Genomic DNA, 72089 nt, shown 5'->3' with positions numbered 1-72089 from the left:
CAGACATTCAAAAGGGCTTGGGGGCTTTTGCTCATTCTGGACTCTGCAGCTGGCTGCCATTTGTCGGACCTCTAGCTCCTGGGACTTGAGCTAGCAGCTTACCTGTGGTCTTCCTGCCAATCTTGAGATTTGCCCATTTTCACAGACAGTGAGCAAGAGCCCTGCTCTCCGGCCTGCCAATCTTGGGTTTACAGCTCCTGTGCCTATGTGAATCAGAGGGCTCTTTCCTGACCCGTGGACTTGGGACATTCCCATCTCTACAACTGCCAGAAATTCAGGCTGGTTTCAGAAGAGGACGTGGAACCAGGGATATCATTGCTGATGTCAGATGGATCCTGGCTGAAAGCAGAGAATACTGGAAGGATGTTTACCTGTGTTTTATTGACTATGCAAGGGCATTTGACCGTGTGGATCATAACAAACTATGGATAACACTGCGAAGAATGGGAATTCCGGAACACTTAACTGTGCTCATGAGGAACCTTTACATAGATCAAGAGGCAGTTGTTCGGACAGAACAAGGGGATACTGATTGGTTTAAAGTCTGGAAAGGTGTGCGTCAGGGTTGTATTCTTTCACCATACCTATTTAATCTGTATGCTGAACAAATAATACAAGAAGCTGGACTATATGAAGAAGAACGTGGCAACAGGATTGGAGGAAGACTGATTAACAACCTGCATTATGCAGATGACACAACCTTGCTTGTTGAAAGTGAAGAGGACTTGGAGCACTTACTGAGGAAGATCAAAGACCACAGCCTTCAGTATGGATTACACCTCAACATAAAGAAAACAAAAATCCTCACAACTGGACCAATGAGCAACATCATGATAAATGGAGAAAAGATGGAAGTTGTCAAGGATTTCATTTTACTTGGATCCACAATCAACAGCCATGGAAGAAAAGTCAAGAAATCAAAAGACGCATTCCATTGGGCAAATCTGCTGCAAAGGACCTCTTCAAAGTGTTGAAGACCAAAGATGTCACCCTGAAGACTAAGGTGTGCCTGACTCAAGCCATGGTATTGTCAATTGCATCAAATGCATGTGAAAGCTGGACAATGAATAAGGAAGACTGAAGAAGAGTTGATGCTTTTGAATTGTGGTGTTGACGAAGAATATTGAATATACCATGGACTGCCAAAAGAACCAGAATGCTTCTTAGAGGCAAGGATGGCGAGACTGCATCTTACATAATTTGGACATGTTGTCAGGAGGGACCCATCCCTGGAGAAGGACATCATGCTTGGCAGAGTACAGGGTCAGCTGAAAAGAAGAAGACCCTCAATGAGGTGGATTGACACAGTGGCTGCAACAATGAGCTCAAGCATAACAACGATTGTAAGGATAGTGCAGGACTGGCCAGTGTTTCGTTCTGTTGTGCATAGGGTCGCTATGAGTTGGAACTGATTCGATGGCACCTAACAACAACACAAAACAACAACTGCATGACCAATACACCTTCAGTTCTCTACCTCATGGCTACAACTCTCCAGCCATACATCCTAATTTACACTGCAGGGAACTTTATCACCTTTCCCTTCCACAAGCTATCACATGGGCCCATTACACTGACTGGACCTAGTAAGAAAGATGTGTCAGTGACTCTGGACTTATTGGTAAAATGGTTGCATGCTATAAAAACAAAATGGTTGCTATGGAGAGGGATACAAGGCGATATAGGACAATACAATTTAGGTTTTTACTTAGAAAAATAGGGGTAAATATTAAGGTAACCACAAAGAGGTATAACAACTCCATAACTCAAAATAAAAACCAAGAAAAACGTAACGACTCAGCAAACATAAAGTCAAATACTATGAAAACGAGGAACACACAATTTACAAAGAAAAACGTCTCACCACAAAAAAGTAAGTGGAAAAATTAAATTGTCAACAACACACATAAAAAGGCATCAAAATGACAACACTAAAACACATACTTATCTATAATTACGCCGAATGTAAATGGACTAAATGCACCAATAAAGAGACAGAGAGTCTCAGACTGGATAAAGAAACACAATCCGTCTATATGCTGCCTACAAGAGACACACCTTAGACTTAGAGACACAAACTAAAACTCAAAGGATGGAAAAAAATATATCAAGCAAACAATAAGCAAAAAAGAGCAGGAGTAGCAATATTAATTTCTGACAAAATAGACTTTAAACTTAAATCCACCACAAAGGATAAAGAAGGACACTACATAATGATAAAAGGGACAGTTGACCAGGAAGATATAACCATATTAAATATTTATGCACCCAATGACAGGGCTGCAAGACACATAAATCAAATTTTAACAGAATTGAAAAGTGAGAGAGGCACCTCCACAATTATAGTAGGAGACTTCAACACACCACTTTCGGAGAAGGACAGGACATCCAGTAAGAAGCTCAATAGAGACACGGAAGACCTAATTACAACAATCAACCAACCTGACCTCATTGACTTATATAGAACTCTCTAACCAACTGCTGCAAAGTATACCTTTTTTTCTAGTGCACATGGAATATTCTCTAGAATAGACCACATATTAGGTCATAAAACAAACCTTTGCAGAATCCAAAACATCGAAATATTACAAAGCATCTTCTCAGACCACAGGGCCATAAAAGTAGAAATCAATAACAGAAAAATTAGGGAAAAGAAATCAAATACTTGGAAACTGAACAATACCCTCCTGAAAAAAGACTGGGTTATAGAAGACATTAAGGAGGGAATAAGGAAATTCATAGAATGCAACGAGAATGAAAATACTTCCTATCAAAACCTCTGGGACACAGCAAAAGCAGTGCTCAGAGGCCAATTTATATCGATAAATGCACACATACAAAAAGAAGAAAGAGCCCAAATCAGAGAACTGTCCCTACAACTTGAACAAATAGAAAGTGAGCAACAAAAGAATCCATCAGGCACCAAAAGCAAACAGATAATAAAAATTAGTGCTGAACTAAATGAATTAGAGAACAGAAAAACAATTCAAAGAATTAACAAAGTGAAAAGCTGGTTCTTCGAAAAAATTAACAAAATTGATAAACCATTGGCCAGACTGACTTAAGAAATACAGGAAAGGAAAAAAATAACCCGAATAAGAAACGAGATGGGCCACATCACAACAGACCCAACTGAAATTAAAAGAATGATATCACATTGTTACAAAAAATTGTACTCTAACAAATTTGTAAACCTAGAAGAAATGGATGAAAGCCTAGAAAAACACTACCTACCTAAACTAACACAATCAGAAGTAGAACAACTAAATAGACCCATAGCAAAAAAAGAGATTGAAACTGTAATTAAAAAACTCCCAACAAAAAAAAGCCCTGGCCCAGATGGCTATACTGCAGAGTTCTACCAAACTTTCAGAGAAGAGATAACACCACTACTACTAAAGGTATTTCAAAGCACAGAAAATGACGGAATACTACCCAACTCATTCTATGAAGCCACCATTTCCCTGACACCAAACCAGGTAAAAAAAAAAAAAGACATCACAAAAAAAGAAAATTACAGACCTATATCCATCATGAACAGAGATGCAAAAATCCTCAAGAAAATTCTAGCCAATAGAATTCAACTACATATCAAAAAATTACTCCACCATGACCAAGTGGGATTTATACCAGGTATGCAAGGCTGGTTTAATATGAGAAAAACCATTAATGTAATCTACCATATAAATAAAACAAAAGACAAAAACCACATGATCTTATCAATTGATGAGGAAAAGGCATTTGACAAAGTCCAACACCCATTTATGATAAAAACTCTCACCAAAATAGGAATTGAAGGAAAATTCCTCAACAAAATAAAGGGCACTTTTTTTTATACAAAGCCAACAAACAACATCACTCTAAATGGAGAGAGCCTGAAAGCATTTCCCTTGAGAACGGGAACCAGACAAGGATGCCCTTTATCACAGCTCCTAATCAACATTGTGCTAGAGGTCCTAGCCAGAGCAATTAGGCTAGACAAAGAAATAAAGGGCATCCGGATTGGCAAGGAGGAAGTAAAATTATCTCTATTTGCAGATGACATGATCTTATACACAGAAAACCCTAAGGAATCCTCCAGAAAAATACTGAAACTAATAGAAGAGTTTGGCAGTCTCAGGTTATAAGATAAACATACAAAAATCACTTGGATTCCTCTACATCAACAAAAAGAACATCGAAGAGGAAATCACCAAATCAATACCATTCACAGTCGCCCCCAAGAAGATAAAATACTTAGGAATAAATCTTACCTAAGATGTAAAAGACCTGTACAAAGAAAACTACAAAGTACTACTACAAGAAACTAAAAAGAAGGACCTACTTAAGTGGAAAAACATACCTTGCTCATGGATAGGAAAACTTAACATAGTAAAAATGTCTATTCTACCAAAAGCCATCTATACATACAATGCACTTCCCATCCAAATTCCAATGTCATTTTTTAATGTGATGGAGAAACAAATCACCAACTTCATATGGAAGGGAAAGAGGCCTCGGATAAGCAAAGCATTACTGAAAAAGAAGAAGAAAGTGGGAGGCCTCACTCTACCTGATTTCAGAACCTATTATACAGCCACAGTAGTCAAAACAGCCTGGTACTGGTACAACAAAAGACACATAGACCAATCGAACAGAATTGAGAACCCAGATATAAATCCATCCACGTATGAGCAGCTGATATTTGGCAAAGGCCCAGTGTCAGTTAATTGGGGAAAAGATGGTCTTTTTAACAAATGGTGCTGGCATAACTGGATATCCATTTGCAAAAAAATGAAACAGGACCCATACGTCACACCAAGCACAAAAACTAACTCCAAGTGGATCAAAGACCTAAACATAAAGACTAAAACGATAAAGATCATGGAAGAAAAAATAGGGACAACGTTAGGAGCCCTAATACAAGGCATAAACAGAATACAAAACATTACCAAAAATGACGAAGAGAAACCAGATAACTGGGAGCTCCTAAAAATCAAACACCTATGCTCATCTAGAAACTTCACCAAAAGAGTAAAAAGACCACCTACAGACTGGGAAAGAATTTTCAGCTATGACATCTCCGACCAGCGCCTGATCTCTAAAATCTATATGATTCTGTTAAAACTCAACCACAAAAAGACAAACAACCCAATCAAGAAGTGGGCAAAAGATATGAACACACACTTCACTAAAGAAGATATTCAGGCAGCTAACAGATACATGAGAAAATGCTCTCAATTATTAGCCATTAGAGAAATGCAAATCAAAACTACGATGAGATTCCATCTCACTCCAACAAGGCTGGCATTAATCCAAAAAACACAAAATAATAAATGGAGAGGCTGCAGAGAGATTGGAACTCTTATACACTGCTGTTGGGAATGTAAAATGGTACAACCACTTTGGAAATATATCTGGCGTTACCTTAACAGTTAGAAATAGAACTACCATAGAACCCAGAAATCCCACTCCTTGGAATATACCCTAGAGAAATAAGAGCCTTCACACAAGCAGATATATGCACACCCATGTTTATTGCAGCTCTGTTTACAATAGCAAAAAGCTGGAAGCAACCAAGGTGTCCATCAACGGATGAATAGTTAAATAGATTGTGGTATATTCACACAATGGAATACTACGCATTGATAAAGAACAGTGAGGCATCTGTGAAACATTTCATAACATAGAGGAACCTGGAAGGCATTATGCTGAGCGAAATTAGTCAGAGGCAAAAGGACAAATATTGTATAAGACCACTATTATAGGATCTTGAGAAATAGTATAAACTGAGAAGAACACATACTTTTGTGGTTACGGGGTGGGGGAGGGAGGGAAGGTGGGAGAAGGTTTTTTACTGATTAGTTAGTAGATAAGAACTGCTTTAGGTGAAGGGAAGGACAATACTCAATACATGGAAGGTCAACTCAACTGGACTCGACCAAAAGCAAAGAAGTTTCCGGGATAAACTGAATGCTTCAAAGGTCAGCGGAGCAAGGGCAGGGGGTTGGGGACCATGGTTTAAGGGGACTTCTAAGTCAATTGGCAAAATAATTCTATTATGAAAACATTCTGCATCCCACTTTGAAACGTGGTGTCTGGGGTCTTAAATGCTAACAAGCGGCCATCTAAGATGCATCAATTGGTCTCAACCCACCTGGATCAAAGGAGAATGAAGAACACCAAGGTCACACGATAACTAAGAGCCCAAGAGACAGAAAGGGCCACATGAACCAGAGACCTACATCATCCCGAGACCAGAAGAACTAGTTGGTGCCCGGCTACAACCAATGACTGCCCTGACAGGAAGCACAACAGAGAATCCCTGAGGCAGCAGGAGATCAGTGGGATGCAGACCCCAAATTCTCATAAAAAGACCAGACTTAATGGTCTGACTGAGACTAGAGGAATCCCGGTGGTCATGGTTCCCAAACCTTCTGTTGGCCCAGGACAGGAACCATTCCCAAAGACAACTCATCAGACATGAAAGGGACTGGACAGCGGGTAGGAGAGAGATGCTGATGAAGAGTGAGCTATTTGTATCAGGTGGACACTTGAGACTGTGTTGGCATCTCCTGTCTGGAGGGGGGATGGGAGGATAGAGAGAGTTGGAAGCTGGCAAAATTGTCAGGAGAGACTGGAAGGGCTGACTCATTAGGGGGAGAGCAAGTGGGAGTACGGAGTAAGGTGTATATAAACTTATGACTGACTTGATTTGTAAACATTCACTTGAAGCTCAATAAAAGTTAATAAAAAAAAAATGGTTGCATGCCATAGGGTGGGAAATTAATCCCACAAAAATTCAGGGATTATTCTAGGTGTGAAATTTCTAGGGGTCCAGTTATGTGGGGCATGTTGAGATATTCCTTCTGTCTTCCTTATTCATCGTACAGCTTTGGCATGCATATGAGGCCACTAAAAATATCATGGCATGGTTTAGGCACACCTTAGTCCTCAAAGTGATATCTTTGCTTTTTAATGCTTTAAAGAGGTGTTTTGCAGAAGGGCTGAGTACAAACGACAATAAAAAAGAAAAATAGACTAAAAAACAATAGGCTATCTCCAGCTTGTCAGGGAACACCAGGTGTTAGATGCTAGTCATCAGGTCCAACCTCGAGATGAAAGAGGACAGAAAGTGGCCAACACAGGAGCCTCATGGCCTCTGTCTCAACCCCGGGCTGGGTTGCTCTACCTCACTGATCACCATCGAGTGATTCCCCTGAGATCCCCTTATACAGTGGTCTTTGGGTACTGAAAGCTCAGCTCTGTTTCATTGTTTCAGTTAAGCCAAGAAAGAAAATTTCTTAGTCTTTCTCCCTTCATATGCCTCAAATACTGCTTTCGTTTTCTTTTCCACATTGTCTTTCTCCCCTCCTTCCTCTCTCTTTTAGCTCAGCACACATACAGGCACCCCCACTTTTTCAGTCCATCTTCACGTAGAATAACCCCACCCAGAGGCCTTATGACTACAGCCGAGCCCATGTTCACAGGCAACTAGTGATGATGAAAAACAAAGTCCCTCAGTGTTGGAACTGTTTTATTGCTCAGCAGTCTGTTTAGAAGGGATGGGGGTCTCATGTCGGAGCAGTCCTTACTTTCCTGAACCTTCCTGACCATTGGGCTACACTTCAGTGAAGGAGTGTGGGCAGTGGTCCCTGAACGAAATTGACCACTTTATTTCCTGAGATGGGCCACAGCATAAGGGAAGCTGGAACTGCAGCTCCTCTGCAGACTTGGAGAGCTTGTCTAATTCCCTGTGACTTGTCAGTCTTTCCCCCTCCCACAGGAGTTTTCTCTCACAAACTGAACTCCCTCACTGAGTTAAATACATTTTCCTTCTACATCTGACTATACTGGAAAATATACACAGAATGGAAAAGACCACGCAGTTCCTTCCCATATAAGCCTGTGTGTGAATGGGTCTGGCAAGAAAGAAGGCAAAGTTTAGCTTTCCTTTCATGTGGGCTCTAGGTACAGGGTTTTATAGGTACTGGATCTGGATCTCAAACACAAATTATTGCAGGCCAAATACCTGTGGCATACGCATTTCATAGTAAGCACCATAGACCATCACTTCTCCACGGTCCTGGTTTCCCCTTGTTAGATTCCACTCACAGATGGACATGACTTATGGAAGCAGTTTGGCTCAAGCCTGACAAGCAGGTACTGATGTTGGGATGGCAGAAAAACAGCCTCATCTTGGAGCAGGATGGATGGGACCTGGCATGATGTGGAAGGCCAGACCCATGACTCTTCTTCCATTCTACCCCATGCCCACTAGAGTGCTTACCTGGTGTAGCAGAAGGCCCATATGCAGAGGGGGAACCAAAATATTTCATAACCAGAGATCACTGGCATTACTGACTCTCTGCCACAGCAGCTAGGGGAGAATCCCAAAGGCTCCTTATTGCTCCAAGCATTAACCCTTCAGTTGCTGAATCAAGGGAGTGGTCTAGGATGTCTTGGGAGAGGGCTGGGATTTCCTGCATGTTGGTGGGGGACTTGGGGGACTAGGGGTAGTGATAACTTACAAGTGGCATGGAAATATTTTAACAGCTGGTTTGGCTGTATTCTTGTGTTTCAGCTGAATTAATAGCTGTGCACTAGGTCAAGGTTGGTCGTCACAGATGTTACTGCCCACTATGAGGCAATTCCCAGGTTATCCTGAAAGCGGAAACACACAACTTAGGCTCACTTAATAAGATGTACCCACTCAGAAATTTTAAGCTAAAACAAGAGATGCAAAGAGCAAAGATGGCAGAGAATGGATTTGGGCGCTGTCTGTAGGAGAAGGCTCTCTTTGCTGTTCTGGGGGAAGATCCTTGTCTCAGCCTCTGTAGCCCCAGTGTTCCTTGGTTCCTTGGCAATCTTCATGTGGCATCTATCCTCCCTCCATCTGTGCTTGCTTCTAAGTCTAAACAGCTTTGTAAGAGTCTAATCTACTCTTTTCATAACTCAGAAGTGATTAGGCTTATGCCACGCCCTACACTGACATGGCTTCATTAACAAGAAAACCCTATTTCCAAAAGAATTACACCCACAGGTATAAGGTTAGGATTTCAACACATATTTTGGGGGACACAATTCAATCTCTAACCCATGACCAAGCCCAAAGTCAGTGGAATAAGGAGATATATTCCACCCAGAGAGGTCATGACAGGAGAAGGGAGGGAAGAGTTAGAGACAGATAAAGCAATCTATGACAATGTAATTCCACTAATCATTTTTAAAACTGAAGTAGAACATAGTGAAGAGCTCATCGAAAGTCCTTTTCCCATTAATAATAAGTCTACAATATTAATAACATCAACAACAATGCAACAACTAAAATACTTAAGCAAATAGTAAATGCCAGGCCCTGTTCTAAGCATCTTAGAGATATAAATTTATTTAATCCTCAATGCAAAATAGTATCTGTGAGGATGAATTATTATTCCCACCTTAAAGGTGAAGGAACCAAGGCCCAGAGAGGTTAAGTCACTATGCTAAACTCACACAGCATAGTGGTACAGCTGGGATGTAGTCCCAGAGAGTTGTTTCCAGAGTCTAAACCCCTAGCCACTGGGTTATACTACCTCTCCCACAATTACTACTGTATTTTATTTCCCTTTGAGGCTTTCCAAGAATTTGAATCATCTGTCTACATCAGGCAAGCAAATTTTATTCCATATCACAGCCTACGATCTCACATGATCTAGCCCCTGCATACCTCTTTGGCTTCATCTGAAATTCCTTTCTCTTTCACACCAGCCACACTGTCCTTTCTGTTCCTGAACATCTAAGCTTGTCCCCACCTTAAGGGCTTTGTACTTGCTGTTTTTTCTGTCCAGGATGCTCTTTTCCCCAAATCATGTTATTATTCAAGTCTCACCTTAAATGTAATGTTCCCCAGAGCGGTCTTCTCCTACCACCCTACCAAAGCAGCTTGCTCCCATCTTAGTCTTAGCAATTCTTTCTCTCATCACATTTTTTCACTTTTACTCATAGCTCTATGGCTATCTGAAATTATCCTTTTATCTGTTTATATGTTCATTGTCTATCTCCTTTCTTCTAGAATATAAACCCCGTGAGGGAAGAGATTTTTATCTATCCTGCTTATGGCTGTATTCTCAGTCATTACGTAAGATGATTCATGGACATAACAGGTACTCAGTAAACATCTCTTGGGTAAATGAATGAAATTCTCACTTTGCACTGACACTAAGCAGGCTTTCCAAAAGCGCCCAGTCGCCAGATCTCCCTCTTCTGTCTTCTGGTACAAAAAAGTCTGGAGATATCTAAACCATACAGAGGCAGAAAGGTGCTACCGAAGCCAAATTTTATTTCCAAGCAGACATCATCTTTGAGTCCTAGTCATTGTGGTTAGAAGCAAGTGAGGTCAACCATTCAATCCAAGAAAGGTCAGAGGGAAAATAGTCACAGAAGACACTGAACAGATGTAAAGAGTTGACATCCAGAACCTTGGCTTTGCAATGATCCTTTATTGTATTGAATGAAGTTGGAAAAATCTGAGCCTGTCTAGATAAAGATGCTACTTCCATTGTCTAGGTTTGAATTAGAGCTGGGTAGATGAGCCATGTGGCGAAGATTAGGGTTCAGTGCCAAGGGCCCAATCTTTACTAAGCTGCGAGCACCTCATTGCTCCATAACCTCCACTTCATGGGCTAGGTGTTTGTCCTTTTGAAGTTGTGTGGGAGGAACTGGACTGAGTTGGCTTCTGTTTTCTCAGGAAACCATCTAGGGGACTGAGCTGGGGGATAAATCACCAAACTTCTGAGCATAGTTTTAACCACAATCCGTAGTGTCTCTGTTGACTACAAGACATCCCAGACTGTGTCCCAAGACTGTTGGCTGGTGATCTGGCTGCCAGCATTCTCCATCTTTTGTCCCAGGAAGATAGGAAATGCTGCTTCCTTTCTGGGAAGCAGATTTGGTGGGTTAGTTTAGACTAAACATCTGCAAATTGTTTATTTGATGACTATGTACTTAATTTCCTGCAGAGAACAGATTCATCTACTTTCGAAGATGGCCAGGATGGGGGAGGGGAAAGGGATATTTGTGGGCCAAAAATCTATGTCACTAGGAGAGCTTCCGTCCAGTGGAAGAGGCTTGGGAATCAATGGCTGGATACCCAGACTGAAGAAACCCAGACAAGATACCTTACATCCAGAAAAGGAATTTTAAACAACATTTCGGGTTTCTCATGGAATCTAAGGAATGCTGCTGACATTAGCAGGCATTCATTTCTGTTTCTAGACTCATTTTTAAAATTTTAGATGAAAATTTTTCCTAAATCTTTTTACTGAAATATGAATATGGAAAGTGCACGTCATAAGCGCACAGCTCAATAAATTTTCACAAACTAAACACAGCAATGTAACCAGCACCAGATCAAGAAACAGAGCATTGCCAGCACCTCAGAAGCTCCCACTCCTCCACTCATCATTCCCCAAGGCTAGCCACAGTCCTGACATCTAACAGCACACATTAATTTTGATTGTTTTTTACACTTTCTTTATTCAGCATTCTACTTATGAGATTCATTAATGTCATCCATATGTCACAGTAATTCATTCATTCTTACCGCTGTGGAGTATTCCGTTCTGTGAATATACCACAATTTAGTTATTCAGGCTGCTAATGTTGGGCATTTGAGTTGTTTCCCATTTGGGACTATTTAAAATGGTGCTTCAGGAAACATTCCAGCACATATATCTTGGATGAAATCTGTATGTTGTGAATATACATGGAGTAGGGTTTCTGCGTTACATGGCAAGTGTGCGTTTGTAAGAAACTGCTGCTGTTTTCCAAAGTAGTTGTACCATTTTACATTTCAACCAGCAGTGAGTTCCAGTTGCTCCATATTTTTACCAACACTTGGTATTGTCTGTCCTCATTTGAGCAATTCTAGCGGGTACACAGTGGAATCTAAGCTCATTTTTACTGTACTTCTCCTTTACTCCCTTCTGTTGTCTCTTTCTGCAAATGGCCTTTCTCGGCTCTCCATCTCCACCTAGAAGAGACCATGACTTCACTCCCACTTCCTGAGAGGTCTTTCCAAAGACCAGTACAGTCACAAATAGAAATCTCTTAGTGCAATTCCAAAATAAGAGAAAGTATATCTGAGCCAATCATCTATAGCAAGGCTACATCATATTATATAAACAAGGTTCCTGGGACTGCACAGCTGGTATCAAATGGATGCCTGATTCCCTGAAAAGTGGATGAGGAAGAAACCCCAAAAGGCATCCTTTTTATGACCCTTAGACCACCCAAACAAATGCCCTATGAGACAACTTCTCAACAAAAGAAGGAAAATTTCACTCAGTCATTTAACAAATATTTATTGAGCTTCTACTATGTGCCAGGCATTGTTTTTGGTGTTGAAATACAGCAATGAATAACAGTTACAAAGTCTCTCTCCCTTTTTCCTTTGTCTATTTCTGCATCAAGGGACTACACACAGTGCAAATACTTTAACGACAAGCACATTTTTAAAAGTGTGTGTAGGAGGCACCCTGAGATTCCTTAGGAACATGTCTTTATATTCTCCAACAAAATGCTGCCAGGTGATGTGCCAAGCTCATGTCAAGAGTATGCCTAGTGTAGTGGGTATATATTCAGGTGCATATAATCCTGGAATGGGAGCTTTACATATAAGGACTTACTCTAAAATTAATTTTTCAAGTACACTCAGTCCCTAGAGTGAGTAGGGCAAAGAGTTCTAAGTTATCAATAAAAAAAAAAAAGTTATCAATGTTATGGTTAAATTGTAAGAATGGGAGCTGGTAGTAAGATTCAGGAATATAGTACAGCTGTTAGCTTTAGAAATACACAACACTAAGGTACTATACCTAGTACCTTAGCGTTGTGTATTTCTATGAGAAATTGTCCAAAGACAGCAGTGGGTCTATAAGGAACTTGAGTTCAGTGTCATGATCTGGTACTACTTTTCAAGAAGGCAGTTCGGCAACACGTATCAAGGTCCTTCACAATGTTCATATCTTTTAACATAATTTCACTTTTTGCAATCTAGAACAAGGAAATAATCCTTATGAGGAGAAATGACATCGTACCCACCCACACTCTCTTTGGTTTCACTCCTCTTGACAGAGGTGTACCTAAGGTATCGCAAGTAGGACGTGTACCCTGAGTACTGCTTGAGGAAGGGCTCTAATGAGCAGTTTCTATTGGCCATTGAAGTTTCCATTGTCAGCTGTGAGATCATTCAGCAATTTAAAACTAATTACCATAGGCACTAATTTTTCTAGACAGGCCCCTACTCCTGGATGCTCAGATAGAGTCATTCTTGGCTAATTTGATGGCACTTATTACAAGTAGGCTAAAGACAAAAGCTTAGAGCGCCTTAGGAAGTCAATTGAAAGAATATGCCTTTCTCATTTGAGTCTACCTTCTGTGTTTCTTTGGGAAAAAATTGTCACCTGCTGTGATGAAGTGCGCTTTCCACTAGGCGAACTGGGAGGAAGCTGACTAAAGCTCTTTAGGTGGATAGGTTCAACTGGACTGTAAACATCCTTTCTTCCTCAGGGTTATAAGAGCCTTCCAACCTCCCTTTGGAACCTTTCACTCAGGCATGACAAGTGTCTATTATCATCTGACTAAATCTGAGGCACTAGATTTAAAAGACACAGAGACAGGGCTGGAAGGTGGAGTGTGGGTAAGTGTGAGAAACTGTTCACACAGAACACCCTTGTTCTCCAGACGGTATTGCCAATCATGCTACTTGATGGCTCCAGGGGCCTCAAATCATCCCCTGTGCTGCTTCTTCACAGCTTGACTAAAATATTTTTATGTCCAAATACATTTCTACTTCAATCTCTTAGCTCTCCTCCAACTTCCCAGCGAAGTGTGGCAATTCTTACTTGCGGGCACATAAACACTAAAGTTTATCACAAGCTTCAAGGAGGTTTAAAGTTTTAGGGTCTCTTCCTAAAACTTTGTCACTTCAGTGTCCACACTGGTAGACCAGCATAACATTAGAGCTTAGGATTGACTGAGGTGAGTGTTCAATTAAAGAGAAACAAGCAGAAATATTGAGGAGATTCAGAACTGTTGCCAGAGTCTCTATGCCTTTAATTAAATAAGGTTCTTGCCTCTCACTGGTCAAGAATGAGCAGGTAAGGCACACCAGCAAAGCTTTACTGAAGAGGCTTGCAAGCAGAGGTAAGGAAGGCCTAGGCAATGCTTACCGCCCGTCTCACAGAACGAAGGACTTGCACGGGCTTTTAAATACTTGAGTGTGAAAAAGATTCATGTTTATTCAGAGGCACAGGCGGGGTTTTCCGGTAACTAGCCAGTTTTGGGTGGGGATAGGCTACCGAAGGTGCACGCGCAGCTGCTTTCTAAGATGGCTCCTGTCCCACAGGCCTCTGGAATTCATAGTAGGACTTATGGGGTGTCATGCCTGCGCAGTCTCTCACTCTGAGTTCGATTCCCCAGCTGCGGCTGCAGCCCTTCACTGCCCCTGGTGAAAGGTCACACAGCGGTCACAGGTGGATGTTCGACGCATATCTCTGGGGCTCATTTCATCTGGTTGCTTCTGAGAGACAACTTTAAAGAAGTTTGTGGGCTAGATTCTGATACCCTGCCCCATCGTTCTGGGGAATGTCTTCGTTTCTGTGCCCTGGCCCATTTCCTGTCACTCTGTCACTTTGTTTATGTGAATTGCAGATTTGGGGGCCCCTCTGTTCTCTTAGATCTTTGGATCCAGAAGTACAAGGAATGACAAAACAGTCTTGTTGACTCCAGTAAACAACCAGGAACTCATATCAAGAAAGGCATCTTGTCTCCCACTAGTACCCACAGGAGCTATATGGAAGACACCGGACATTCGTACATTGGACAGAGCTTTCAAAGCAGCCATCTCATACTTCTTGGCAGTGTGGTAATACGGCAGACAGGAGGGCCGCCACAAAGCTATGCAGGTCAGGAGTATATAACCCCTTCTGGAAGATCTCAGGTTACTGCTGAGAATCAGAAAATAACTAAGTGATATGCTTCCTTCTTTCCGCACCCTGGCCAACTTCTCCATCTACCACAGAACTCACAACTTGAACATACACAACACCCTCCAGGGTTTACTCCTAGGATGCTCTACCCCACAAATTTAACTCATATATGCTCTTTGCAGGCTTGTCAGTAAGTCACGAAAAATAAGGTTTGGAGAAAAGTACGTGGAGCTGCAACAGACTCTCAGAGTTGGAAGCAACAAATCTGTGAAAGTGCCTCAATAGTGTTGAGCACATAATAGGTACTCAATAAAAAAAATTTTTTTTTTTTTTTTGGTCTCTTCTTCTAGTTCACAATGTACCTGAGGTGTAAATCATTCTGGACAACTCTGCTAGAATCTTCTTTTCTTATAATGAACATAAATACATTTCTCTGAGCCATGAGTTAAGAACTGACTTGATGGCAACTGGTTACTGGTTAAAAAAAAAACAAACTCCTCTTATTATATTTACTCCTGGAGCCTTTACAGAATAACATTTATCTCTTTTTGCACGTAAAACATTCAAAAGCAGCCATTTCGTTTCCTAAATATTCAATACAATGATCCCCAAGTTTTCAACCAATCTGTTTATGGCCTGATTTTAAGGCCTTCATCATCCTGTTTACTCCCTGTAAATACACTCTTGTCTTTCTCCCTCCTGAAAGGTAACCAGGAATTGAACACTATGCTGTGTGGGGAGGGGGTGGGGGGAAGGAGGCAGCAGCTAAGTCTTCACTGAAATACACTTTCCCCTTCTTCCATAGTAGTTGGGTGCATGGCTACTCAGCTAGAGATGACATTTCCCAGCCTCCCTTGCAGCTAGATATTGTCATGGAGCATAAGAGAATCAGCAGAAACATATATCCACTAGTGAATACCTGTTCCCATCAAGTTGATTCCAACTCATAGCGACCCTATAGGACAAAGTAGAACTGCCCACAGGGCTTCCAAGAAGCAGCTGGTAGATTCAAACTGCCAACCTTTTGGTTAGCAGCCAATCTCTTAATAACTATGGTTTAAAACCACTGTTGCTGAGTCGATTCCGACTCATAGCGACCCTAGAGGACAGAGTAGAACTACCCCATAGAGTTTCCAAGGAGCACCTGGCGGATTCGAACAGCCAACCTTTTGGTTGGCAGCCATAGCGCTTAACCACTTAAACTATGGTTTAGCAGTCTCATTTTCTAGTCATCTCAGGAGTTTAGATACATTTCTGAACTCGTTTTAGACTATCTATGAGATTTTCTATAATCTCTTCACCAGTTTATATCTTAGTCTCTCAGTATTCCCATTCCAGAGTCTTAAGAGAAAGTCCAATTGCGTCCGCTCAGCCAACAGAGTCATAGGTCGGGTGTCCACTCTGGTTCAACCATCTGTGGCCTAGACGACAGAATCTTGAGATAAAACTATGACAGCCTAAATTCACGTCTTCGAGTGATGATGAGAAGCAATTTCAGATAAACACATGGGGCTAAGCACGAACTCCTAATCACATAGAGTTTCTGCAACTGCAAAGTCAAGGACCAGATCTTAGGTTATGCATCCATACCTAAGCACTGACAACTGAGGATCCAGTGTGCAAAACTGCCCTGCTCACTTGTGGTAAATCATTATAGTGGTGGCCTCCAGTGAACAAAACCTCCTGGTGTTTGCACCCTTGTGTAGTCCCCTCCCACTCTGACTCCAGACTTGATCATGTGACTTGCTTTGGCCAATGAGACATTAGCAAAATGATGCCAGCAGAGGCTTGATTAGTGCTTGCATATTGGGGCTTGTCCTCTTGAAATATTCCTTCTTGGAAGCTAAATGCCATGGTATGAAGAAACTTGGGCTACATTAACAAATGGTGAGAGGTATTAGAGGATGAGAGGCCATCTTAGATGTCCTAGTCCAGCCGGGCTTCCAGCTAAATGTAGCCCATGAGTGACCTCAGCTACACCATGTGGAACAAAACCACTCAGTTGATACCAGTCAGTCCACAAAATCATGAAAAGTAAAAATTGCTGTTGTTTTAGGTCACAAAGATTTGTGGTATTTTATAAAATAAATTCTTTAGATAACTGAACTTTTCTACATAACTGAAATACCTCCCCTCTCTAAAATCTCCTTGACTACAAAACCCATCTGGAAATCCAGGTGTCTGGCCCAGGACTCTTGGAGAAAATGTTCTGACAGTGGAAATGTAGCCAAAGGACCCTTGAAATGGGATCCTGAGATGTCTTCCTTTCCTCCTGCCTTCCTGAAAACAAATCCTGAAAAATAAAAAAGAAATCCTTAAACAAGGCATAAGAATGTTCCATAACTAGCCAGGTAAGACCAAGTTCTCAAACAGTGCCCCGCACTTCCCTGTTACATAATTTCTTTCCTCCTCAATAAATACATCAACATTAAGGAAAGGCTGTGACTCTTTCTAGTTCTCCTGAAACACCAAGAAAGAAAACTCTCTTTGAATGTTTCCTGTTCTCTTGATCAGTTTCCTGTGAGGTGGCCCAATGTCTGGTGGGTTGTGCGGCCTTAAAGCTAAAGAAAAAAAAAAAAAAACTCTGGTTAATGCCAGAGAGATTACCCAGAGAGATAAAATTCACCATCTCCTGAGGTCATTAAAAACAGTGGGTACGATGTCTCAGGAGTCCCTGGGTGGTGCAAACGATTAAGTGCTTGACTGCTAACTGAAAGACTGGCAGTTCAAACCCACTCAGAGGTACCTTGAAAGATAGGCCTGGTGATCTGCTTCAGAAAGGCCACAGTCTTGAAAACCCTGTGGAGAACAGTTTTACTCTGCATATACTGGGTCATCATGAGTCGCAGTTTCACACGACATCCCCGTTACTTGGCCTAATAACATGTTTAGTGCTTCTTTTCTACCTCCTGGTTCCTTGCATTGTGCCTGGGTTCTTAAAAGCTTGCAAGTGGTCATCCAAGGCACAACAATTGGTCTCTATTCGCCTGGAGCAACAGAGGAAGAAGGAGAATAAGGAACAGGAGGAGATATGGAATGTGTTGCTAACTGCCTCCATGAATAACTGGTGGGGCAGTGGTAAAGAGCTCAGCTGCTAACCAAAAAGGTTGGCAGTTGAAATCTACCAGCCACTCCTTGGAAACCCTATGAGGCAGTTCTACTCTGTCCTACAGGGTTGCTATCAGTCAGAATAGACTTGAGGGCATCAGGGTTTTTTTTTTTTTTGGTTGCCATGAGACCATAAGAACTGGATGGTACCCAGCTACTATGACCAAACATTTTGAGCAAAAAATCTATAGAAGAATCCTGATCAAAACAGGGTAAATGCAGGAAAAAAAAAGTTACCGTTGAGTTGATTCCGACTCATAGTGACCCTATAGGACAGAGTAGAACTGCCCCATATGGTTTCCAAGGACCACCTGGTAGATTTGAACCACAGACCTTTTGGTTAGCAGCAAAGAATTCAAAATTTAAAATGCAGAAAAGAGTTTAAAATTCTCATGGAATCCAGACTTTCTGGAGCCATGGAGGCTGAATGAAATCCCTGAAACTAATGCTCCGAGATAATCTTTAAACCTTAAACCAAAAAAAATCTCCTGAAGTCTTCCTAAAACTAAACAATAGTCTAGCTTAACTAGTAAAAAATGTCTGCTTTGAGCATTGTGCTCTTTGAAGGACTATATGGGATCAAAGTAACAACAGCAACTCAAAAGATTAGATAGGAACTTTAGGGGGCATTGAGTTTATGTTAATGTGGGAGGAACAACTCAGAAATGAAAAGGAGAGTGAGAAGAGTTACATAACTTGAAGAATGTCATCAATGTTACTGAATTGTGGTGAATGGGTGTATGTTTTGCTGTATATATTCTCAACAACATAAAATTTAAAAAATGTTATTGTGGTCCCAAGAAGTATGGATGGGGCACACTGACCATATCAGGCATGGTAGATCGGTGCTGTTATAGTCATTCTACTTTTGTAAAAACAACTATACTCTATGCAATAATAGGGGGGGAAAAAAAAGAATGTAACCAATGTCATTAAGTAATATGTGTGAAACCTGTTGAATTGGAATCACCAAAAATATATTATTTAAAAAATAAATCTCTTTTGTTTTTAAGCACCAAAATTTGAGGTTATTACTACAGCAGAATCTAGCCCATCCTAGCTAACACTCTCTCCCTCCCATGATCTGTGCCACCTGTGCTTTTGATGAGTAAACCTTATATCTCATCCAATGGACGGAAAACAACAGGCTCCATGTGCAAAAAGAAGGCTCCGCTGTTTTGTTTATTTCTTAATGAATTCAGGCTGTATCCTAATGACTAGTGCTTCACCTCTCCTGGAAACAATTTCTCCTTTAAGTAATTTATTCTAGATTCTCACCTGAGGGCCATAGCAAGCTCTATAGTCTTCCTTCTTCCCCTTTCTGAAAAATATACTTCTCTGTCTCTAGTTTTCAGGCATCTCTCTCTTTAATTCCACAAGTCCTAAAAACATAAAAGGGTTTTAGAGGCTTCATTTTCAGGTTCTTACAACCCTAGGACACAATTCATTCAAGTCAAAAACTGAGAGTTTCTCTCTTTTAATCACTCCTTCTGGATTTCATTTCCCTCATTTGGTTACCTCTCACCATTTTGCTTTAACCCAAAGGCTGACCGTTTATGAGCATGGCCAGCCAGAGGAATCCTTTTCTTCAGATGTCTCTTTCATGTCTTTCTACACTGGGCTAGTCTCACTGTCCCCTGTTATTCACCACTGCTTAACACTCATTCAACAAACATTTACCAAGTGCCTACTATGTTTCCTTGTAAACTCGATGGGGCAGTTCTACTCTGTCCTACAGGGTCACTATGAGTCGGAATCGACTCGACGGCAGTGGGTAGTGGAACTATGTTTTAAGAAAATGCTTGGTGTGGGATATGATCTCTGCTCTCAAGGAAGTTACCTTAAAAAGTGTCAAGTAGACACTAGACAAGTGGGTAAGAGCCACAACACAAGGGGTCTGGAATGTCCTACATAAGTAGCATAAGAAAGTGCCTAAGAGCATAAACTAAAAGCAGACAGTCCTGGGTTTAAATCTAGGTCTCAATTTCCTCATCTGTGCAACCAGGAAAGTAGCAAAGGACTGTTCAAAGAATAAAATCAGACAAGACAAGTGTAAAAATGGCATGCGGGGCATCTGACCTCGTCTAACTTCACATATGAAAAGGAGAATCAAAATCAACAGCCCACGCTGGTTCTTACAAGGCAGGAATCAGACATGCCTCCACCTTTCAACCTTTTTACCAATTATGACACCAACTGTCCCTCCCACGGCACTCTCTACTCCTCTGCTGGGTTTAATAATTTGTTGCAATGACCACAAAGAACTCACAGACAATATTCATAATTATGGAGTTTATTAGGGAAGTAACAGGTTACAATTCAGGTTCAGGAATGCTCAGGATACAGTTCTTTGATCAGGACAGCCTCTTCTCAGTGTCTTTGCAGGCACATCTTTCTCTGGCCCCTTGGCCTCTGCCCTATTCAGGTAAGTGTTACAAAGCTCTTTTAGCTCTGCCGATAAGTAACCGGAGGCACCCCACTCTGCCAGTAAGCCTCCAGTCCAAAGGTGCTCAACTCTCTTGCTCTGTGGCTTGGGAAGCCCACTTCGCCGTCTCCTGCCAGTCTCCTGATTCTGCTGCCTCTGCTGCCACCATTTCTCTGAGGCTGTTTCTCACCATCTCTGGTGTCACAGCTGTCTCCTGAATCTAGGAGGATCTCAGCACAAGGATCCCGGGTCCAAAGGATGCACTCCACTCTTGACTCTTCTTTCCTGGTGGTGTTGAAATCCTCTCTTCCCACCTCCGGGATGGCTCATTTTAAGCCTAGTCAGATGGAAAAACTGACCAATCCCCTCATTAGGGCTGCATACACCTATCTGCATGGTTGTACCCCCACAAGGTGCCATGCGCCTGATTTATATTATTAGCAAACTTGCCAATCCCTTTGGTGGGCCACAAGCACCTCATTCGCATAGTCTCACCCAGTCATTTGGTAGGAGTTACAAAGACCATGCTACAAGGGCCATATTTATTCACTGCACCACAATAAGTTATGCACTTAGCTATATTTAATGCCACTATTATCATGAAGGTGATGGCCAATAATCAAAAATTTTAACCATGGGTTTGACTCTTCAAATTTGTATCTCAGAAATATTAAGAATTGAATACACTAACAAGAAAGAACAAAGAGTCAGCCTAAAGTCCAGAAAGGCAATTAAGAGGCTGATGCAGTAGTCAATGGTTCAAATAAGAACCTGAACCATAGCAGAAGGGATGAAAGCAGAGGAACGATTTCTAGGATATTAAGACAGAATTAACAGAACTTAGTAATCAAGTGACTATGGGAGGGCAATGGAAGGAGGAGTTAAGAACGCCTTTTAAATTTATGACTTCTGGAACTGAGCAGATGATAGCACCGTTCACCAACGAGGCAAACACAGAGAGTAACAGAATTTTCAGGGAAAGGAAGACGATAAATTTGATTTCAAGCACACAAAATCTGAAGATGCCATGAAACATTATAAGGGGGCAGTGGCGGTTCAGGGGTAGAATTCTTGCCCTCCATGCAGGAGATGCAGGTTTGATTCCAGGCCAATGCACCTCATGTGCAGCTACCGCCTGTCTGTCAGCGGAGGCTTGTGTGTTGCTGTGATGCTGAATACGTTTCAGTGGAGCTTCCCGACTAAGACGGACTAGGAAGAAAAGCCTGCCGATCTGCAACTCATCATGGGGGCGGGACGGCACAAGACCAGGCAGCATTTCATTCTGCTGCGGATGAGGTCTCCGTAAGTCAGGGTGGAATGCTAGCAACTTGACTCAATGGCCACTAACAACCATGACTAATGGCCTTTGAGCATCTTTTCATATGCTTATTGCCCATTTGGATAGTTCTTTGATGAAATGTCTAGTCAAGTCCTTTGCCCATTTTTTAACTGAGTTGTTCGTCTTTTTGTTGTTGAGTTGTTGCTGTTGTTCTTGCTGTCAGCTGTTGTTGAGTCCGCCTCTGATTCATGGAGACCCCATGCACAACGGAATAAAATACTGCCTAGTCCTACACCACTCACATGATCGGCTGCAGAATGGACCGATGTGATCCATGGGGTTTTCATTAGCTGATTTTTCAGAAGAAGATTGCCACCGGCCTTTCTTCTTAGTTCATCTTAGTCTGGAAGCTCCACGGAAACCTATTCGGCATCATATTCAGCAAATCTCCACTGAGAGACAGGGGTCTCCCACATCGAGGTTGAGAATTTTACCACTGAGTCACCACAGATAAAACCCAAACCCGCTGCCATCAAGTTGATTATGACTGATAGCGATTCTATAGGACAAAGTAGAACTGCCCCACAGGGTTTCCAAACAGTAAGTGGTGGATTCGAACGGCCGGCCTTTTGGTTAGCAGCCTTAGCTCTTAACCACTGTGCCTTAATATATATTCTGGATATTACATGCTTCCCAAGTATTTTCTCCCATTCTGTAGGTTGTTTCTTCACTTCCTTGATAAATTTCTCTGATGCACAGAAGCTTTTAATTTTGATGAAGTCCAATTTATTTATTTTATCTTTGAGTGTTCATGCTTTTGGTGTCATATGTAAGAATCCACTGTCAAAAACTAGGTCCTGAAGCATTATCCCTATTCTAAGAGTTTCATGGTTTTAGTTTTTACACTTAGTCATTGATCCATTTTGGTTTAATCTTTATATATGGTATGAGATATGAGTCAAACTTCAATCTTGTGCATAGAGAGATCCAACGGTCCTAGCATCTTTGTTAAAGAGACTGCTTTTTCCCCCACTGAAGGGACTTGGCACCCACAGATACATGCGTTTATTTCTGGACTCCCAATTCTAGCCTGTTGCTCTATATCTCTATCTGTATACTGGTACCAGACTGTTTGGATTACTATAGCTTTATAGTGCATTTTGAAATAGAAGTGTGAGTCCTCCTACTTTGTTGTTCTTTTTCAAGATTGCTTTGGCTATTGGGGGCTTTTTGCAATTCGATATGAATTTGAGGATTGGCTTTTCTACTTCTGCAATAAAGACTATTGGCATTTTGATAGGAATCATGTTGAATCTCTAGGTCACTTTGGGTAGTATTTCTATCTTAACAATATTAAGCCTTCGAATCCAAGAAGGGTCTTTCCCTTTATTCAGATCTTCTTTAATTTCTTTCAATGATGTTTTTCTACAGTTTTCAGCATACACTGTTTTCACCTTCCTGGTTAAATTAATTCCTTGGTATTGTATTATTTAAGATATCATTGAAAATGGAATTGTTTTCTAAATTTCCTTGTCAGATTGTTCATTGCTTTTAGCTAGCAGCTGAGTCCTTAACCATTGCACCATCAGGACTCCTTAAGTCAAGGTAATCCTGATTAATTTTATACAGATAAAAAAAAAAAAATCTGTGAAGTCTCTTCTCTAAATTACCTTCAGTAAGGTTCTCATAAATGTTCCCCACAATTAACTTTCATAGTACCTACCAACAATTTACTCAAACACAGAGTTAGTTCATAGAAACAAATAAACTATTACTTCTATTTCTTTATGGTTGGGTAAATCTGTAGTGTTATCAGTAATTAAAATACTCCTATTGGACCCCCACTTATACTTTGCAATCTCTTTCATTTAAGGTGTTTACTAAACCTAATCTTGTTTGTCTAATTAAGATTCCCATTAAGATAATGCTTAGGGTCACTATGAGCCAGAATCTAACAGTTTCAGAAAACGCTTGTTCCACAATTATTTGCAGTTCACAGTTCAGTATTTTTTATTCATCATTTTCTGAAATTCTTTTCTTTTTCTTCCGGATATAATTATCTACTCATTTGCTCTGCAGGTAACACTTTCCTTAGCCATATGAAGTCAAAATGTAACCATCAATTTAAATTCCGTCATGTATTTTATACGTTAAAAGTATACTCAAGTCTTAAATGAAAGGCCAAAACTTTCCTTCAAAGCCCAATTCAATCGCCTCATCTATGGCAGACTAGCCTAACAAGAGACACAAACTGATGTTCAACAGGATCTGAGGGACAACTCTTAGGAGACTATCTGCTTTAAAAACGGTTAAGAGAAAGAACCCTTACACATGTACAGATTACTGAGTTCCTCAAAGAAGTTTGCTCATGTGGGTTGTACCTGCTAATGTTTACTGTACTCCAAATTGAAACTAAAAATTTTTTAAAACTATTTTTAAATTCATTTCATAATAAAATTTTACCTATTAACAGAAATAAATTTTCTATGAAAAGAATTACCTTCAAAAGAATTTTGTGAGAAGAGTAGCACAGTTTCACATTTTTAAAAAACTCTTTAATGTCTGAAAAGAAAGAAGTTGGTGTCTCATAGCCATTTCTTCATTTAATGTGTTGAAATAAACCGTCTTCATTCAAGAACATGCAGAAAATCTCTACTCATAGGAAACAGCCTTTTCAGATTGTGGATATTCTTCTTTCATAGGACATCAAAACTTGACCAGTAGAAAACATATTATACAGCTACAGCAATCAAAACGGTCTGGTACTAGTGTAACAACAGACACACAAATCAATGGGATAGAATTGAGGGTCCAGAAATAAATCCACACATCTGTGATCAACTGATTTTGGATAAGGGTGCGAACTAAGTTCCATTCGATATGGAAAGAAAAGTCTCCTCTATGAACGGTGTTAGGAAAATTGAATTTCCATATGCAGAAAAATGAAACAGGATCCATGCCTCACACCATATACAAAAACAAATTCAAAATGGAGTAAGAACCTAAATGTGAAAGCTAAAGCCATAACATTGTTAGAAGAAAATGCAGAGGCAATGCTGTTGGGCCTAGTTTGAACAATGGATTACCTAAACAATAACAAGAACACAAACAGCAAAAGGTAAAATAGATAAATGGGACCTCATAAAAATTAAAGGTTTCTGTTCATCAAAACACTTTACCAAAAAGTGAAAAGGCAAGCTATCGACTGGGAGAATATCTTCGGAAGCCATATATTTGAGAAGAATCTAAAACCCAAAATACATATAAAGTCTCAACAATCTAACAACAAAAAGACAACCCAATCAAAAAATGGGCAAAGGTCTTGAATAGACATTTCACCAGAAAGACATTCAAATGGTCAACAAACGCATGAAAAGATACTCAACATCATTAGTCATCAAGAGATGCAAATCAAAATCACAGTGAGGGTGCATTTCACTTCCGTCAGGTTGGTGGCATAATGGTTAAGAGCTCAGCTGCTGACCAAAAGGTCAGCAGATCGAATCCACCAATTGCTCCTTGGAAACCCTATGAGGTAGTTCTGTTTTGTCCTATAGGGCTGCAATGAGTTGGAATCTACTCAAAGGCAACGGGTTTTTGTTTGTTTAGGTTGGCTTAAAAAAAAAAACCAAAGTAACAAATATGGGCAGGGCAAAGATGTGGGGAAATTGGAACCTTTACCCATTGCTGGTGGAATGCAAAATGGTAGGACCACTGTGGAAAACAATGTAGCAGTTCCTCAAAACACTATCAGATAACCTAGCAATTCCACCCCTAGGCATATACCACAAAGACTTTAAAATAGAGACTCAAAGAGAGACTTGTACACCAATGTTTATTGCAGCACTATTTAGAACAGCCAAAACAACTTAAATGCCCATCAACAGATGAATGTATAAACAAAAATGTGGTGCATACATTCAATGGAATACCAGTCAGTCAGTAAGAGAAATGAAGTCTTGATACATGCTTTAACATGGATGGAGCTTAAAGACATTATGCTGAGTGAAACAAGTCGATCATAAAAAGATAAATATTGTATGACCTCACTTATAGAAAAAGATAAGAAGAGGCAAAAGCATAGAGACCAAAGTTCCTTAGTGGCTACTGGGGCAGGAAACAGGGGAAAAAAGAGGGTTACTGCTTATAAGGAACCAAGGTTTGGGTTACGGTGATGGAAAAATCACATTCGTTAAAGTCAAGGTTACACAGCCAATTAATGAAACTGCTGTCATTAAGGTGCATACCTGTAAAAAGCTGAACTGGCAAAAGTTGTGCAACAGATATGTTTACAAAAACGACAAAAAGAGAGGAGCTGCTAAGGCTGCTTCTGTACAACCAAATACCTCCTGGGATTTGGTTCCTTGGTTCAGAAGTTTAGGGTCATGGTTTCATGCGACATCCAAGTTAACTGGCCTAATACTGTGTTCAGTGCTTTTGTTCTACCTTCCTGTTTGCTGTGTAGTGGCTGGGGTCTTCAAAGCTTGCAATCTGCCATCCAAGGCACAACAACTTGTAACTATTCGCCAGGAGAAAGAGAAGAAGGAGAGTCAGGCACAGGAGGTGGAAATGGAATGTGTGGATAGTTGCGTCCATGAACAACTCTCTCATTTGCCAGGCGACCAGAAGAACTGGATGGTGCCTGACTACCACTACTGAACATTTTGATCCAAGATTCTACAGAAGAATTCTGATCAAAAGTGGGAAAAATGCAGAACGCAACTTCAAATCTCAGAGACTCCAGACTTTGTGGAGCCATGGGGGATGGACAAACTTCTGAAATCACTACCCTAAGATAACCTTTAAACCTAAAACCAAAAATATCCCCTGAAGTCTTCTTAAAACCAAACAATACTTTAGCTTAACTAGTAAAGAAAGCCTTGAGCATTATGTTCTTTGAAGACTTATTTATGTGGGATCAAACTGACAACACGATTCAAAAGATTATGTAGGAGTCTTAGGGTTTATGCTTATGGGGGAGGATTATCTCAGAAAAGGAGGGTGAGAATGCTTACACAATTCAAAGAATGTAATCAGTGTCACTAAATTGTACACACAGCAAGTGTTGAATTGGTATATATTTTGCTGCATATACTCTCAGCAACAACAAAAAAACTATTTTAAAGAGGCAAGGAAAAAAAGAAAACTATTTCATAGACAAAAACATCTAAAAGAATAAAATACCTAGGAATTAATTTAACCAGGGAGGACAAAGACTTTTAACTGAACACCATAAAACATTGCTGAAAGAAATTAAACACCTAAATAAATGAAAACACATTCCACGTTCTTAATATTGTTAAAATGTCAATACTACTCAAACCAATCAACAGATTCAATGCAATCCTTACACAAATTCCAACAGTTTCTTGGCAGAAATGAGAAACTCAATCCTTGAATTCATATGAAACTGCGAGGGGCTCCGAATAGCCAAAGCAACCCTGAAAAATAACAACAAAGAGGACTCAAACTTCTCTATTTCAAAAACTAGTATAAAGCTACACTAATCAAAACAATTTGGTGCTGGTATAATAACAAAGATATAAACAAATTAAACAGAATTGGGAGTCCAGAAATAAATTCATTTTCTATGGTCAACTGATTTTTTTACAAGGTGCCAATTGCATTCAATTGGGGAATAGTTTTTAATAAATGGTGCTGAGAAAAAGAATGCAAAAGAATGACATTGGACCCATACCTCACACCATGTATGAAAATTAACTCAAAATAGATCAATGATCTAAACGTCAGAACTAAAAGCTTAAAATGTAAGAATAAAACACGCTTTGGGATCCAGTTTCCGACAACGGATTCTAAGATATAACACCAAAAGCATTAGTAACAAAAGATAAAACAGATAAATCCAGTTCTCCAAATGTAAAAACTTCCAAAGGATTTTATCAAGGAAGTTAAGAAACAACCTACAGAATCCGAGAAAATATTTAGGAACCATGTATCTGATAAGGGTTTAGTACCCAGAATATTAAAACAAAACAAAACAAAACAAAAAAACCCTACAACTAAACAACAAAAAACAAACCACCAAATTTAAAAATGGGCAAAGGATTTGAACAGACATTTCTCTAAAGAACATACAGTCAATAAGCACATAAAAAGATGCTCAACACAAGGGAGAATAAAGGAAACCAAAGACACAAGGGAAAGATTAACTCAAAGAACTAATGGAACACAACTACCACAGCCTCCACCAGACTGAGTCCAGCACAACTAGATGGTACCCGCCTACCATCACCACCTGCTCTGACAGGGATCACAACAGACGGTTCCAGACAGAGTTGGAGAGAAATGCAGAACAAAATTCTAACTCACAAAAAAAGACTAGACTTATTGGCCTGACAGAGACTGGAGAAACCCCTAGAGTATGGCCGCAGACACACTTTTAGCTCAGTAATGAAGTCATCATTCCTGAGGTTCACCCATCAGCCAAAGATTAAACAAGCCCATAAAAAAAAAGGAGACTTAACAGGGCACACCACCCTAGGGGCAAGGACAAGAAGGCAGCAGGGGACAGGAAAGCTGGTAATGGGGAACCCAAGACTGAGAAGGGGAGAGTGTTGACATGTCGTGGGGTTGGCAACCAATGTCACAGAACAGTATGTGTATTAAATGTTAAATGAGAAACTAGTTCGCTCTGTAAATCTTCACCTAAAGTACAATAAACAAAAAAATATTTTAACTTAAGGGAAAAAAACATGCTTGACACGTCGTTAATCATTAGGGAAACGCAAATCAAAACCACAATACCATTTCACTCTCACTAGGATAACTACTACCAGAAAAATGGAAGATAAGAAGTGTTGGCAAGGATATGGAAAAATTGGAACCCTAATCACTTGTTGGTGGGAATGTAAAATGGTGTAGTTGCTGTGGAAAAGTTTGGTGGTTCCTCATAAAGTTAAACATAGAATTACCACATGACTCCACCGTTGCACTATTAGGTATATACCTACCCAAAAGACTTGAAAGCAGGGTGTGATCATTATGGTTGTGTTTCAAATTGATTGGGCCGTGACTCTCAGTGGTTTGGCAGTCGTATAATGATGTAATCACTTCCAAGATAAGATCTGATACAACGTAATCATCTCAATGATGGGATCTGCTGTGAGTAGCCAATCAGTTGAAAGGGAGTTTCCTTGGGGGTGTGGCCTGCAACCAATATAGGTAGACTTTCTGGCAAGGGTCATGGACTTTTGCTCATTCTGGACTCTGCAGCTGGCTCCTGTTTGTCTGACCTCCAGTTATTGGGACTTGAGCTAGCAGCTTACCTGCCGTCTTGCCTGCCCATTTTGGGTTCCCCAGCCCTGCCGCTATGTGATTCATGAGAAGTCTCCAGCCTAATCCACGGATTTAGGATGTTCCAGCCTCTACGACCACATCAGCCATTTCCTTCACACAAATCTCTCTCTATATGTACTTATCCGCTTTACTGGATTTGCTTCTCTAGAACACCCAGCCTAAGACTCAGGGTCTTAGTTTCCTGCTTACCAATGTTCACTGGAGTATTATTATTGTTGTTGTTGTTGTTAGATGCCATCGAGTTGGTTCCAACTAATGGTGACCCTATGGAAAACAGAACGAAAAATTGTGTAGTCCTGTGCCATTCTAACAATTGTTGCTATGTTTGAGCCCATTGTTGCAGCCACTGTGTCAATCCACCTCGTTGAGGGTCTTCCTCTCTTTCACCGACCCTCCATCCACCTTACCAAGCGTGATGTCCTTCTCCAGGGACTGATCCTTCCTGATAACATATCCAAAGCATGAGAGAAGTCTTGCCATCCTTGCTTCCAAGGAGAACTCTGGTTGTACTTCTTCCCTGAGAGATTTGTTCTTCCTCTGGCAGTCTATGGTATACTCAACATTCTTCGCCAACACCATTAATTCAAAGGCATTGATTCTTCTTCAGTCTTCCCTATTCACTGTTCAGCTTTCGCATGCAGATGCAATTTAAAATACCATGGCTTGGGTCAGGCCCACCTTAGTCTACAAGGTGACATCTTTGCTTTTTAACACTTTAAAAAGGTCTTTTGCAGCAGATTTACTCAATGTGTCCTTTGATTTCCTGACTGCTGCTTCCATGGGTGTTGATTATGGATCCAGTAAAATGAAATCCTTGACAACTTCAATTGTTTCTCTGTTCATGATGATGCTGCTTACTGGCCCAGTTGTGAGGATTTTTGTTTTCTTTATGTTGAGGTATAATCCATACTGAAGACTGTAGTCTTTGATCTTCATCAATAAGTGCTTCAAGTCTTCTTCACTTTCGGCAAGCAAGGTTTTGTCATTTGCATATTGCAGGTTGTTAACGAGTCTTCCTCTAATCCTGTTGCCTCATTCTTCTTAATATGGTCCATCTTTTTGGATTATTTCCTCAGCATACAGATTGAATAAATATGGTGAAAGCATACAACCCTGACACACACCTTTCCTGACTTTGAACAACGCAGTATCCCCTTGCTCAGTTCCAACGACTGCCTCTTTATCTATGTACAGATTCCTCATGAGCACAATTAAGTGTCCTGGAATTCCCATCCTTGGCAATCATCCATAATTTGTCATAATCCACACAGTCGAATGCCTCTGCTCAGTGAATGTAAAACAGAGGTAAACATCTTTCTGGTTATCTCTGACTTCAACCAAGATTCATCTGCCATCAGCAATGATATCCCTCTTTCCACCTCGTCTTCTGAATCTGGCTTGAATTTCTGGCACTTCCCTGTTGATATACTGCTGCAGCTCATTCTAAATGATTTTCAGCAAAATTTTACTTGCGTGTGATATTAATAATACTGTTGCATAATTTCTGCATTCAGTTGGATCACCTTTATTTAGAAGGAGCACAAATACCGATCTCTTCCAGTTAGCTGGTCAAGAAGCTGTCTTCCAAAATTTCTTGGCATAGACAAGTGAGCACTTGCAGCACTGCATCTGTTTGTTGAAACATCTCAACTGGTAGTCCATCAATTCCTGGAGCCTTGTTTTTCTGCCAATACCTTCAGTGCAGCTTGAACCTCTTCCTTCAGTACCATCGGTTCTGTTGACCAATTCTTTTTGGTATAGTGACTCTGTGTATTCCTTCCATCGTCTTTTGACGCTTCCTGTGTCATCTAATATTTTCCTTGTAGAAGCCTTCAATATTGCATCTCCAGGCTTGAATTTTTTCTTCAGATCTTTCAGCTTGAGAAACATCCAGCATGTTCTTCCCTTTTGGTTTCCTAACTCCAGGTTACTTTACTTTGCCTTCTGGAACCACCCTTTGAAATCTTCTGTTCGGCTCTTTTACTTCATCACTTCTTCCATTTGCTTTAGATACCTGATGTTCAAGAGCAAGTTTCAGAGTCTCTTTTGACATCCATTTTGGTCTTTTCTTTCTTTCTTGTCGTTTTAATGACCTCTTGCTTTTTTCACGTATGATGTCCTTGATGTCATTCCACAACTTGTCTGCTCATTAGTGTTCAACGTGTCAAATCTATTCTTGAGATGGTCTCTAAATTCAGGTGGGATATATTCAAGCCTGTACTTTGGCTCTCTTGGACTTGTTCTTATTTTCTTCAGCTTCAACTTGAACTTATATATGAACAGTTGATGGTCTGTTCTGCAGTCGGCTCCTGGTCTTATTCTGACTGATGATAGTGAGCTTCTCCATCATCTCTTTACACAGATATAGTTGATTTGATTCCTGTGTATTTCGTCTTGCGAGGCCCGGGTGTATAATCGCCACTTATGTTATTCAAAAAAGATACTTGCAATGAAAAAGTCATTGGTCTCGCAAAATTCTATCCTGCCATCTCCAGCATCGTTTCTATCACCGAGGCCATATTTTCCAACAACCAATCCTTCTTTGTTTCCACCTTTTGCATTCCAATCACCAGTAATTATCGATGCATCCTGATTGCATGTTCAATCAATTGGAGACTGCAGAAGTTGGTAAAAAAATCTTTAATTTCTTCGTCTTTGACCTTGGTGGTTGGTGCGTAAATTTGAAAAGTAGGTCACGTTAACTGATCTTCCTTGCAGGCGTATGGATATTATCCTATCACCCACAGCATTGTACTTCAGGATAGATCCTGAAATGTTTTTTGATGATGAATGCAATGCTATTCCTCTTCAGGTTGTTGCTGCTGGCATAGCAGACCATATGACTATCTGATTCAAAATGGCCAATACCAGTCCTTTTCAGCTCACTAATGCCTAGGACATTGATGCTTATGTGTTCTATTTTGTTTTTTATGATTTCCAGTTTTCCTAGATTCATACTTTGTACATTCCAGGTTCCGATTAATTAATGGATGTTCGCAGCTGTTTCTTCTCATTTTGAGTCGTGCCACATCAGGAAATGAAGGTTCTAAAAGCTTGACTCGATCCACATCATCAAGTTAACTCTACTCTGAGGAGGCAGCTCATCTTCTGGGACAGTCTCTGACAATGTTCCACTGCTATCCATAAGGTTTTCACTGGCTAATTCTTTTCAGAAATAGACCACTACGTCCTTCTTCCTAGTCTGTCTCAGTCTGGAAGCTCCACTAAAACCTGTCTGCCATGGGTGACCCTGCTGGTATCTGAATATCAGTGGCAGAGCTTCCAGCATCACAGCAACATGCAAGCCCCCACATTATGACAAAATGACAGACACGTGGGGGAAGCATTATTAACAACTGCCAAAAATTGGAAACAACCTAAGTATCCATCAACAGATGAATGGATAAAATGTGGGAAATCCATACAATGCAGTAATTCAGCCATGAAGAAATATGAAGTTCTGATACATGGTAAAACGTGGATGAACTTTGAAAAGATTATACTGAGTGAACTAAGTCAGACACTACTGGACAATATTGTATGACCCACCTATATAAAATACCTAGAACAGGCAAATGCATAGAGATCCATGTTTATTAGAGCTTACTAAGGGCAGGTGGGAGGGGAAAATGGAAAGTTATTCCTTAAGGAGTATGGAGTTTCTGTTAAGGATGATAACAAAAAAATTTGGAAATGGATAGGGATGACAACTGCACAGCACGGTGAATGTAATAAATGTCACTGAATTGTACACATACAAATGGTTGAAATGCCAAATGTTTTGTAATACGTATTTTACCACACACACATACAAAATCCATTTGTCTAACGTGGTCTTTGAATGGGATCTTTACCTACGTGTGATTTCATAACGCCATCTGGAAAATGTTGGTTTACTGAGTTATTCAGTTCTTCCAAATGTTGACACAGTTCATTATATAATATCACTATTACTATCATTATTACCACAAATGTCTTTACTAGAATGCTATCAAGCTCAAGGTGGCCCATACAGATTTCCCCAAATTCTAATTTTTGCCTGAAAGCTCCAATTTTATTAGTAACAAGTTCATTTTGTTCATTTTCAAAGAAATGTTTGCCAAATACCCAAGTCTGAATAACCATGGTTTTTCAGTTGTTCTTTCAATTAAAGAAGATATTACATGAAAATGGGGAGGAGGGTAGCTGAGCTAGCAACTCAATCACACAAATTCTTTTCCTCTGCAGCACATATCCATTTTATCACACATATACTCTAGAGCCAAGTAGAGTAAAATTTAATTTGTACTGAAAAAGAATCTGAAGGAAAAATGAGGTTTTTTTTAACTGTCTGACGTCAAGTATTCATGACAGAGAAGAATACACACTACTAGACAATTCAGTGCCACTGCCTTGATTTCCTGCTAAGGTATCAGCTGTTTTACTCCGCATTGCTTTTGTATCTTTCATCCAAACATCAAAGAGAAAAGGGCATATAATATTTTAGTATTAATATGAACAGGTTTTACTCCTAAGGGTTCAAGGACTATACTTTGAAAACTACTGACTTACATATACAAACAAGTCTTTAAAATGTAAGATATGTGCATATTTAAATTAAAACTAAAAAGCCTACTGCCAGTGGAGACCATTTCGACTCATAGTGACCCTATAAGATAGAGTAAAACTGTCCCATCAGGTTTTCAAGGCTGTAGTCTTTTTTTTAGTCTTTACAAAAGCAGACTACCACATCCTTCTCCCACAGAGGGGCTGGATTTGAACTGATGACCTCTTGGTTAGCAGCTGATCACTTAACCACTGACCACAAGGGATCTAAAACGTCTCCAGACGTCAAAATGTCCCCCAGAAGCAAAATCCTAACCTACCCAACATTGAGAAGTAGTGTTTTGAAGGAAAACCATCTAGGAAGTCTAACCTTGACTGTTTTTTTTTTTACAAAAAAAAAAGGAATAAACTCAATTTTAGGTCTATCTTCCCACCTTTCCTAAACTTAATTATTTGATGATGGAATGCAATTGTCCATTCTGAGTTCCACCTACAAACAACACCTGAATAACATTACCAAATTAAACTTTTCCTCCTAGGGAAATGAGATTACCAATTTCAAGAGTGATATCTTCTATATCTCACGCGGATTAGAGAGGGAAGATAGACCAAGGTTTCTCAACCATGGGAGTGCACATCAAAATAACCTGAGGTGCTTTTTTAATATATGTCAGGATACCATCTAAGCCACACCAGATCAGAATTCATTCAGCAATGACTTGAGTGTCCACTGTACACAAAGCACTATAATAGGTGATAGGGATTGTCTCAGACATCTAGTGCTGCCGTAACAGAAATACCACAAGTGCACAGGTTTAACAAAAAGAAATTCATTCTCTCACTGTCTAGTAGGCTAAAAGTCTAAATTCAGGGCGCTAGATCCAGAGGAAGGCTTTCTCTCTCTGTCAGCTCTGGAGGAAGGTCCTTGTCATCAGTCTTTCCCTGGTCTGGGAGCATCTCACACAGGAACCTTGGGTCCAAAGGACAAGCTCTGCTCCTGGCACTGCTTTCTTGGTGGTAGGAGGTCCCCAACTCTCTGCTTACTTCCCTTTCATCTCTTCAGAGATAAAAGGTGGTGCAGGCCACATCCCTGGGGAACTTCCTTTATATTGGATCAGGGATGTGACCTGGTAAGGGTGTTAAAATCCCACCCTAATCCTCTTTAACATAAAATTACAATCACAAAATGGAGGACAACCACACAATACTGGAATCATGGCCTAACCAAGTAAACACATACATTTTTGAGGGGGACATAATTCAATCCATGACAGGGATACAGCAATACATAAAAGACACATGGTCCCTGTCCTCTTAAAGTTCACACTCCAGTACAGGGAGACACCATAAACATGTACACAAATAAACAGGATTACCTCAGTCTATTAAAAAAACAAAACACAAGGGCAAGTTTAGTCCAAAGGACGAATGGACCACAACTACCACAATCTCTGCCAGGCTGAGCCCAGAACAACTAGATGGTGCCCGGCTTCCACCACCAACTGCTCTGATAGGAATCACAATACAGGGTCCTTGGACAGAGCAGGAGAAAAATGTAGAACAAAATTCAAATTCAAACACACAAAAAAACACCAGACTTGCTGGTCTGACAGAACCTTGAGAAACCACAAGCCTATGGCCCCTGGATACCCTTTTAACTCGGTACAAAAGTACTCCAGAGGCTCCCTCTTAGGCCAAAGATGAGACAAGTCTATATGGCAGACGATAACAAACCTGAGGAACTGGCTGCATAATTTAACCATGTTTATGAGACTAAATGAACACACCAGCCCAAAAGCAAAGATAAAAAAAGCAGGAAGGGACAGGCAAGTGAACAAATGGAAACAGGGAACCCGGCGTGAAGGGGAGAGTGTTGACACATCAAAGGGTTGGCACCCAATGTCCTAAAACAATTTGTCTATTAATTCTTTAATGAGAAACTAATTTGCTCTGTAAACTTTCACCTAAAACATAACTTAAAAAAAAAAAAGGCAAATAGAAAAAACTATAATGGGACCAATTTCACTACATTCTCACCAGTATCAGTAAAGATATTATCAAAGTCCTCAATGTTCTAAGTGAAAGTTGTATTTTTGTATTTAGAAAGGCCATGACATAATCATGTCCATAAAAAAAGTTGTATTTTTGTATTTAGAAAGGCCATGACATAATCATGTCCACATATTCAAAATTACTTGTTCTATGTTTGGTGGTGGGCAAAACTATGGCTCCTACTCTTTGGGAAATTTTAAGCTCAAGACTAAATAGGTAAATTCTCTCACCGTTTCAATTTTAACTTACATCAGTTCAATGAAAACAATGTTAAATTCCTGAAAAAAGTAGAATTTAATGGTTTTATGAATAAACGGGGAAAAGAGCACCTGTACTCCCGAAGGCAACTTTGGGCAATAACTAAGGGTGATCCAAAGCAAGGTATTCCCCAGAAATTACTCAAAAGAAAAAAGCATCGCTTGGCAAGCTGACAATCACAAGGATTGTTTACAAAGGAATCAGGCAGGATTCTACATTTTGTACTTCTGTGAAGAACTGGTAGCAAAAATTTGAAGGCAGTCAATTTACTGCTCTTAAATTTCTTCTAAGAAGCAAGTACAAAGCCTCTTACCTAGCCTACCTATGGTTTAAAACAAAACAAAAAAAAGGTGTGGGTTCCAAGTAAGTAAAAGGCCAAACACTTCCCTGTTATGTAAACTACTAAAAGGCACTGCTATTATCAGCCCAGCATTCCTTGAACAGTCAAAAATAAATAAGATGCCAGAGGATGTTTAGGCTTTCAGTACACACCCCACTCCATATACACAAACAATAAGCAATCTGTTCAGCCTGTAACAAACCAAAACACCAGTTGCCGTCCAGTCAATTCCAACTCATGGCAACCCCACGTATGTCAGAGCAGAGCTGTGCTCCACAGGGTTATCGATGGCGGGTTTTTTGTAAGAAGATTGTCAGGCCTTTCTTCCAAAGCACCTCTGGGTGGACTCCAACCTCCAAACTTTCCGTTAGGAGCTGAGCACGTTAACCATTTGCGCCAGCCGGGGATTCCTTTTAATAGTGGTTTTCTCAAACTGTTGCTGTACAAACCTCACAGAGAGCTCTCATGATTCCCTCTCCACATACTATACATCACTCTGTCACAAATTTGTAAATATTTCATGCTTGCAAGGAAGTAGCTTCTTGGATACAAACAGCTTTTAACTGCCCAAAAGAATGAAGGACCAATTCCAGAGAAAAAGGCAGATTCACCTTCCTCTTTGAACCTGTGATTTGTCACTGCCATCTCTAAGCATTCAGAGCCCAGTCTTTGCAAAGTCGGTTCCTAAAGGCTCAAATTGAACGACAAAACTCTAAATAAACGTTTCCAATGGCTGCCACCCCACAGCTGTGAGAATAAATTTCAAGCCCCTTAGTTTAGAATTGCCCCTATATACTCTTCCTCCCCTAGTCTCAGCTCCTGCCATCCCTCCTCAGTCCTCATCAACTAACACCATGTATAAAATCATCAGGCACATAATCCCCAGCTGACAAGATGGGAGGATAAAGATGAAAGTCAGAGACTGTCTCTGCGCTGCGCCACAAGGCCCTCTCCCAGACCTTAACTGAAGCCTTTCTTTGCTTGTATTCTTTCTTATTATAACAAATGGGTAAATGTAGGTACAAGTAAAGGAGCCCTAGTAGCACAATGGTTAAGCTCTCTGCTGCTAATCACTGGTTTGAGCCCACCCAGTGGCTCCGCAGGAGAAAAGACCTGGCAATCTGCTCCTGTGAAGATTATGGCCTAGGAAACCCTATAGGGCAGTTATACTCTGTCAAAAGGGTTGCTCTGAGTTGGAATCAACTCAACAGCACACAACAACAACAAATTAAAAAGTTTCTGTGAATTTTATAAGCAGTTATAGAGAATTAGGAAACCCAGGGGGCAATAAGCCAGCAGGGGCTAGCAGGACAGAGATTTGTGAAGACCCAGGTCTGGGCAGCTGGGTGACAGAGAAAGGCTGCACAGGCTAGTCCCAGGGGACGAGAGAGAGAGAGAGAGACGGGGGCCAGCTGGACTGAAGTGATGGGAGTTGTGCAGACTTCTGAGCCTACGGCTGGTACCCAATGACCTGGCCCTAGGTGGCCAGGGATGAGGTCTAGTTTAACTCTGGGTGGTCAGGGTAAGAGAGACAAAGTGCCATGTAAGTGGTGACAAGGAAATGACAAAGGTGAGGTTTGCCCACCTTGCCCCTTGAGCAGTGCATACACTTTGAAAAACACTGCTCTAACCAGGACTGTGCAAATCAAAAGGTCAAGGCTTCTCCAGAGGTCAGTTTGTGGCCAAACTGAACCGAGCAACTAAGCGAAGTAGGCTTAATACAGCAAAGCTCAGGTTCACTGGAAGAACCAAGAATGAAAGAAGCTGTGGTCAGAGAAAAGAAATTTCAAGTTCAGAACTGCGGCTCCAAGGAGCAGAGAGAGGCACAAGGTGAGCAGGTAAGGAGTTCATTTGACATTAATTCAATCTGTAAGCCTTAAAAAAAAAAAAATTAATTGAATCTGTAAGCCTTAGAAGGTGAAATATTGTCAGTAAGGAGAAATACAAACGAGTTAATTACGAACATTTAAAAAGCAACAGTTCAACAGCCAATACATGGGTGGTTCTAAAGCCAATAACTTGCCAAACCTGAAACTTGAGGCTGTCGAGTCGATTCCGACTCGTACCGACCCAACAGGACAGAGCAGAACTGCCCCACAGCGTTTCCAAGGAGTGGCTGGTAGATTCAAACTGCTGACCTTTTGGTTAGCAGCTGGGTTCTTAAACACTATGGCACCAGGACTCCAGTAATTCATGAGAACATGCAAAATAGTCTCTGTAGTGATCAACTGTAACAGTCAAACCATCAGAGCACCTAAATTTAAGTCAAGGTGATATACAGAAATTCAGTTTTATGATAAAAGATAACTTATTCTATTAAAGGACTTCATATTTTAAATCATTTACAGTAAGTTTCTTTAAAATAACAAGTTCATCCATTGTTAAGTGAGTAGATTCGCCATTACTGAATATATACACAATCACACAGAAACATTTCTATAGGACATACAGCCCATATTTCATTTTCCCCCTTGACTAGCTTCTCTATTAGGAAATACTCTAACCAGGTTCTCTCTCACTGTCCCTGCTACGAGATCACATGAGAATGTCTGCAAGGTTACATAGCTCCTTGGCCTCATTTACTCAAGTCTCTTGATCCCAGACATCTTCCCTATTTGAATCCTGCTGGCTCTCACAGACACGCTAGTTTCTAACTACTTGCTCGTACCTCGGATTAGGCTACTTATCTGTCTTGCCTAACTAATATTACACTTGCTGCTCTGATCTAGTCACCTGGTTTCAACTCTACTGACGCTGCAGTCGCTTACATATCCTTTAAAAGCCAACTGTTGTTAACAAACAAGTCCAACAAACTCCAAGAACATGGCACGCCTATTTCTCCAGGTTGTGGCTCTCACTTGCTCAGCCTTTTATAGTTCTCCTCGGAACACTTTCCACACGCGGGTAACAATCCAGTTTGACACTGCAACCACACACTGCCTAGCGTGTAAGCGTTCAAAACTGGGGGAAATCCCTAAATATTTAGAGAACTATGCAATATAGAAGACTCTTGTTTATTCATATACAAATGCACCCATCTACACACACACACGCATACACACACACACACACACACACACACACACACAGCTACTAACCTTAAGGGTGGAGGTTCGGACCCACCCAGTGGCACTACGGAAGAAAAACCTGGCGATCTGCTTCCATAAAGACTACATCCAAGAAAATCCTACAGGGTGCAGTTCTACTCTACACACATGGAGTCGTCATGTCAGAATCAACTGGACAGCCACGGGTTTGGCAAGACAGATAGATAGATCGTTCCAAGTCCTGTTTGATTAATTATGTGATTTTACCCTATGGAACTTACACAGATTTCACATACCATGTTTATGAAGAAAGTAGGTTCTTTCTGACTTTGACCATTCCCAATCCAAAATTTCCCTGCAAAGGAAGAGGGAAAGAGTAAATATCATCAATAAGGTTTTCTTTACATTTTTTTTCTTTGTTAATTGCAGGCAACATTTAACAATATAATCTGCATCAAGACTAAAATTTATAGTTCTCTTAAATAATTTTCTTAGTGATGGAGATTAAGAAAAGGCACATGTTCCGCACACCCCACGGAACACAAATCTACCAAACATGTCCTTGCGGTTTTCGATCTTCTAAAGGGAATCCATCAAGCACTCCTTGGAAACTCTGTCCTATAAGGTCACTAGGAGTTGGAATCGATTCAATGGAAGCAGGTTTGGTTTTTTTTTTCATTTTAAGGGATATTTTCAAGAGGTTATGTATGACTCCTGTCCAACAAGTATAAAAGAGAACAATATTACAAAAGGGATATAAACATCGAGAAGGACTCCACCCACTCCACCTTGGGTTCAATTAGCCACTTCTCCCTTGGCGCTCCAAAGTACAGGTAAGACACTTGCCCTTATCTGAGTCCACCTTATTCCATACCAGAAGGCAGACCCTTTGTTTTATATATAGATTTATCTCCAGCATCAAAGACCAGGAGGCAGTAAGCATGCAAATGTTTGTCATTTAATAAAATTATCAGGATGTTAACAAAACCATTTCCATTAAAATTATTACAGAAAAAAACACAATATTTACCTACAGTCCCTATAAGTCAACAACTGAAGACTACTGTCGTCAGGTGCCATCGAGTTAGTTCCAACTCACAGCGACCCTATGTACAACAGAATGAAATACTGCCCAGTAACCGTGCCATCCTCACAATCCTTGCTATGTTTAAGCCCACTGTTGTAGCCACTGTGTCTATCGATCTTGTTGAGGGTCTTCTTTTTTGCTGACACTCTACTTTACCAAGCATGATATCCTTCTCTAGGGACTGGTCCTTCCTGATAACATGCCAGAAGTACACGATCTCACCATCCTCACTTCTAGGGAGCATTCTGGCTGCTACTTCTTCCAAGACATATTTGTCTGCTCTTCTGTCAGTTCACGGTATATTAAATATTCTTCGTCAACACCGTACTTCAAAGGCATCAATTCTTTCTCAGCCTTCCTTATTCATTGTCCAGTTTTCACATGTATATGAGGCAACTGAAAATACCATGGCTTGGGTCAGGTGCACCTTAGTCCCCAAAGTGACATCTTTGTTTTTTAATAATTTAAAGAGGTCTTTGCAGCAGATTTGCCTAATGCAATATGTTGTTTGAAACTGAAGACTACCCTACCATATAAATGAGTTTAAATATACAAATGGCATAGACAAAGGGCCATGGTTCCCAAACTCTGATCCTTTAATAGTAACCTAAGAAACCATACTGGCTAATGTAACAATGGAGGGTATAATACGTAAATTCCAAAACTGTGGCATAACACAATAGTTTATTTTTAATCCATGCATACAGAAAGACCAAAATCAGTGTTAATGATCAGTTTGAGGAGGGTGGAGACGACGCAGGCTGACAGATGCTCAGCTCTATTTGACCCCTCGTTTCCAATGTTGCTCTATCATACATACAACTGCCAGATAGCAGGTGGGGAAGAGAGAGGATCGATCAAGGGGGCTTCGTATTTGCAATGGATAAAGTGACACTCAACACTTCTGCTTAATTTCCTATGGAAAGATCTCAATCATATGGCCATCCCCAACAGCAAAGGGACTAGTAAATATAGGTTAGCTGGCATCAGGGATAAAAAGAAACAAGCTTGGTAAAGAGCAAGTCTTTATCACAGAAGTTTTTAAAAAATACAGATTCTAAGGTATCATCCCAGGTGATTCTCATTCAGTAGGTCTACCAGGACCCAAAGAACCTGCATTTAATCTCACCAAGTGACTCTGATATATGTCCAAGTTAGGAAACACTGGCTTAGGTAGTAAAGACCATGAGGCAAATGGGAAAAGCAAAACAAAAAATTTTCATGTTAAAGTTTAAAACAATGTACTGGATAAAAGGAAAACTAAAGGATAACGCAAAATTGAGCTAATTCTTCCCTACTTTGGCCTGTAACAGCAGCCTCTCGTAGCTTTCTTCCTACCTCTTGTAGCCTCATTTCAGGTTTCCTTTCCTCTATTCATCCTATAGTCTCCATTACACTCTCATTGACCACGAGCTCTGCTCATTCCTTGAGTGACCTCACTCACATTAATTATCACCTAAAACATTTTTCTCTGAATCCAGCCTCACATTTAACCGCCAGGGATTTCCAAGGTGGTGCAGACCCTGAAAACACTCGAATACTAACCAAAAGGTTGACAGTTTGAACTCACCCAGATGTGCCTTGGATGACAGGCCTGATGACCAGCTTATGAAGGATGACAGCCTTGAAAACCCAGTTCTACTTTGCACACATGGAGTCGCCATGAGTCGGAATCAACTTGATGGCAACTAACAACAACTATAACACTTCTCCAATGTGGATGTGCTGCTAGTACCCCAACATATCCAAATATGAATTCATCTTCCTGCCAAACCAGTTCCCTCTGTTTGTTCCCTAACCACCTAGGCCGCCTAGTTAAAACCATAGGAATCATGGAGGTACTGTCCTGCTCCTTCAGCCTCTATAATCCAGTTACCAAGTACTATCCATTTTGACTTCCTAAAAACCTACCATCTATCCCCACTTAAAAAACAAAAAACCAACACTGTCACCAAGTTAATTATAGGACAGAGCAGAGCTTCCCCACAGTGTTTCCAAGGAGTGGCTGCTGGATTTGAACTGCCAACCTTTTGGTTAGGAGCCATGGCTCACTGTAGCTCTTAGTCACTGTGCCACCAGAGCTCCACTGCCACTGTCTTATTTCAGGCTTTCTTTTCTTTTCAAATGCTAGAACTACCAGTTCCCCAACCTCCAGCTTCATTTTCAACATCAATCTATATATTCTACACTAGCTCTCCTTCCTCACGATTTGTTCAAGATTCACATCTGACACTGATTTCCTGCTTCAGATCTTTCAGTGGCTCACTACTACTTTCAGAATAAAGTTCTAACTCCTTAGAACTTAGCTCACAGGATCTTCGTGATACGGCCCCTGCATATCTCCAAGAGGGTCCTCTGTTGACATGCCAGGTCCTCTGTGTTAGTGCCATTGTTACCCCAGACATTTCTCCAAACATATTCTCGTATCCTTTGGAGTCTGGAATAGCACTCAATGTACAGTAAATGAATCAATCAAATGAATGCATGAATAAAGTCGTGCTGAATTTGGAATGGCAGACTGGTAGCTAATTGGAACCATCCAATAAGCAAATGTCAGAGAGATTAGAGCTTAGGCAAAAATTCAAAACCAGAATCACAAATTTGAGAATCACTAATAAAAAAGCAATATTTAGAAATCTTGAGAATGGACAAGTTCCGACAATATATGACCTTGGCTAAAGCCAGGGGATCTTTCCTTCTAGTTATATGGCTACATCATGGACCCAAGGTGGGAACTTCTTATCCATGTATAAGAAGCTACCAGTCAACGAACTAGAGATAGACGGGAACTTCCTGAAACTGATAAAGGCCATCTATGAAAAACTCACAGCTAGCATCATACTTAAAATAAAAGACTGAATGCTTTCCCCAGAAGATCAGGAACAAGATAAGGATGTCCACTCTCACCACTTCTATTCAACACTGTCCTAGAGATTCTGCTCAGGTCAATTCATCAAGAGGAAGAGATAAAAGGCTAGGCTGGAGAGAAGTAAAACTCTCTCTATTCACAGGTGACATGATCTCATATACAGAAAATGCTCAGGAATCCATTCAAAACTATTAGTACTAATAAACAAGTTCAACAAAGTTGCAGGGTACAAGAGCAATATACAAAAGACAACTGTATTTCTATACACAATAAACAATCTAAAAATAAAATTAAGAAACTTGTACTCTGGGAACAACATCACTGAAAGAAATAAAAAAAAAAAAACTAAATAAATGGAAAGACATCCCATGTTCATGGGCTGAAAGACAATATTGCTAAGATGGCAGTATTCCTCAGACTGATCCACAGATTCGATATAATTCCCATTAAAGTCCAACAGCCTTTTTGGCAGAAATTAACAAGTTGATCTTAAAATTTATGTGGAAATGCCAGTAACCCAGGAAAGCCAAAATAATCTTGAAGAAGAAGAATAAAGTTGGGGGACTCATGCTTTTCAGTTCCAAACTTACTACAAAGCTACAAGTAATTAAGACAGTATGGTACTAATATAGCCCAGTGGAACAGAATTGAAAGTCCAGAAATAAATCCTCACATTTACAGTCAGTTGATTTTTGACAAGGATACCAAGACAATTCAATGGGAAAAGAATTGTCTAGACACACAAAAAAATGAAGTTAAACTCCTACCTCATAGCATATGTAAAACTTACTCAAAATGGATCACAGACCAAAACGTAAGAGCTGTACCTGTACAACTCTTTGTACTAGTTTCCTAGGACTGCCATAACAAATGACAACTTGGTAGCTTACAACGAAAATTTATTTTCTCACAGCTGAGGCCAGAAGTCTAAAATCAAGGTGTCCACACAGCTGCCCTCCCTCCAAAGGTTTTAGGGGAGACTTCTTTCTTGCCTCTTTCAGCATCTCAGGCTCCAGTCGTTCCTTGGCTTGAGGGTACGTGATTTCAATCTCTGCCTCCATCTTCACATTGCCTTCTCCCATGTGTTTCTAGGTCTCTCAGTCTTCTCCTTTTCTATGTCTTACAAGGACATTCCACTGGATTTGGAGCCCACGCTAATCAGGGTGACCTCATCTTGAGATCATTACCTTAATTACATCTACAAAGACCCTCTGTCCAGGTAAGATCACATTTACAGGATCCTTAGGTAAGGACTTGGACATGTCTTCTTCAGGACCAGTGTTCAACCCACTACACTCTTCATGACTTTGAGTTAGGCAAATATTTCTTAGATGTGACAACAAACGAACAAGTAACCAAAGAAAAAATAAATTGGGCTTCATCAAAATTAAATACTTTTATGCTTCAAAGGACACCATCACAAAAGCAAAAAGACAGGTTACAGACTGGTAGAAAAATCTGATAAATGTTGTATCGCATAATGGACTTGTATCTAGAATACATAAAGAACTCCTACAACTCAATAATGAAAAGACGAATAGCCCAATTAAAAAATGAAAAAGGGCTCTTAATAGATACATCTCCAAAGATAAGAAGACAATCACAAAGGACATATGTAATTTAATCCCATTTATACAAAATATCCAGAAAAGGCTAATGTACACAGACAAAAACAGTTCAGTGGTCATCTACAGCTGGAGAGGATACGCATTTAGGGAGTGACAGCTTAGAGGCGAGGGGTTTCTTTTTGGTAGGATAAAAATGTTCTAAAACTGATCGTAATGATACTTGTCCAGTTCTGTGAACTGAACTGTATAATTTAAATTGGTAAATTATATGGTAGGTGAATATATCTCAATAAAGCTATCTAAAAAAGAAAAAGTGATCAAATTTTTCAATCCAGAAACTGATGCATGGGAAAAGGCTACCTCTCCAAAGTAATTTGTGCTCCCTACTATAAAATATTAAAAAAATATAAAATATTTAAAAACTTTTATTTATTTTTTATACTATAAAATATAAAATCAATCTCTCTTTTTTATACCTTAGATAACAGGAAATGAAGTTAAATGTAGCGCTCAATTGTAATAACTCTCATTCTAAGTTTTAGAACAAATATTTCTTACCTGATTTTACTTAAGTATTTTAATTATCCTGTGCTGCATGTTTTAATGTTATCTGTGGCCTTAAATCCTTAGGAGTACAAAAGATTGACTTTTAAGCTGATAATAAACTAATAAACTAAGTGGCCTTTTCCCTAAAGCTGTGAAGTAATAACTCCATCCAGACTGTTTTCTATGCCAATCAGCAAATACAGAGAAGAATGCTAGTAATTTTTTCTTTCTTTTTTTAATGAGCTTCAAATAAGGAGGACAGTTATCATATAAATAAGAATGGGGAATGGTGGAAATAAAAACTAAAAAGTGTATGATAATTGTAATCATTCTAACTTTATATTTGCACACAACATGCTAGTAACCGGAGATTTCATTAAATTTTGTTCTCAATCAGAAGTGTTACTGTGTGACTGATTTGATTTCATGTGGCCGTCTACCGGGAACATTATCCAAAACAAAAAGACTTCATCCCGAACTACTCTGTCCAGACACACAGCATTTTTCCAAGGTCACTTCACCCCACAGTACGTTTGCTAAATATCAATTTTATGTTAGACTAGAATAATAAAAACCAAATAACAAGATAAAATGCTAAAAAACCTAACACAACCCAAATCTAAACACCTGGATTAACTGATTCTTTTTTACTGCCTTAATCAATGTTTGACTTCATTTTCATAAAGTTTAATTTATCCTACTGGGACTAAATAACAACGACAACAACAAAAACATATGATTAAAAAAAAAAACCAAACCGTGCGCCATCGAGTCAATTCCGACTCACAGCAGCCCTATAGGACAGAGCAGAACTGCACTATAGAGTTTCCAAGGAGCACCTGACGGATTCGAACTGCCAACCCTTTGGTTAGCAGCCATAGCACTTAACTACTACGCCACCAGGGTTTCCAAAATATATGACAGTCACTCTCAATTGTACTTACAAGTGAGCCATTAATATGGCTATGTCAGACCTTTAAACATATACTCACTTCCGTTCAAACTTTTGCTTAGTACTTAATGTCCTCAGTTTATACTCAAACATATTACATACAATCTGAATTACAGCAATAGCCACCCAACTGGCCTTGGGTGTTTATCTGTCTGTTGTAATCTACTCTTCTAAAACCTGTAATATAGTGGTAATTTAACTTTCAGGGGTCATAGGCCCCCCTGAGAATCTAAAAAAAGTTATGGGCCCTCTTGAGTAAGTACATATACTCACATTTCTCTCCAAGTCCTTGACAGACTCTAAGAAAGCACAGCTATAATGACATCTCATTGCCTACCAATCAAATCCAAACTTCTTAGCCCGATATTTAAAGTACTTCATAATGTAGTCACAGTTAACCTAGGTAATTTATCTCCCGTTCTTTTTCAATTACTTGCACCAATCAGGGCACTCTCTCTCTCTTTACTATTCCAACATAGGCACAACATCCTCCTTCTGGCTTGACCTTATGGTTCCCTCTTTTTGCTTTCATGCACAACTGTCTGCTTTTTACAAATACTTCCACGTAAACCTAAAAAACCTCCCCTGCCGTGACGGTGTCCCTCTGTCCATGATCAGATCATCTGCTCCTTTCTGAATTCTGAAACAAGTTATCTACATCTCTTATAGAGTTCACCATGTTCTACCTTGTATTATACCAAAACCCTTGTTGCCGTCGAGTCGATTTCTGACTCATGGTGACCCTATAGGACAGAGTAGAACTGCCCAATAGGGTTTCCAAGGAGCACCTGGTGGATGAGAACTTCCAACCTTTTGGTTGGCAGCCATAGCCCTTAACCACTATAGCACAAGGGTTTCCTTGTATTATACAAGCTACTCAAAAAGTTAGGAAACATAAAATACACTTGTTCATTATATTTTCAAATAATATGCTTTTTATGTTTGCCTTCGACCTCCACAACGCTTTTCATGTGAAGTATCTCACACACTCTGTATTTACGTGTATCTTTTCTCCTCTCATAGCCAATAAGATCCTTAAGGGCAGACACAGGACCTAATGTACTCTTGGGTGTCCCACAGTCACCAGCAGAAAAGGAGTACCCTTGATATAAAGTACCTCAATATCTGGGCCTCAGTGTTCTTCAGACACTTCATGCATTCTGTACCCCAAATTACAAGATTTTTCAAGGATCATCTTCCCCTGTGCCTCCATAAACAAAGTTCAAAGTACAATGTTCTACCCCCTTAGTGGGTACTAGATCAACTGTGAACTTACTAAAATAGTAGTAAAGTTATTCTCTCTACTCACTGAGATATGCCAACCCTAATATGGATTGAAATGTGTCCCCATAAAATGTGTGTCAACTTAGGTAAGCCATGATTCCCAGTACTGTGCGACTGCCCACCATTTTGTGATCTGATGTGATTATCCTATGTGTCGTAAATCCTAACTGCTATTATATGTCAGATGGATCCTGGCTGAAAGCAGAGAATACCAGAAGGATGTTTACCTGTGTTTTATTGACTATGCAAAGGCATTTGACTGTGTGGATCATAACAAACTATGGATAACACTGCGAAGAACGGGAATTCCAGAACACTTAATTGTGCTCATGAGGAACCTTTACATAGATCAAGAGGCAGTTGTTTGGACAGAACAAGGGGATACTGATTGGTTTAAAGTCAGGAAAGGTGTGCGTCGGGGTTGTATTCTTTCACCATACCTATTCAATCTGTATGCTGAACAAATAATCCGAGAAGCTGGACTATATGAAGAAGAATGGGGCATCAGGATTGGAGGAAGACTCATTAACAACCTGCGTTATGCAGATGACACAACCTTGCTTGCTGAAAGTGAAGAGGACTTGAAGCACTTACTAATGAAGATCAAAGACCACAGCCTTCAGTATGGATTATACATCAACATAAAGAAAACAAAAATCCTTACAACTAGACCAATGAGCAACATCATGATAAAAGGAGAAAAGACTGAAGTTGTCAAGGATTTCATTTTACTTGGTTCCATAATCAACAGTCATGGAAGCAGCAGTCAAGAAATCAAAAGACACACTGCATTGGGTAAATCTGCTGCAAAGGACGTCTCCAAAGTGTTGAAGAGCAAAGATGTCACCCTGAAGACTCAGGTGCACCTGACCCAAACCATGGTATTTTCAATCGCATCATATGCATGTGAAAGCTGGACAATGAATAAGGAAGACTGAAGAAGAGTTGACGCCTTTGAACTGTGGTGTTGGCAAAGAATATTGAATATACCGTGGACTGCCAAAAGAATGAACAAATCTGTCTTAGAAGTACAACCAGAATGCTCATTAGAAGTAAGGATGGCGAGACTGCATCTTACACACTTTGGACATGTTGTCAGGAGGGATCAGTCCCTGGAGAAGGACATCATGCTTGGCAGAGTATAGGGTCAGCGGACAAGAGAAAGACCCTCAACGAGGCGGACTGACACAGTGGTTGCAACAATGAGCTCAAGCATAACAACGATTGTAAGGATGTCGCAGGACCGGGCAGCGTTTCGCTCTGTTGTGCATAGGGGCGCTATGAGTTGGAACCGACTCGACGGCACCTAACAACAAAAACAACATAATATTAATGAGGCAGGACACGATCTACAGGATTGGGTTGCCTCTTTTGAGATATAAAAGAGAGATGGGAGCAGAGAGGAGACAGACCTCATTATCGCCAAAAGACAAGACAGGAACGGGTGCATCCTTTGGATCCAGGTTCCTTGCACTGAGAAGGTCCTAGACCAGGGGGAGATTGATGACAAGGATCTTTCCCCAGAGCTGATAAAAAGAGAAACCTTCCCTTGGAGCTGGAGCCATGAATTCAGACTTCTAGCCTCATAAACTCAGACAGAATAAATTTCTGCCTGTTAAAGCCATCCACTTATGGTACCTGTCACAGGAGCACTAGATAACTAAAAAGCTTGTTCATAAAAACCTTCAACATATCAAGAATCCTCACCTAATGACCACTAACCCAGAAGGGAGCCCCAGTTATAAAACAGATTCAGAAAACATACATAACAACATCCCAAATTATATATGCAATATATACATTTTATGTGTATATATATGCCTTTGAGTTGTGGTGTTGGCAAAGAATGTTGACTATACCGTGGACTGCCAAAAGAATGAACAAATTCATCTTAGAAGAAGTACAGCCAGAATGCATCCTAGAAGGGAGGGTGATGAGACTTCATCTCACATATTTTGAACAAGTTATCAGGAGAGACCAGTCCCTGAAAAAGGACATCATGCTTGATAAAGAGATTGTTGTCGTTAGGTGCCGTGAAGTTGGCTCTGACTCACAGTGACCCTACGTACTACAAAACGAAACACTGCCTGATCCTGCGCCATCCTCACAACCATTTTTATGCTTGAGCCCATTGCTGCAGCCACTGTGTCAATCCACCTCATTGAGGGTCTTCCTCTTTTTTGCTGACCCTCTCTTTACCAAGCATCATGTCCTTCTCCAGGGACTGGTCCCTCCTGATAACACGTCCAAAGTATGTAAGACATCGTGCTACATCAGGAAATGAAGGTTCTGAAAGCTTGACTCCATCCACATCATTAAGGTGGACTCTACTTTGAGGAGGCAGCTCTTCCCTAGTCATCTTTTCAGTGCCTTCCAACCTGGGGGGCTCATCTTCCAGCACTATATTAGACAATGTTCTGCTGCTATTCATAAGGTTTTCACTGGCTAATTCTTTTCAGAAGTAGACTGCCAGGTCCTTCTTCCTAGTCTGTTTTAGTCTGGAAGCTGACATGAAACCTGTTTGCCAGGGTAAAGTGGAGGACCAGGAAAAAAGAAGACCCTTAATGAGATGGACTGACACAGTGGCTGCAAGAATGGGCTCAAGGATAACAACCATCATGAGGATGGCGCAGGCCCAGACATGTTTCGTTCTGTTGTACGCAGGGTTACTATGAGTCAGAACTGATCTGACAGCACCTTACAACAACATCAACAAACACTACAGGAAGCAGTGAAATAGCATACAAATATAGGAACTTTTTCAGGAACCCCTAAACATGATATGGAAACCCTGGTGGCGTAGTGATAAGTGCTACGCCTGCTAACCAAAGGCTCAGCAGTTCGAATCTGCCTGGCGCTCCTTGGGAACTCTATGGGGCAGCTCTACTCTGTCCTATAGGGTCGCTATGAGTCGGAATCGACTCGACAGCACTGGGTTTGGTTTTAAACATGATATGGAGCTACAGAGGCTGCTAACCAAAAGGTGAGCAGTTTGAATCCACCGGCCAGTCCTTGGAAACCCTATGCCCTATGGGGAAGTTCTAGTCTGTCCTATAGGGTCACTATGAGTTGGAATCGACTCGATGGCAATGGAAAGATAATATAAAAGTTTACAACCAACTGACTGATACTACGACATACACGAACCTTAAAAATAGTATGTTAAGTGAAGGAAGTCAGACAGAAAGAACCACATATTATACTACTTTGTTTATATGAAATAATCAGAATAAGTAAATCCGTAGAGACAGATAGCAGATTAGTGATTGCCAGAGGCTGAAGGGAGGAACAAATAGGGAGTGACTGCTAATGGGATATGGGGTTTCTTTTCAGAGTAATGAAAATGACCTGAAATTAGACAGTGGTAATAACTGCACAACTTTGTGAATATACTTAAAATCGCTGAACTGTACACCGTAAAAGGGTGAGTTTCACGTTATATAAATTACATCTCACAGTTGTGGGTGGCGCAAATATTTAAGCCCTCAACTACCAGCCAAAACTTGGTGGTCTGTACCCACCGAAAGGAGCCTAAGAAGACAGGTCTGGCGATCTGCTTCTGAAAGGTCAGAGCCTTGAAATCCCTATGGAGCACAGTTCTACTCTGTACACATGGGGTCACTACGAGTCAATATATTTAGCTTTCAATATATGTGACCTAAATTATACCTCAATTTTTTCAAGTTTATGACCAATGACCAATTTGGTCATTTTACCTTGAAGAAAACTTTTTAATAGGAATCTTACTTAGGACTTTGTTTTCTCAAGCTGATTAAAACTACAGGGTGCAAGCTAGTTCCCTACAAGCCCCTTTTTAAAGCCATAGCATTAAATTCTTATAAAAAGAGATCTTGTATTAAGAATCCAGAGTGCCGAATTCCTTAAAAAAAAAAAAAAAAAAGGAGTTCTAAAGACACTAGGCATACCTGCACAGTTAACAATGGCAGCAAGTAACATACCTGCTCCTACATGCTGTGATCTCCAGACATCACTCCCTATTGTAGTCCCCATAGGCATGTGAATTTGTGATCCCTGATCTAAACAAAGATCGTCTATCTTTCTTATTATAATGAATGTACTATGAACCACTAATAAGTTAAAATGCAGTCATGTAGGATTACATTCTTATTAACTTCAAAGAGAAAAATACTGACAGCAACACCTGTTGAATAAAACCCTAGAACTATTACAGATTCATGCTGTGTAAACTAAAGTGAAATAATCTGGGGGAAAAGTTCATGTTTCTACTCTACAAAGAATAAGAAATTAATTTTAGTTTAAAAAGTCTTAAATTATTTTCACCAATTAATACACAGTAGTAAGAAATAACTTTTTACCCACATAATTAGGTACTGGCATAAGATGAAGGAAAGCTCTTTCATTCAGATTACTGATTCGGTATTTGAACAAACTGCTTTATTTGCTCAGTGATTTTATATTTAAACCATCTCTAAGTCTCCTGATGCTTAAACGCACAATGAAAAAATGACCACTTTACCCATCTACAGCTTGTACATATTAGGCTGTATTTTACAAAGCTAGAAGAAAACAAAATACAAGATGAATATGGAAACAGATCTAGAAAAGTAGGTTCTACTACTTCCAGCCTCAAATGTAAGTGAAGCCAATTCGTTTTATGCTTTACCTGTTATTCTTTGAGCTAAATGTATGTCAAGTACCTTCCAGCTTTAAAACTCACCTGTACTTATTCAGATCTCATCCTGCTTTCCTCCAAATAAAGTACTTCATCTTAGCTGAGCTGCTTTTTCTGTAGATGAGAAAGTTCAAATAGTATTTACGTTCCATTTCACTTTTACCATCACTTCTAACTGTAAAGTATCAACATACAAGACGACTTCTAAAACAGCTATTCCGTTCAAACTAGGCAAAATTAAAAATTAAACTCGTTTCTCAATGTCTTCCAAAACAGAGACAAGATAAGCCAACGGCTTAGTGATTTACAGGTAAACCTCAATGCTCTTCTACCTGCTCTGAGCCAGACCATTTTATTAACTTATCCAAGTACCCTCAAATTTACAGGTGATGTTTAAATAGATCAACTTTACCACTTAGTATTACTAGATATTATATAAAACTGGAGTAGCATCACAGTCACTTCATGAGTGCAATTACTAAATACCATACACAAAGGTGCAACTGGATTTTATGACCAACTGAAAACACAATCCTATTTCTGTTTAAACCTGACAGTGAATAAAATAGTGTGCTCTCCTAAAAGTTCACCAAATCCCTAACACATAATTTAAATCATAAAAATAACTTTCCCAAAAGTACAGGATTAGAAACTAAAGAAAGCAAACAATCATTACCTCAGCCTTTACTTATGGGAACACAAAGTTATTTAGAATGGTAAAAATTTGAGGAAAATCTAGATCTTGAGTTTCACACCCTTGGAATATAATGTGAGATAACTGTACATGAATCAGTTTCCAAAGACAAACCAATTTGTTTTATTTCAACTGTGCTTTGCTTGTTATTCTTTAACAGCGTTGTTCAATAAAACTTTCTCTGATGACAGAAATCTTCTATTATCTGTGCTGTCCAGTAGGATAGTTAACAGTCACATGTAGCTACTGCCCACTTGAAATGTGGTTAGCAGGACTGAGGAAGTCAGTTTCGAAATTGATTTAATTTTAATTAACTTAAACGTTAATTGCCACAGGTGACTAGTGGCTAGTGACACAGTGGTTAAGAGCTACAATACTTACCAAAAGGTCGGCAGTTCGAATTCACTAGCCGCTCCGTGGAAACCTTATGGGGGCAGTTCTAGTCTGTCCTATAGGGTCACTATGAGTCGGAATGGACTCCAGGGCAACAGGTTTTTTGTTTTTGTTTTTTCCAGCTAGTGGCTATACTGGACAGCGCAGTCCTACAATTTGAAATAAAAGGCATAAACTTGACTGAATAGTTTTTCAAAGTATCATGTCCTGAGATGATGTCAACACCAAGTAGACCCCTTCTGCTACCAAATGATACACACCTTCAGCACCAGCCTAAACATAAAATTCACTTACGAAATGAGAATTCATAATACTACTTAGATTCAGAACGCAAGGCACAATACTCACTAAGAAACAACATTAAAAAACACGTCTCAAGTTTTCCCCCATTATTTTGCAGAACAGGTACTGATTTAGGGAATAATTTCCCAATGCATGCGAGTAACTATTTCTTCAAATCTGTCCAATTACCTTCTGTTCACAAAAGGAAGGGAGGAAGGCAAAAATAAGTTCTCAGCACTAATAAGTTTCCTACGACTCGGTAAATTTCACGTTTCCTTTTCCCTTAAGGAAAGATACAAACGTTTGCAAGCGCCTGCATCTCCTGAAAGCCTCCTTACCTATGTATTTAGGCGAACGAATCATTCTGATACCGTTGCGATTTCCTTCCTACACACAAAATTTTTTTTTCAGGCCAAGAAAGTCACGAGTCTTCAGGTAATCTCTGACCAGCTCTTCCCAAGCCAAGTAACCAAGAACGTGCACAAGATGCCAAAAGAAAGTAAATCTGGCAACCTAACTACTCCCTAAGCAGAATCAACTGCTCTGAACCAGGAAAAAAAGTGCCTGGAACTATCTGGCGAAGCAAACAAGCAAGGTCGTGACCCTGGGTCCCGGCCGCCCGCGCCGCTCCGCCCGCCTGCAGGAAGCCACCTGTCAGGCCTGAGCCTCACCTGGCAGGCGACAGGAGGCGCAGGCCGACAGCGCGGTGGGCGGAGCCCGGGACTGAAGGAGACCGGGTCGGGGTAACCGCTAGCGATTCACACGCGGACGGAGAGTGCAGACGGCCGTCCCCGAGGCGGGACCCCTGCCTCCCGCGCACCCACCCCGCCGGGCAGACGTCCAGGCGGCCCACGTCGCCGGCCCGCCCTACCCCCCTTCCTCCTCAGTCGGAGCGCTGCCCCTCCGTCGCCCCTCACCTACCTGGTCGCGGAGTCTGAGGAACGCCACGGCGGTGGCCGCCGCGCCCACTCCAGCCTCCGCCGACGCCCCGGCCCGCCGCTGCCACGCCGGTGGCCTCAGCAGCTGCCAGGGGCCGGCAGGTCGGCGGCCGGCTGAGCTGAGGAGTCCGCGGGCAGGGGGCAGCATCGCCTCCCGGGCCGCCCGCCGCCACCGAGAGGTGAGGAGCCCGGCCGATCCCGCCTCCTCCTTCTAAGGACTCCACGCCCTCTCCCTTCCTTTCTTTCTCTTTTTCTCGGCCGCCTCCACATGCCGCCTCCTCCCCCTCACGCCCCCTTCCCGAAATACCCCGGCCGCCCGCGCGGCACCGCCGCTCCAGCCCGCGGCAGCAGCGGCTGCAAACTCCACTCCCCAATATTGCCACCACCGCCCGCCGCGATTGGCCGCCGCCCGGCGGAGAGGCCAGCGTAAGCTGAGCGCCCATTGGCTCCGCCATTGCGCTCGCTGGTGGCCCCCCCCTGCCGGAGGGGGAGAGGGCGGGGAGGAGGAAGCCGCGAGGGGTGGGCGCGGAGCTGCGGCTGCCCTGGGCGGGGGAGTCGGGAACGTGGCGGAGCCGGGGGTGGGACGGCCAGGTGTACGGGCTCCTGGGCGCGCGGCCTAGTGCGGTGGGCGGAGCCCGGGGCTGAAGGGGACAGGGGGTGGGGGTGACGGCCCGCGATTCACACGTGGAGGTAGAGTGTAGATGCGCCTCCAGCCTTGGGGGATGAAGGAGCTGGGTGAGGGGCGGGAATGGGCAGGCGTGAGGGGTGGGAACTTGGGGGCTGCTGCCTTCCCCATAGCGGCCTGGGTTGGGGGGTGAGCTGGACTCGCATTTGGAGGAAGAGTGAGGATGCGCCCCTGGGCTTGGGTGGGGGAGGGTCGAAGGAGCCCAGGGGTGAGAGGTGGTTTTGGGGGCTGCTGCCCTCACCTGGGCGGTGACCAAGGCCAGAGGGAGGTGGGGAAGGCGAACTGGCCGCTACTTGCATGTCGAGGTACAACGGAGACCCTTTTGTCTCCCCTCTCCCCCCACCCCAAAGGTCCGGGATTTGGGGAGGATGGTGGAGGCACTGGAAGGGTGTGAGGTAACGCCTGGGGGCTGCAATCCAGGGGGAGAGGGACGGTGCTGGCTCTCCAGAAGGAAGGGAGGCGTATTTGCAGCCAAACAGGTTGTGGACGCCTGAGTTTTTTTTTTTTTGCCTGCAGTCCCAATCCTAAGCAAGGCTGTGGACCCCCTCTCGGAAAGCCCCCTGCCAGGCTTGCTTTTTTTCTTTTTTCTCCCTTTCTTCTTATGCACCTGAAGGATTCTGTCTCCCACGCGAGAAAAATCAATTAAATATAAAAAACGATGTGCGAAATTTCTAATAAGTATCGTCCTTGGATGGAGGAGAAGAGGAATAACTCCCTAACCCTGCCACACACACATACACTCCCTACCCCCCAACCCCCTGCCCCTCCACGCCACCCCACAGCTCTGAAACTGCTTCTCTTTCTTAGGGAGCAGCACACTGTTCCCGTTCCAGGATTGTGTGGGAGAAGACTGTTGTGCGCTTGTGTCTCTCCCAGGCGGCACCAGCCCCTGGTTAATAAAAGGTACAGATGGTTAGAACACGAATGTGTGACGTCAGACTTGGTTTTAAAAAGTCCCGTTTTCCCCACATCAGTTGTATCTCTTGGGATAGACTTCATATTTAGAGGATCGATTTCAGTCCAAGGGCAGTCTGGATGCAGGAAAGGGGACCTACACCAGAACTGTCAAATTATTATAATGCTTCACTTATAACAAAAAGCTTATCCTTAAAAAACAAAAAGCTTATCCTTAGCCCCATAAAAAATGAAAATATCAGAATCTGCAAGATCAAAAACGATGCAGATTAATAGTACAAGCCTTCCAGTATTCTTTGACATATCCGTGCCTTGATGCTCTAGAAACAATTTCTACCTAAAATTAGATTCATCATCATAAATTACACTTTCTAATTCAAATGGAGACGTTCTCATAACAGTGAATGCAACAATCATGACAAAACTAAAAAGAAAGTCCAACTGCTCTTGCTTTGTATTACCTTCAGTACCTCACTCCTTTCCCTTTACTTCATCAACTCCAGCGGACAAAATAGGGATGCTATTTGTCCCCCAACCTCTCCTTATCTGTTCAGTGAAAGTGAATGAGTTAATGTTATGAAAGCATTTGAGTTCTGCAAATCAAAGTTCTCATAATATTACTAAAGCACTTTGTAATTACAGGTCACCTTTGTAAATAGTTACCCATGTGCTATGTGGGATACAGAATTCTACCTTAAGAATTTAGCTTCATGCATACATAAACTTGTTAACCACTGTGGATGTCTAGTCAGAAGTCAATAAATTCCCCCCAATCATCCCTCCTCTAGATTAAAGTTCTAGAATTTAAAAGCACAGTGGGAACTTGATTAGGAACATGGTGAAGATTAACTTTTGGGAAAACGTAAGTGCGTTTGAGAACATGAATTAAAATTATGGACCAAGTATGTATTTTTGTAGGTTTTGTAATTGATCTAATGAAACTTTTCAGGGCTCCTCTGAATTTTTCTAATTACCAACAATTAATGACTATGTTTTATAATGCACCAAATCTGACGACTTTACAAATAGTAAATGCCAAACTCTCCTGCTAGAGAATGTTTAAGATCGAGCTGGATTCTCACCCTTCCTGACTCTGAACATCATTCGTAAAATCTAAACTTAACCTTACCTGGCCTGCTCATCTCCCAGAATCAAGTAAGATGACATGAAAGGCTGTGGGAACTCTGAAGGGCTGTACAAATTTAATGTTATTATTACAGCAACTACATTTCCATAGCTGGCAAGAGGGTAATAACCATTTATTCTAAAACATAGAAATAAAAAATTTAAGGAATGGAGCAATAAAATTCATGTTGAATTCTGATTTTTTAAAAAAAATTTATAAGATTTCTCCTGCTTATTATAAAATACTCAAATATTAAAGAAATGTAGAAATGTACAGTACTGACAAAAATTAGTTGGATTCCTCTACACTAACAAAGAGAACTTCAAAGAGGAAATCAAATCAATACCATTTACAGTAGCCCCCAAGAGCTTAAAATGCTTAGGAATAAATCTAACCAAAGACATAAAGGACCTATACAAAGAAAACTACAAGGCTCTACTGCAAAAAACCAAGAGACCTACATAAGCGGAAAAACATAACTTGCTCATGGATAGGAAGACTCAACACTGTAAAAATGTCAATTCTACCCAAAGTGATCTACAGATACAATGCAATCCTGATCCAAATTCCAACAACATTTTTTAACAAGATGGAGAAACAAATCACCAACTTCATATGGAAAAGGGAGAGGCCCTGGATAAGTAAAGCATTACTGAAAAAGAAGAACAAAGTGGGAGGCCTCATACTACCTGATTTTACCACCATAGTAATCAAAACAGCCTGGTACTCATACAATGACAGATTGACCAATGGAACAGAATTGAGAGCCCAGGTGTAAATCCTTCTGCCTATGAGCATCTCATATTGGACAAAGGTCCAAAGTCCATTATATAGGGAAAATACAGCCTCTTTAACTTATGGTGCTGGCATAACTGCATATCCATATGCAAAAAAAATGAAGAAAGACCCATACCTCACACCATGTACAAAAAGTAACTCAAAATGGATCAAAGAACTACATATAAAATCTGAAATGATAAAGATCATGGAAGAAAAAACAGGGACAATGCTAGGAGCCCTAATACATGTCATAAACAGAATATAAACGATAACTAACAGTGCACAAACACCAGAAGAGAAACTAGATAACTGGGAGCACTCCTAAAAATCACACACTTAGGCTCATCAGAAGGCTTCACCAGAGTTAAAAAGACAGCCTACAGACTGGGAAAAAATTTTTGGCTACGACATACCTGATCAGGATCCAATCTCTAAAATCTACAAGATACTGCAAACCCTCAACAACAAAAAGACAAATAACCCAGTTAAAAAATGGGCAAAGGATATGAACAGGAACTTCACCAAAGAAGGCATTCAGGCAGCTAACAGATACATGAGGAAATGCTCACTATCATTAGCCATTAGAGAAATGCAAACCAAAACTGCAATGAGATACCATCTCACCCCAACAAGGCTGGCATTAATCCAAACACCACAAGTTAGTAAATGTTGGAGAGGTTGTGGAGAGACTGGAACAGTTATACACTGCTGGTGGGAATGTTAAATGGTATGGCCATTTTGGAAATCGATTTGATTCTTCCTTAAAAAGCTAGAAAAAGAAGTACCATATGATCCAGCAATCCCACTTCTTGGAATATATCCCAGAGAAATAAGAGCCTTTACATGAACAGATACATGCACACCCATGTTCACTGCAGCACTGTTCACTACAGCAAAAGGACAGAAACAACCTAGGTGCTCATAAACAGACGAATGGATAAACAAATTATAGTATATACACACAATGGAATCCGATGCAAAGATAAAGAACAATGATGAGTCTGAAAATTATCTCATGACGTGGATGAATCTGGAAGGCATTATGCTGAGTGAAATTAGTCAAAAAAGGACAAATATTGTATGAGACCACTATTATAAGAACTCAAGAAAAAAGTCAAACAGAAGAAAACATTCTTTGATGATTACAAGGGTGGGGAGGGAGGGAGAGGGGAATTCACTAACTAGAGAGTAGACAGGAATTATCTTAGGTGAAGGGAAGGACGACACACAACACACGGGAAGTCAGCACAACGGGACTAAAACAAAAGCTAAGAAGTTTCCTGAACATAACCAAACACTTCATGGGACAGAGTAGCAGGGGCAGGTGTCTGGGCACCATGGTTTCATGGGACCTCTAGGTCAATTGGCATAACAAAGAAAATGTTCTGCATCCCACTTTGGTGGTGGCATCTGGGGGTCTTAAAAGCTTGCGAGAGGCCATCTAAGAGGCATCAATTGGTCCCAACCCACCTGGAGCAAAGGAGAATGAAGAACACCAAAGACACAAGAAAAATATTAACTCAAAAGAGAAAACGGCCACATAAACCAGAGACTCCATTGGCCTGAGACCAGAAGAACTAGATGGTGCCCGACTACCACCAGTGACCACCCTGACAGGGAACATAACAGAGAGTCCCTGACAGCAAAAGTGTGGTGCAGAACTCGAATTCATATAAAAAGACCAGACTTAATGGTCCGACTGAGACTAGAGGACCCCCAAAGACATGGCCCCTGGGCTTTCCGTTAACCTAGAACTAAAACCATTCCCTAGGCCAACTCTTCAGACACAGAATTGATGGACTATAAAATATAAAATAATACTTGTGAACAGTGTGCTTCTTAATTCAAGTTGATACAAAAGACTAAATGGGCAGCTCCTGTATGGAGGTGGGATGAGAAGACAGAAGGGGATAGGAGCTGGTTGGACGGACACTGGAAATGCAGGGTGGAAAGGCAGAGTGTGCTGTCATATTTTAGGGATTGCAACTAGGGTCCAATAGCAATATGTGTATACATTTTTGTATGAGAAATTAACTTGAGCTGTAAACTTTCACCTAAAGCACAATTAAAAAAAAAAAAAAATTATAATACTGAAGGTAAAGTCCCATATCATCAAAGCCAGTGAAACTGGAAACTAGAATGTTGTCAGTGATCCCTCTGTCTGCCACCCTTACCTACCTCCTCTTTTCTCCAGGTAACTTTCATTCTCTTTTACTACAACCAAGACCTCTATTAACACATTTTAAGTACTCTGCAATGATAAAGGAAAAAAGCCGGTATTCCTGACCTCAGATTTGAAGAGGAGGCCTGGTGGAACAGTAGTTAAGCACTGGGCTGCAGCTAACTGAAAGGTCGGGGGTTCCAAGCCACCAGCCAGTGCACGGGAGAAAGGAATGATTAACTGGTTGGGTTAGAGTCATATGACCATGTCTTAGCCAATCACTACAGCCAAAGAAGCAAGGTCTTCAAACTGATGCAAGTTTCTATGCAGAAAAAGCCATGTCTAAAATGGTTTGAGGACAGATATCATACAGAATTGCTGTGAGCTGGACAATCACAACAAATTTTATTTCTTATACTACTACATGGAAACCCTGGTGGCGTAGTGGTAGCTATAGCTGCTAACCAAAATGCCAGTTCAAATCCACCAGGACTCCTTGGACACTCTACAGGGCAGTTCTACTCTGTTGTGTAGGTCGCTGTCAGTTGGGATTAACTCAGTGGCCATGGGTTTGGTATGGTTTGGATACTACTACATAAGGAGCCCTGGTGGTACAGTGGTTAAGGGCTTGGGTACTAACCTAAAGGTCAGCAGTTCAAACTCACCAACCGCCCCAGGGGAGGAAGATGTGGCAGTCTGCTTCCTTAAAGATTACAAGCTAAGAAACCTTATGGGGCAGTTGTACTCTGTCCTACACGGTCACTGTAAGTCAGAATCTACTTGATGGCAGCAGGTTTTTGGATACTACCACGTCAGGTACTTGCTCTGCACTGTATATCCTTTATCTCATTTCAGTTTTCAATAGCCTCAGAAGTGTGCCCAGAGTTACCCAGCTAGTAAATGGCAGGCCTGGATTCATGAGGGCCTTGGAAGCCAAGAAGGGTAGCTAACAAAGTAGGGAATAGGCAACTATTGATGCCTTTCAGCCAGATAATCCCCATTGTTGTTGTTAGGTGTGGTCAAGTCAGTTCCTACTCCTAGCAGCCCTGTGTACAACTGAGTGAAACAGTGCCCAGCCCTGCACCATCTTCACAATTGCTGCTAAGCTTGAGCCCGTTGTTGCAGCCACTGTGTCAATCCACTGACCCTCTACCTGTCTTAATAAAATGAGCTTTATAAAGAGTCTGAAAGACATGGAGGATGGATATAATAGACTGCCAAAGCAGCACAGAGAAACAAGGAGATAAAAAAATCAAAAGTTCAGAGACTTCAGAGATAAAATTAGAAGATCCAACATAGATCTAAAAGTTTCATTGGAAAGAAAACAGAAAATGAAGAAGAGGTACTATTCACGGAGATCATGGCTGAGAATTTTTCAGATTTGAAGAAACGCATGAGTCATCAGATCAAAGGTAGACATTAAGTCTCAGGCAGAATAATTGTAAAAACTGAGACCTACGCATAACAGTGAAACTACAGGACACCAAACACAATAAGAAAATGTTAAAAATTACCCCTGAAAGAAGTCAAATTACCCTAAAAGGAATGACAGGGACATGCCATCAGACTTATCAGCGAAAAGAGGTGATAGAAGATAGAAAATATCTTCAAAGTGTTGAGAAACCAGAACTGAGAAACAATTCCATACCTAGCTAGGCTGTATTTCAGAAGGAAGGACAAAATACATTTTCACATTTGGGACTCACAGCCCCTCACTGAAAGAAATATTAAAGGACATACCTGAACCAGAAACAAACTGAACCCTAAAGGAACAAGTGAGATGGAAGAAGAAAGTGTGAACCAATAAATTAGCAAATATCCTGGTTAATCCAAATAAGTATTATTCTTTTTTAAGAGCCAGTATTTTAGAATGTAAAAACAAGGTGAAATAAAAGTATTAGTCATTAAAAATATGGTAGATGGTAGCAGGAAGGAGTTCTGAATTAAAACATTCTAAACTCCTTTTGGAAACCCTGGTGGCATAGTAGTTAAGTGCTACGGCTGCTAACCAAGAGGTCCACAGTTCAAATCCGCCAGGTGCTCCTTGGAAACTCTATGGTTCGGTTCTGCTCTGTCCTATAGGGTCACTGTGAGTCGTAATCGACTCGACAGCAGTGGTTGGGGGGTTGTTGTTGTTGTTAGGGGCCACCGAGTTGGTTCTGACTCATAGCGACCCTATGCACAACAGAATGAAACACTGCCCGGTCCTGAGCCATCCTTACAATCATCGTTATGCTTGAGCTTGTTGTTGCAGCCACTGTGTCACTCCACCTCATTGAGGGTCTTCCTCATTGAAGGTCTTCCTCTTTTCTGCTGACACTGTACTCTGCCAAGCATGATGTCCTTCTCCAGGGACTGATCCCTCCTGACAACATGTCCAAAGTGTGTAAGATGCAGTCTCGCCATCCTTGCTTCTAAGGAGCATTCTGATTGTACTTCTTCCAAGACAGATTTGTTCATTCCTTTGGGAGCCCATGGTATGTTCAGTATTCTTCGCCAACACCACAATTGAAAGGCGTCAACTCTTCTTCAGTCTTCCTTATTCATTGTCCAGCTTTCATGTGCATATGATGCAATTGAAAATACCATGGCTTGGGTCAGGCGCAAGTTACTCTTCAAGGTGACATCTTTGCTCTTCCACTTTAAAGAGGTCCTTTGCAGCAGATTTACCCAATGCAGTGTGTCTTTTGATTTCTTGACTACTGCTTCCATGGCTGTTGATTGTGGATCCAAGTAAAATGAAATCCTTGACAACTTAAGTGTTTTCTCTGTTTATCATGATGTTGCTCATTGGTCTAGTTGTAAGGATTTTTGTTTTCTTTATGTTGAGGTGCAATCCATACTGAAGGCTATGGTCTTTGATCTTCATTAGGAAGCGCTTCAACCCCTCATCATTTTCGGCAACCAAGGTTGTGTCATCTGCATAATGCAGGTTGTTAATGAGTCTTCCTCCAATCCTGATGCCACGTTCTTCTTCATAGAATCCAGCTTCTCGGATTATTTGCTCAGCATACACACTGAATAGGTATGGTGAAAGAATACAACCCTGACGCACACCTTTCCAGACTTTAAACCAATCAGTATCCCCTTGTTCTGTCCATACAACTGCCTCTTGATCTATGTACAGATTCCTCATGAGCACAATTAAGTGTTCTGGAATTCCCATTCTTCACAATGTTATCCATAATTTGTTATGATCCACACAGTCGAATGCTTTTGCATAGTCAATAAAACACAGGTAAACATCCTTCTGGTATTCTCTGCTTTCAGCCAGGATCCATCTGACATCAGCAATGATATCTCTGGTTCCATGTCCTCTTCTGAAACCAGCCTGAATTTCTGTCAGTTCCCTGTCGATATACTGCTGCAGCCGTTTTTGAATGATCTTCAGCAAAATTTTGCTTGTATGTGATATTGATGATATTGTTCTATAGATCCACACATTCAGTTGGATCACCTTTCTTGGGAATAGGCATAAATATGGATCGTTTCCAGTCAGTTGGCCAGGAAGCTGTCTGCCATATTTCTTGGCATAGAAGAGTGAGCACTTCCAGCACTGCATCTGTTTGTTGAAACATCTCAATTGATATTGCATCAATTCCTGGAGCCTTGGTTTTCGCCAATGCCTTCAGAGCAGCTTGGACTTCTTCCTTCCGTACCATCGGTTCCCAATCATATGGCACCTCCTGAAATGGTTGAACATCAACTAATTCTTTTTGGTACAATGACTCTGTGTATTCCTTCCATTTTCTTTTGATGCTTCCTGCGTCGTTTAATATTTTCCCCATAGAATCCTTTACTATTGCAACTCGAGACTTGAATTTTTTCTTCAGTTCTTTCAGCTTGAGAAACGCCGAGTATGTTCTTCTCTTTTGGTTTTCCATCTCTAGCTCTTTGCACATGTCATTATAATACTTTGTCTTCTCGAGAGGCCCTTTGAAATCTTCTGTTCGGTTCTTTTACTTCATCAATTCTTCCTTTTCCTGTAGCTGCTCGACATTCAAGAGCAAGTTTCAGAGTCTCCTCTGACATCCATCTTGGTCTTTTCTTTCTTTCCTTACGACCTCTTGCTTTCTTCATTTATGATGTCCTCGATGTCATTCCACAACTCGTCTGGTGGTAGCCTCCTTTTATTCAGAAGGAGGAGTGAAATATTCCTTAACTTTTGATTTTAACAAGTTATTATAGTTTAGGTTCTTTGTTGCAATTAACAGAATCCCAGAAAGAATTTCTTAAAATTCTCTTCGGCAGCTCTCTGAGTCATTGGAAGGCCTAGAAAAACAAAGCTTTGGCTAAGGTCCTAGAAGTGCCCTAAACCATGCAACAGAATGAGCGTGATAAAGAAACTGCTACTGCCCCCATGGAACACCAAATGGCAGGAGCTCAACTTTTCTTCATCGGCCCCTGCTGTCAGCATCAATGTCAATTCTGCATCAGGAGGTCGATCTTGCAACCACGGCCACCTCCGCGAGCTGAATTCCTCTTCCTCTACCAGGAAAATGGAAGCCGGAGGCACAGCTTGCATAGCTGACATCGCTTTCTCTCACAGGTGCTTCTGGTTACCAGAGACTAAGTTATAGGTCTGCAGCCTAGCTGCAAGGGACGCAGAAAATCTGAGTTCTGACTTGTATACTAGAGAGGTGGGATCAATAACGCAAATATAGAAAGGCTGTTTAAATGATTATGGCAGTCCTGAAGATGACAGGAGTCCACTACTGATGTTCTCGTTAGTTACCGTTGAGGCAGCCCCTGTCTCACGGCAACCCCAAGTGTTACAGACCAGAACTGTTCCATAGGGTTTTCTCGGCTGTAGTCTTTATGTAAGTGTATCGCCAGGCCTTTCTTCCACAGGGCCACCGGGTGACTTAGGTTAGTAGTCAAGTGCAAGCTGTTTGTGCCACTCAGGCACTTTTCATTACTGATTCGCATGCTAAATACTTAAGAGTATTCACCAAAATAAGAAAAATAGAATGTGTAATTTCCAAACCTATACAGAATAAAAAAATTACAGAGAGAAAATTTAGTGAATTGATTAGCACGTAAGAAAGAAGAAAAATGGAAGCAAATTAAAAGCATGGTAAATAGAAAAATCCAAATAAGTTTGTAGAAAGAAGTCCAAGTATATTAATTACTATAAATATAAATGAATTAGACATTAATATCAGACATAAGAATTTAAGTTAAGAAGGACTGGTAGGATAAAGGGGTGGAATGTAGTAATTATAAAAAGAAAAAGTCACGAAGAAAACATAAAATCTTCAACTTGTATTCACTTAACAACCTAAAGCATGACGTGGGACATAAAATCCAAAGACGAACCTGACCTAAAGTAAAATGGCTGAACTCATGCTAAGGCTCAGTATGACCTTTCACATAGATTCAAACCCTGTTGCTTAGGAACCAACCCTATCATTAACGAAATCCTTTTCTCTGTGGTCCGGCTAAGGATGTGGATACTACGTGTCCTGGGGTCTGTAACCAAACCTTATCGAAATGCTTTGTGTTAGATCTCTTCAGAAAATCTTATATTCTGAGTGAGGTAATGTTTAACAACCTATTCCTGACAGTATCTGTCATGCCATCATCATGTCATCATTTTTTGACGGTCCTGAGACCCCCCTCTGCAAACACATACCTTGCAATTTTGTCCTTTAGCCAACGTATTCCAGTTGTATTAATGTAACCAGTGATGTTAAAAATCATGCTTTGCTTTGTCTTACCTTTGATTGACCTCAGTCACTGTAAACCAATCAGAATATTGTGTTTTCTATCTCCTTTTTTTTTTTCTATGACACTATGCCTATATGTGCTTTGTACCCCCTCCCTTGGATCTGTGAGCTTCAAACTCTGAGGTTTTCAAGATCTCCATTTGAATGACATACTGCCTTCAATACATGTCTTTTATTTTACTTTAACAGAATCGGAGAGTATTTTCTCTACAACATTTGGCATAGTCTTGGTGGGATTCGGTGATGTCTTCCCCAGTGGACCAGGAGGAGCTGAAAAGCCAGAGTCAGGCACTGACAAGCTCCTGCTTTCTCGGACCCCTTGGGACCTGTCCAGACGTGAGTGCTCCCAAGAGTGAGCCCCAAGTATTTCGGCATGGATCTTTGGGATTTATCAAAGCCATTTCTCAACGTTCACTTTCCCATTTGTTACTGAACAAGTTTGTTGGAGGATTGTGTTTTCAACTACAGTTCGGGTGTTACGAAGTTGCCACTTACTGGCTGTATTCTGTTAAGTGTATTCATGCTCATCTTTCTTTTGTTTTCTGTTTGCCTATTTCTAATTCATGAGTTTTGATTTTTGTGTGTGTGTGTGTTCGCGTGCGTGTGTGTGCACTTTAGGAGAGACTGTACTGAGCAAATTAGTTTCTCATTCAATAGTTTATACACAAATTGTTTTGTGACATTGGTGCAATCCCCATAATGTGTCAACAGTCTCCCCTTCTCCACCTTGGGTTCCCTGTCTCCATTTATCCCGGTTTTCTGACCCTTTCTGCCTTCTCGCCTTTGCTTTTGGGCAGGTGTTACCCATTTGGTCTCATTTACAATCTAATTCATGATTTGAATGACTGTCTACTGAGGTGCTTTCGGGTTTTACAAGCTGCAAAAATAAACAAATACATAAAATAAGGGCACAAGTCAACCTCTTAAATGGCACAAGAAAACACATCTCAGCTGCAGCAAAATACTCATAGATTTTTTTCAAACCCCGAAGGTGTCGAAGTTCTCAGTATACCTTTTAAGTTTTTGGTCAGTTGTTTCTTTTCATGGTCTGGACATTTTGCAGAAATCTTGAGCATGACAAGTCCACCATCTAGTGGATGAAAAATATAACTCCCTGTGCAAATGTTTCCTTTTTTTTCCTCTAAAGGTGCATCAAGCTTAACGCACTCTTTGGCTGTCAGCATGTACAAGTGTTTAGTAAGACGGGGAATGCCACCTCCAAAGACCATAGCGGACCTCTTTCTGTGACTCCTGCCACTTACATGGCCAAAAACTGTGACCCCCATTTCAGTTCAGTATCTTTGATGGTAGCATGTGCTTACTACAGAAAATCCCTGGCCAATTTGGGGGAGTTTTGAGCTCACTAAATTAACTTTTCTGAGCAGCGAGTTAGAGGCTAAAGGTTCTTGGACCAATCAGAACCAGTGGGAAGACTATTTTAATTTGTTTTTGGAAGCTTCCAAGAGACAAAATCATGTTAGTTTTGCCTACTCCAAGACACCAGTGTTCAGGCAAGCAAAACAAATTAAAGAATTGCAATGCCAAAATTCTAATGTCACTACAGCATTTTCTCCTCCTCCCACTGCTCCTCTGGAGGCTGCTTCTCTGTATCCATCTATACCTTCTTGTCCTGACAATAGTTTGTATGAGCTTCCTTGTTACTCCAGGGAATCCTCAAAAGAAACCAAACTAGTAGCTACAAGAGAGACTAAAGCAGTCATTGAGATGCCTTTCAAAATAAAATATCCAAAGGCAGGGGGAAGACCTCCTGAGGTTGCTTTTGCCCCCTGGACTAAAGTGAAACCTCATGCCATTGTGAAAGAATTTCTTGATCCTTGCGAAGAGCATCAAAAGTTTTGTCAGAAGTTTAAGGTTTTGTCAAAAACTTATGAACCTGGATGAGCAGATTTATGTAATCTATTACACATGTTACTAGAACCCTGGGGATGCTCAAAAGTGGATCAAAAAACCCCAAATGATTGCCATCGAGTCAATTCTGACTCATAGCGAGCTACAGGACAGAGTAGAACCACCCCATAGGGTTTCCAAGGGGTGGCTGGTGGATTTGAGCTACCAACCTCTTGGTTACCAGCCAAGCTCTTACCCACTGCATCACCAGGGCTCCATCAAAGGTGTGAGGCTAAATAGAAAAAACCTGAGAAACCATTACCTCTACAACCTAATGTCCCAGGTCTAGAATTACTAACTTAGAATAAAGTTATTGTTGCAGATCTTTCCCCAGAAGATAAACTGGGCTAAGGTTCAACCTTATAAACAGGACAAAGATGAAAATGTTTGTAACTATAGGGATTATTTAACTAAATTTTTTGTGGATCATTAGTGTTAAATTTAGAAGATGCTGGAGCCAGATCTCTTTCAATTCTATTTTTTTGGAGGGCTCCACCCCAAACTGTCCAATTCAATTAGACATCATCAATTAAATTGGGAAATGTTGAAACTTCAGGACTGATCTTGGCTTACAAATTAGCCCAAACCTTAGAACAAAGAGCTAGGGAATTGGAGCAGAAGGATAAAACCTGGCAGAATAAATTAATGGCATTACAGTTACAACAATTACAATCTCCAGGTTGTAATAAAGGACTCAAACCCCAGTTTGGGAATAGACCCAGGGTTCCTCAATCAGTAGTTCCTGGCATTTGCTGTTATTGGAAAAAGTCAGGCACACCAACCTAAAAATGTTCCCAGACCGAAGAAACTAAAGGGAATATTTTAGCTGACACAACCACCAGACAGGCTGCTTCCCAATTACCTCTGAATTGTGAGGGCCTCAGTTGCGATCAGGACAAAAAGGAGGGCAAAAGGAAATTAGGGAAATAAAATGGGGGTCTTCTTTCACTTTTTCAAAGTCTAATTTCTTAAGAAAGATAAATCAAGTAGAGTTGGGCTTGGCAAAACTTAACTCAAACCTTTGATCTTTCCTGTTTTCCTGATTTCTTGGGTATCCTTAATAAATATCAGCAGCTGACCTCTGAGAAAGAGATTAAGGACTGGGCATGAAACGAATGTTATCCGGATCCTACTATATGCTTGTGGGCTGGACTTGTGAACAGATCTGTTTTGCCTCCTTGCCTTCATGTCCCATTACTTTGAGCCTGTTTAATTGAGAAGATCAGTTTGCCTGGGGAAAGCCTCATTGATTTCTTGGAACGGCATTTTTGGGGACATTTTGAGTCCATTGCCAGCAACATATCTTTTAGCTGCACATCTTCTTACAGGACAAGAATGTTTATGATGCTGAGTGCTTATGGCTCGGACCTTGATAGCCCTTCTTACTGACATTGTCCCAACAAATCCTCCATTCATAACAAATTTCACCTTTGCAGCGACTGCCCTTCAGATACACCCACCGACTTACAGATTGAAGAGTGCAGACAAAAAATTGCTGTTTGGCATGACTTGACTAGTCATCAGGCTAAGGATCCTGATGATAAGAGGGAACAATGGAAAGGGGAGGTGTCTTAGTTGTCCAGTGCCACTATAACAAAAATGCTACAAGTAGATGGCTTTAATAAAGAGAAATTTATTTTCTCACAGCCTAGTAGGTTACAAGTCCAAATTCAAGGCGCTGGCTCCAGGGGAAGGCTTTCTCTCTCTGTCAGTTTTGGAGGAAGGCTTCCCCTGGTCAAGGAGCTTCTCAGGCACAGGGACCCTGTGTCCAAAGGACAAACTGTGCTCCTGGTGCTGCTTTCTTGATGGTAAGAGGTCCCCAACTCTGCTTGTTTCTCTTTCTTTTTATCTCTAGAGAGATAAAAGGTGGTGCAGGCCACACCCCAGGGAAACTCCCTTTAAGTTGGATGAGGGAGGTGACCTGAGTAAGGGTGGTGTCACAATCCCACCCTAATCCTCTTAACATAAAATTACAATCACAAAATGGAGAACAACCACACAATACTGGGAATCATGGCCTAACCAAGTTGACAATATTTTGGGGAAGAGAATTCAATCCATGACACAGGTGATGCCTTTTTATCTCTGTTGGCTCTGGAGGAAGGTCCTTGTCATCATCTTCCCTTGGTCTAGGAATCTAGAGTCCAAACGATGCACTCTGCTCCTGGCACTGCTTTCTTGGTGGTATGAGGTCCCCATGACTCTATGCTCACTTGTCTCTTTTTTATCTCAAAAGAGATTAGCTTAATCTTGTAGATTGAGTCCTGCCTAATTAACATAACTGCAATTAATCCCACCTTGTTAACATTATAGAGATAGGATTTACAACACATAGGAAAGTCACATCAGATGACAAAATGGTGGGCAATCACAATACTGGGAGTCAGGGCCTAGCCAAATTGATACACGTATTTTGGGGGGATACAATTCAGTCCATGACATTCCACCCTTTAGCCCCCCAAAATTCATGTCCTTGCCTCATGTAAAACACACTCACCCCATTATATCATAGCAAAAGTCTTAATTCAACGCCAAGTCTGAAATCAAAAATTCCGCTTCATCTGTGAAATCTAGAATACAAGTTTTCTGCTTCCAAAATGCAGTGGTGAAACAGACACAAGCTGGACATTTCCATTACAAACGGGAGAAATTGGAGGTAAAGAAGGACTAACAGGCACCAGATAAGTTAGCAGAACAATGGCCTTGCCCTGCAGACTCTAGGTATTGGCCACACTCTCCAGATTCTAAGCAAAGGCCCCTCAGCCCTGGCACGGCAGATCTGCCCCCTCAGCTTTAGGTGCACCATTCTCTTAGGCCATCTGAGTGGCAACTCCACCCTTAGAAACTCCAGAGGCCATGGCTCCCCCATTTGAGACCCCAGAGGTCCTGGACATACCCTTTGAGACTGAAACAGCTTAGCTTCCTGTGTTCCTTGTTTCTTCGGCTTCTGCTTCTTGGTTTCTTAGCCTCTCAGCCCTTCGGGCCTCACCTCCCACATCTGCCCTACTGGGGCAAGTGTTCCAAAGCTCTTTAGGTCCACTGATAGGTGCCTGGAGGTACCCCACTCCACCAGTAAACTTCAGCCAGAAGGCACTCAGCTCTCTCATTCCATGGATCAGCAAGCCTAGCTCCACTGATAAGTGCCCAGAGGCACCTCACTCCACCAGGAAGCCTCCTGTGCAAAGGCACATAGCACTCTCGCTTCGTGGGTTGGCTCCAGCACCGTCTTGTGCCAGTTTCCTGGTTCTGCTGCTGCTGCTTCTTGCCATCTGCTCCGTCTCCAGTGTGATGGCTCTCCTTACTTCCTGAGTCCTCACCCGAATTGTCTTTGATGTATATAATAACACCAACTATCTCTTCTAGGCAAACTAGGCTTCTATTACACTTTAAAACTCTTGCAGCTGCTACCCATTCAGTTTCAAAACTGAATCCATATTTTTTCTTTAAAATTTTTATTGTTCTTTAAGTGAAAGTTTACAAATCAAGTCAGCCTTTCACATAAAAAACTTATATACACCTTGCTAAAAAAAAACTAAAACCTTGCTAGATACCCCCAATTGCTCTGCCCCTAATGTGACAACCCACTTCCTCCCTCCACTCTTTTCCTGTCCATTCCGCCAGCTTCTAACCCCCGCTACCCTCTCATCTCCCCTCCAGACAGCAGATGCCAACAAGTGCCCGCCTGATCCAAGAAGCTCACTCCTCACCAGTATCCCCCTCCATCTCTTTGTCCAGTCCAATCCCTGTCTGAAGAGTTGGCTTTGGGAATGGTTCCTGTCCTGGGCCAACAGAAGGTCTGGAGGCCACGACTGCTAGGGTCCTTCCAGTCTCAGTCCGACCGTTAAATCTGGTCTTTTTACAAGAATTTGAGGTCTGCATCCCACTGCTCTCCTGCTCCCTCAGGGATTCTCTGTTGTGTTGCCTGTCAGGGCAGTCATCGGTTGTAGCCAGGCATCATCTAGTTCTTCTGGTCTCAGGTTGATGTAGTCTCTGGTTTATGTGGCTCTTTCTGTCTCCTGGGCTCGTAATTACCATGTGTCCTTGGTATTCTTCATTCTTGTTTCGTCCAGGTGGGCTCAGACAAATTGATGCATCTTAGATGGCCCCTTGCTAGCATTTAAGACCCCAGCCACGTCTTTCCAAAGTGGAATGTAGAATGTTTTCCTGATAGATATTATTATGCCAATTGACTTAGATGT

The 72089-nt window shown here is 41.1% G+C and overlaps 1 long non-coding RNA gene across 3 annotated transcripts; it reads right to left on the bottom strand.

Annotated features, from left to right (window-relative positions):
• Window positions 1–12297: 12297 nt before the first annotated feature.
• On the bottom strand, window positions 12298–54687 carry LOC104847293 (uncharacterized). 3 transcript variants are annotated; one of them, XR_010319547.1, is made up of 7 exons: window positions 54570–54687; window positions 53355–53515; window positions 52325–52393; window positions 39616–39674; window positions 27112–27201; window positions 19335–19438; window positions 12298–17241 (listed from the first exon to the last, which is right to left on the bottom strand). It is a non-coding gene; the product is annotated as an uncharacterized LOC104847293 (long non-coding RNA). The 3 variants fall into 3 exon arrangements; XR_010319546.1 differs by lacking the exon at window positions 27112–27201 and having other exon boundaries at window positions 54570–54682; XR_010319548.1 differs by lacking the exons at window positions 12298–17241; window positions 19335–19438; window positions 27112–27201 and adding an exon at window positions 37624–38526 and having other exon boundaries at window positions 54570–54679.
• Window positions 54688–72089: the final 17402 nt, after the last annotated feature.

This window comes from Loxodonta africana, chromosome 27 (genome assembly GCF_030014295.1).
Source record: "Loxodonta africana isolate mLoxAfr1 chromosome 27, mLoxAfr1.hap2, whole genome shotgun sequence".
NCBI classification, from domain to species: domain Eukaryota; kingdom Metazoa; phylum Chordata; class Mammalia; order Proboscidea; family Elephantidae; genus Loxodonta; species Loxodonta africana.
Note: the sequence above shows the minus strand (reverse complement) of the source record. Positions and strands in the feature narration are given on the sequence as shown.